Source organism: Cydia pomonella, chromosome 20 (assembly GCF_033807575.1).
Source record: "Cydia pomonella isolate Wapato2018A chromosome 20, ilCydPomo1, whole genome shotgun sequence".
NCBI classification, from domain to species: domain Eukaryota; kingdom Metazoa; phylum Arthropoda; class Insecta; order Lepidoptera; family Tortricidae; genus Cydia; species Cydia pomonella.
Genome location: NC_084722.1, coordinates 17353247 through 17425335, shown reverse-complemented (window position 1 = coordinate 17425335; position 72089 = coordinate 17353247). Strand labels below are relative to the sequence as shown.

The following is a 72089-nucleotide window of genomic DNA, read 5'->3' as shown; positions in this document are numbered from 1 at the left end:
TCATACGAGAATTGGCTAGGTTTCCGAGATACTTTCACAAGTCTAATCCATTCTAACGATGACATTGACAACATTAATAAATTTCACTATTTAAGAGCATCGTTAGAAGGGTCAGCAGCCTTAGTTATTCATTCCATAGAGTTTTCTGGGAACAATTATGAGGTAGCATGGAAACTTTTATGCGAACGGTACGATAACAAAAGGTTATTATTACAAAACCATGTATCTGCATTATTTAATGTGGAGCCGATCACAGAAGAGTCGTCCGTGCATTTAAAACGTATTATTGACCACGTAAACAAAAACTTGAGATGTTTAGAATCCCTAGGTGAGCCTGTCAATCATTGGGACACGCTCCTTATTCACATAATTAGCAGCAAACTAGACACAAAGACATTCCGCGAGTGGGAGGAGCACAAAGGAAGCTTTGATAAGAATATTCCTATTTCATTTGATAATTTTATCACTTTTATGCGTAATCGTGCAGATTTGATTGAAACTTTAGAGTTATCGAGCGCCTCAGGCGCCGGTCAATCGAGTCAGCCGGCTAAATTTGCGTCTAAACATAGGGTATTGATTTCGACTCAAACCACTGAACACTGTGTCACTTCCCCGTCTCAATTATGTCCGAAATGCAATGGTGAGCATAGCTTAAATAACTGTTCCCAGTTTCTCGCGTTAAGCACTATCGAGCGGCTTAATTTGCTGCCGAATTATAAAGTATGTTTTAATTGCTTCCGACGAGATCACTACGCAAACCATTGCAAGAAGGCAGGTTGTAGGATATGTAAGCGCAAGCATAATTCACTCATTCATATCACAGAGCACATGCAAAAAACAGGATCGAATTCGTGTGAGCGTCCCGCGTCACGGGCAGCTACTGAGCCGAGTGATGCGCCGGCGCCGGCCACCGCCTCCGTTCCTGCATTAACGTCATATTCGCATGCATCTGAACCGAACGTCGGACTGTTAACCACTGCATTAATAAAAGTATACGGGCATGACAATCGCGAGATCATAGCCAGGGCAGTTTTGGATAATGGCAGTGCGACTTGTTTTATGACTGAGAAGATATGTCGGCAGTTAAATTTACATACTAATCGAGTAAATAAATCGATTACAGGCATAAACAAATTAAAGTCTCACGTAGGTAAAATGTGCCTATCACTTAATTCAATTTTATGTGACCCTAACAAGTTTTACAATACCCAGCACTCATTTAAACAAAATGTGGTCGACTTTACCTCAGCTTCCCAAAATCTCCTTAATGTCAGACACGCGGAGCTGACATGAAAAGTAATGTAATCGTTAGCTGCAGCGTTAGCTTGCAAATTACAGCTTAGGTAGCCAAGACTCATTGTATGCACTCATAAATGATGCACAGAACAAATTAAGTAATGAGTAACCCTAACAAATAGGTATCACTGGTAATATGTGTACTTAGTATTGAAAATTGAAACATACGAAACATGGCTATCTGACACCTTCACAAGTCTCAATCTATCAGCCGATGTACACTAATTTAGTTCACATATTTTCACATATTTAGGAACGTAACAAATAGTAGCTAAGCAAGCTTATACTGATAAATATAAATACCGAAACACTAAGATTTCCCTTTAACGTTAAGTTGACATATACCTAAGTATGAGAATATGTACCTTCTTGTCTAGTGAAAAACTTAGTGAAATGCTTTCTATTTGATTTCCTGTTCGAGGAATGATGAGATTGCTTAGTGCAAACCTTCGCAGGCTGCTGGAACCGCGTGAGTTGGGTTCGAGTCTCATCGTCAAGCAATTCATTACTAGCGCAAGAGGTGACATTTGTAAAATAACAATTAATACGCGAAGGAGCCGATACCTGACCGCTGTTTGTTGGGCCTGCGACTATATACCCTAATTTAGTCTCAAATAGTATCGTCTGCCTATCACTTAATTCAATTTTATGTGACCCTAACAACATCTTTGTCTATTCTGGCATTTAACACGATGACTCCGTTTTTATCTAACTTCACGGCAATTTTATGTAGAGGAGATTTCTTCGGCAAAGCTCGCCCAGTTTCCAGTAACTTAATTTCCTCTGGAAAGGCTGCATGTTGACTCCTTCTGATTAGCAATATCTCTGCTAAGTTTAAATGCCCCTTATTTATTTCTGTATCTGTTTTCTTAGATAGCAGTGCGGCTTTAAATACCTCGGCGGCAACCAGAATCCTAGCGGTGGCGCGAACTAAGCGTACGAATTTTGAGAACCTACTTACCTCCGGTAGGTACTCGAATTTATTTCTAGTTATGCCTATCGAGCAAACGAGCTTATTAACACGTTCCTCGCCCGTATCGGCGACGGGCGCGGGCGTTTTCTCTGTAGGCCAATGCTCCTCACTTTCACGTATGAAATCGGGTCCTATGAACCACCGATGGGTCGCTCCGAATTGCGCGGGAATACCTCGCGTCGCGTCGTCGGCCACGTTAGCCGCACTAGGCACCCAGCGCCAGTTGGCGGGGGTGGTAGTGTTCTCGATTTCCGCTAACCTATGCGCGACGAACGTTTTGTATCTACGCGGGTCGGAACGTATCCAAGTGAGGGCCGTTTTTGAGTCAGACCAAAAAAACTTGTCCTTTATTACGTAGTCTGACTCTTTGACTATAGTTTCCGCTAGTCTAGTAGCTAGTACGCAGCTTTGTAATTCCATCCTCGGAATACTAACTACCCGGAGAGGGGACACTCGGGCCTTAGCGGCCACCAATGCAGAGGTTCTAGTCCCGTCGGGGTTCGTACTAACTAGGTACACGGCCGCGGCATATATTTTTTCACTCGCGTCGCAAAAAACATGCATATATGCCTCCCTATTAAATGCGGGTACGTGTCGCGGAATTTCTAAGTCCCTTAATTGCTGTACGTTTTCTATGAAGGATCGCCACGCGGGTGCAAGCGAGACGGGTATAGGCGTATCCCAATCGATCCCTGTCCGCCATACCTCTTGCATTAACGCCTTGCCTAAGACGGATATGGGGCTAACGTAACCGATGGGGTCGAATATCGACATCGCGCTGCTTGTAACCTGTCGCTTTGTAGGTAATTTCTGACCGTTGAATACGTCCTCGGGCGTGTTACGAAAATTCACGTTAAAGCCTAGGGTGTCACGCTTGTGATTCCATTTCAACCCTAATGTACGCTCGTTCTCGTTCACGCCTAACAGAGACGTCTCCTCTTTACTGTTTACTACGTCAGATATTACCGCAGGATTATTCGATGCGAATCCGCGGAGCTCTAGTGACGCGCGCATATTTAACTCGTAAATATCGTTTACTACACGTCTCGCGTCCTCCTCGCACATGTCTAGGGCAATTAACATGTCGTCCATATACGTATTTTTTATTGTTTTTTCAGCGGCGATCGGGAATTCGTTGCTGTGCGTTTTTGCGTTTTCGTTTTTGACGTACAGAGCGGTTGTCGGTGACGCTGCCGATCCAAATATTAGCCGCTTCATCCTGTATTCTTGCGGTGGAGAGGTACGGTCCTCCCCCCTCCAAACGAAACGTAACGCATCGCGATCTCGCTCTATTATTTCAATCTGTAAAAACATTTCTTTGACGTCGGCTATGACCGCGATTTTGCCCTCGCGGAAGCGTACTAATACGCCAAAGAGCGATTCTAGTAGGTCTGGGCCGGCCAACAGCGCGCTATTCAGCGATCGTCCGTAGGCTGTGGCAGCCGCGTCCCAAACTAACCTCATTTTACCGCGTTGCGGATGAAAAGTGGGAAAATGAGCTAGATACCACGTTCGCGGCGCGTCGAGGGGGGGCGGCGAGTCCATTTTCTCCGCGTAACCTTTTTCGAGCAAATTATTCATATGCTTCGCATATTCGGCTTTAAGCTTCGGGTCTCGGTCTAACTTTCGTTCGAGACTGTATAGCCGTTTTAATGCGTGCGCTCGGTTATCGGGGAGTACTTCGTCATCGGTTCGCCATAGTAAGCCCGCTCGATACCTATTTTCCCCCGGTATTTTCTCGCAGGTGGATTTTAATAGGTCTAGCGCGCGTTGATCGGGATCGGCCCGAGGCAAGTTTTTTGAGACGCCTAACGACTCTATATCGAAATGCTGTTTCATGAGTTCGATAGCTTCGTCGTCCGCGGTTTTAGGCCGTGCGTGCCCTACGAAATTGACCGCGGCGTGACATGCTCTATCTGGGCCATGTAAAACCCAGCCTAACCTGGTTAGGCTTGCGACGGGAAGGTGAGAGGGTCCGCTTAAAATTTGCCGTGAAACTATGAGGTGCCAATTGTCTTGGCCTATCAAGATAGTAGGTACCGCGGGCGGGTACCAAAGTTCGTCCGCGATTTCCGATAAATGATCGCATTTTTCTACGACGTCACGTGGTACGCCCTGCATACCTACGCCTATCTTGCCTATCGTAAGTACCTCCATCATTTCCATATGTCGGCTGCAAAAACCTCTTATAGCGACTCGTAACCTGTACGAATCCGGGTCGCTCACTCTGCCGCCTATTCCTTCTATCTCTAACGATTCACCGCGTACGCGAGGTGCAACTTTATCCGCCGTTTCGTGAAGCATCAAAGTCATGGCCGCGCCTTCGTCTAACAGCGCGAGGGTTTGCACGGTGCCTAAGGGCCCCGACACCTCTACAGGCATGACTTTGAGGTACGTTTGCGCGAATCTAAGAGTGTTTACTGCTCCCGCCGCAGTACTAGCCGAAGTATTATTACCGTTCGCGGGCGCGGCCGCGTTTAGTCCGTGTAATAATCTATTATGTCCGGCCTCGCATTGGCTCATGCCACACGCGACGTACTTGCATCTATACGGCTTACGGTGAGCAGCATCCAAACATCTATAACACAATTTTGCACCCTTTGCTAGGTCCCAACGCTCAGATATCGTCGCGGCTAAAAACTTCGAGCACGCACTAACTTTGTGCTCGCTGCCGCTCTTACATATGGCGCACGTACTGCGCGGGACAGAGACGGACGATATCTGCTTTGGTCTAGCTCCGGTTGACGCGGGTTTCGCGGGTTTTTTTTTATTGTTATTATCGCGGTGTTTTACCTGAGCGATAGTTGGGTATTGATTACGCGTTTGGACGCAACACTAATCTCGCTCAAGAACTCCGACAACGCGACTAAGTCGGGAGTTCCGCTATTAGATTGCCTATACTTTGCCCATTCGTAACGCACTATCAGATTTAATTTGTCCACGATTTTGTTTACAAGTTCAGGCGCGTGTAAGTATTTATCTTGCCGTAACGATTTTATTGTAGCGACGGCGTTAGCAATATGCGCGGCGAAAGAAGCTATATTGCCGTTGTCCTCGGCCAATCGCGGCATACGCTTTACATTATGCAACTCGGTGAGTACTATCTCTTCCGGGTCGCCGAATTGCCGTTCTAGCGCCTCCATAATTTCGTACGGATCCTGAACTGTGTACATGATTGACTTTACGGCTGTCCGAGCCTCCCCTTTGAGTGCGCGCCTAATCCGACTCACGTTGTTGACGGCACTAAACATGGGGGCGGAGTCTTCGAACTCCGCTCTAAAAGCGATCCATTCCGTTATATCGCCTGAAAACGCGGGTAACTCGGGCGGTTTGTGAAAGATCGGCGCGTAATTACTATGCGGTACCTCGTAAAATCGCGGTTGTGGTCGGCTAGGCCGGTCGACGGCGGCGGCGGGCGGCGCGGTCTCTCTCGGTAGAGGGAATTTATCGTCGTTCGCGATCTCGTGTGGTGGTCTAGCATGTCGTCCTACCCAATTTCTAGTTCGTCGCTCAGAGTCGTCAGCCGCGACACTGCCGCCGTCAGACTGCGCCTCTATTTGCGCAATCTGCAGCCGTACTTTGGCAGTTTCGGACTTCGTCTGGGCGACGGCTAGAGCGGCTTTATGGACCTCCAGCTCGGCCATCAACACGGTTATCTGACTATCGCGATCCCTATTTACCGATTCGCGGTCTGCATTCGATGCGCGAACGGACGGCGCGCGCGGCGGCGGCGGTGCGACTACGGCGTCTTTGTTGACTAGCGTACTCGACCTACTGCGGGGTATAACCGTATCTTCTAAATCGTTTTCAGAGTTACGCACTGATTCCCTATCTCCACTAGTTTTCTGGTTGTCGCTGGTGCCTTTGCTCCACGTATTTGTCCCGCCGGAGGTAGTCTCACCTGGCGACGGGGTCGGGGTAGGCGCGGGGGCAGACGGGCCCGGGCGCGTGCGCGGACGTAGAGATCTTCCTGTCTCCGACATCCTCTTCTTTCTTGTTCACACGCGGGGGTCCCTAACTATATACAATTTACCTGCCTAACGCCTATGCGCTGACGTCACAGAGCGCAACGTCAGTGCCCCTAAGCGTGGATCCCTCGGTGCACTGAATCTCCCGCAATGGCTAAGTGCAAGGCCTAGAGCGTTCGAAAGCAGTGTGTTGGTATCACCGTGTGACACATGCAACGAAAGTTGCCAGGACACGTGAGTGGAGGAAAAACCTACAACACAGCACGGTCCGACCGGCAAGCCGGTATGGTGGGGTATGGTATGGGTAGAGGTAAAGGTTTGAGCCGAAGCGTACTTCTAGGCTCAGCGCGTTCGTGTTTCTTGTTTCTTTCTTCTTTCTGAGTCAAGTAAAATTTACTTAAAACTCAGCGCGTACTTGTTTCTTTCTTCATTCGGCTCTCGAAGGACCATTGATGTGGAGCGTAGACTAGTAGGGTTGCTGAAGAAAGAAGCCCGTCGATAGCACACGGGACGCTCGAAGACTCGAAGCTGGAACGCGCTGGCTGAAGACTGGAACCTTTACCGCATACCGCCAAGTACCATTACCGGGTAGTGTTGTGGGAGATTAAAAACACATACTTTTGGTTTAAGAACACTGGGTAGTGTCAGTATTGAATGTAAATGTGGAATGAATTTGGTTTTTTTTTTTTTTTTTTTTTTTTAAGGGCTTTTCTAAGTTTGGAGATTCCTCCATTAACTATCGCTATAACGCCGGGGCGTCCCGAAGGGACGCCCCGGGGAAGAAAGGGTTGCCTGTGCCCGGAAGGGACACAGGTCTTGGCTCTGTGAGAGTTGTCTGTAGGGAGGTCAGTAGTCGAAACTGTTTTAAGAATTATTTGTAATTTGTGTCTGTAAGTCTATTTGTTAGCTGTAATTGAATTCACAGAGAGAACATCAGCCTGGGTCATGAGGCAGAGCCCGGGATGGCCGAATGACGGGTCCCTGGCTGTTTCCCACTCGCCTTTTGGTTAAGTTGGGCCGATACCTGAAAGACGGAGCAGACAAGGCAGCACCCATTTCTTTGAGTTGGTTCAATAAGATATCGAACTCTTCATCTGTTGCTTTAGAGACATCTATAGTAGGTCCTACAGGAAAGCGCTTAGGCGGATTAAAGGATCCCTTGTTTATGGCAACTGTTAAATTATCCTCCGGATCTTGGAGAACATGTTTGGGACGTCTTTTTTGAGAGTTTGAGACCGGATAAGGCGAGTAGCTAACCATCTCCCTGATAAGGGGGTTAGGGTTGTGAGGAGCCTTGTCAAAGTACCGTCTCGAGCACATATTCATAAAGTGGGCTATAGATGTAATACGGAGATCTCTGTGGAGATCTGCTACTCTGACGTAGATCGGAGCGCCGACTGCGCTCCTCAGAAATCTGTTTTGAAGAATTTGGAATTTCTTGAGACGGTACTTAGACGAGTGTGCAAATACGACACTAGCGTAAGTAAGAATGGGCCTTACGCATGTTTTAAAAATGGTTAACTTGTGCCGGATGGCCATTTTGCTGCGTGTGTTAGTCATAGGGTGGAGACGTCCCATTACAAAAGCTGCCCTATCCCTTACAGCTTTTATGTGGGACTTAAAGTTCAGTTGTCGATCTAAAGTGACCCCTAGATACTTTGTTTTTTCGATCCAGTTAATGGGCCTGCCATATAGTTTGATGGGTGGATGCGCCGCCAGCTGCTTTAAGTAATTTTGTTTCTTCCTTGAGAAAAGTACAGCTGCACTTTTGTCCGGGTTGACCTCAATTCTCCATTTATCAAACCAGCTCCCAAGGGAGTCAATGGCTTGCTGAAGAAGTGAGGTCAGCCTCGACGGGATATGAGAGGATGCGTATATAGCTGTATCATCAGCAAATAAGGAGTAATGGACCCCTGGGATTTTAGGTAAGTCGTTGATATAAAGGGCAAAGAGCGTGGGTGAAAGGACCGAGCCTTGTGGGACCCCTGCTCTTACCGGGTGACGAGCCGAAAGGGTGCCCTCTACTTTGTAGCTAAAGCTTCTGTCTGATAAGAAGTCTTTGATGATGAGAATGAGACTGACTGGCACTTGTAATTCAAGCAGCTTATAAATTAAGCCGCTGTGCCAGACCTTGTCAAAAGCCTTAGCCACGTCGAGGAAAATGGCCCCTGTCGGGACTCCCTTCCAGCTCGTCAGCCAGTATAGGATGTGTTCCGTGAGGCGGTGTACTTGGTGGATGCAGGAATGCTGGGCCCTGAACCCAAACTGTTCTGGAATTAATAGGTCTTTAGAGTTCACAAAGTCTACTAGTCTGATGTGAATGATTTTTTCATAAAGTTTCCCAAGGGTGTTTAGTAATGATATGGGTCTGTAGTTGGCAGGCTCATTTCTTGGTTTGCCGATTTTTGGGATGCCTATTACAACTGCCACTTTCCAAGCAGCAGGGAAATGGTATTTACTTAGGGCAGCATTATAAATGTCGACCAATATATGGATAAGGTTGTCTGGTAGTAGCCTCAATAGTCTATTTGGTATTTGGTCAAAACCGGGAGCTTTTTTAGCTTTCAGTTTATTGATTAAGAACCTGACCTCAGTGAAAGTGGTTGGTCTAGGTGGTGGGTCAGGTGAAATGGTGTTGGTGAGTCTATTCTCAACCATTTCTTCTATTAGTGGGATATGGTCAGGATCATTAGGTTCTTTACCTGGGGAACATTGAGATTCCAGGCTGGTTGCAAGCGTCTCTGCTTTCTCATCGTCGGTGAAAGCAGGGGTCGGAAGGTCGGGGCGGACCAGCGGCGGCATTGCCACTATGGCGTCTGACTTGAAAGATCTCGCCAGCCTCCAGTACGCCTGGTGGCTGGGGGACAACTCCTCAAGAAAACCAGTCCACTTGTCCTCCCTAAACTCCCTCACCCTCTCCTTCACCTGCCTTCGGAGCCGGTTTAACATGTTCTTATTTTCCAGAGATGGGAACCTATCGTATTCTCTGGTAGCAAAGTTTTTATCCTTTATGAGATCCCTAATGTCTGCCGGGAGGCGCCATTTACGATCGTCTTCTGCTGGGACTTCTTTTGAGCATTTATCTATGATTGCGCAGATGCCATTTGTAAGGGATGTTATTGCCTCATCCGTGTCCTTTGTGGAGGAGAGAGGTAGCTGGGAGATTTCCTTTAGTGGGCAGTCCTCTTTGTTAAGTTCTTCGCCCACTTTTACCCAGTTAGTAACCTTTTTAAGCACGGGTGTGACGCTAGGGGCGGAGCCAAGGCGAAGGATGACAGGACGGTGGTCTGAGTCACCGGCGTGCATGACCTCAATGGAGCTCACCCTCAGGGAGATACCCTTTAGAAGAGCCACATCGAGAACATCCGGCCGGTGATGGAGAGAGTGAGGGAAATGGGTTGGTTCCAAAGGGGCCAACATGTCTATGTTGGGAGTAGATAAAAGGAATTTATGTAGGCTTCTACCATTGGTGTTTGTGACATTGCAGTTCCATTGTCTGTGCTTAGCGTTAAGGTCGCCTGCCAGAATGACAGCCTCGTCAACGCCAAACACAGTCTCAAGATCCGACTCTAGGATTGCTTTGTCCGGTGGTAGGTAGGCGGAAATAATTGTTATTGGGATATGACCATTAAGGGAGATCCGGCAAGCCGTTGCCTCTATATTAGTGAGTGGTGGTAAATCAATCGGACTACAGTGTAAAGCTCTTCGATAATAAATGAGGGTGCCCCCTCCTCTAGATCCTAGCCTGTCAGTTCTAGTTGACGAGTAATTGGCTATTCTAGGGGTTCTTCGACTGGGTTTAAGAAATGTTTCTTGAATCAGTAGCATATCCAGTTTATTTTCATTGGATAGACAGGAAATCTCGTCTTTTTTATTGCTAATACCATTAATGTTCAAGAAACTTAAGTTCAGTGATTTAGGTTTCAGTCTTTGGTTAGGTGTACTATCCATTATGGAGTGACCGGTGAACATAACCTCCTTACTGTTCTTATTATGTTGGCATGTTGAGCCATGATTAATAGTTGTTGACCCGGAGAGGCCGCACTTCTTAGCCTTGAAGCCAGCAAACAGACTTCGTCTATGTCGAGAGCGTTAGCTAGGTCCATAACTAGTTGTAAATCAGCTGTGAGGTCACCCATAGGAGGGCTTTGAGGATAGGGCATGACGTTGGCAGTAGTCGATTGGTGATTGTGGTTGGGTAAATGAGGGTGGAGCGGAGATGGAAATTCTTTATGAGTATTCATTCCTCTTGGCTTAATTACATTATGCTGTTGCGATGTCAGAGACACTTGATTTGATTGGGTCGTCTTAGGGATTCTTAAAGGTGGGTAGTTAGAATTGTATTGTGGATTCACTAGGTGAGGTGGTACTAAGTGAACCTGAGACTGGGGCAGATTAGAGGTTTGGTGGGAATTGGCCTGGGCTTGGATGTGGGTCTGTTGCCCCTTTGGGTTTGGGGTTTGAGTTTGTTGAGGAGGGGAAGGATAATGTTGACTTTGGGAGAAATTTGTGACATTATGTGTATTTGTGCTGGAGTGTTGCCATACATTTGTAACTTCGACAGGGTTTTGGTTAGAGGAATAAACTCTTTTTGGTTTAGGTTGTTTAGGAGGAGGAGCTATTGGACATTGTGTAAAACTGGCCACATGGTCTGAATTACAGTTACAGCAATGAGTGGGATAAAGACCGGTGATCGGGTCTTTCTTACGATCACATTCATTGGACGGGTGATTTTTGCCGCACTTAACGCATCTGGGAGTAAGCCGGCAATGTTTGTGCGTGTGGCCCCATCTTTGACAACGGTAGCATTGAGGGGGACGGAGACTCTGTCGGGGTGGCTCTACTTTTAGTCCGCTGAGTCCACATATTGATTTTACATTAAAGGCCTTCCTCCCCTCTGGGGTTTTCTCGGAGACCACACGCACAGCATCGAAGGGCTCGCGCTTGGGGCCTCTGAGCATACGGTGAACTTCTAGTACGGGAAGGCCTTGATTTCGCAGGTCCTCCAGAATGTCTTGGAGCTCCATTGACACAGGGAGGCCCAGAATAACGGTTTGCAGTTTCTTCTCTTCGTCCGGCGGATAAGAGAAGAAACCATCATCTAGGAGACGACGCCAAGACCAGTACTGCGCCGGGGTCTGGGCTTGAATAAACAAGAATGTTTCTTTTGTTCTGTCATCAATTCCGATATGTGCATAAAGGTACCCTAATTTGAGTCGTTGTGCTTCTAGAGAGAGCTTTTTCCACCTGCTTACGTCCTCAACCCCTAGTAGTGGTGGTTTTTTATTTTTTGTGGGGGTCTCGGTTACGGGTACCTCGGTAGCCGAGTGGGGTAAGTGAGGATCTCCCTCGACTGAGACATCCTTATTTGTAGTCGGAAAACTATCCTGAGGCAGTAATTGGAAACTATTTTGCGTAGGTGTTGGGTTACTGTTTTTAAAATATGCACTGTGGCTATTTGACTTACTGTTTAAATTGTGTTCACTGTGGTTTAATTTGTTGGGTGACTCTGTGGGATTTAATTGAGTGTTAAGGCCGTTCTTACGTCTACGCTTAATTTTTCTACCTTCCACTAAAGTGAAGTCGTCGTCTGAATGGAGAGATTCGTAATCCATGTCTGAATTGTAAGACACGTAATCATTTTCAGAAAAGATTTTATTCAATTCTTTTGGAGTGTTACTATCTGGGGTATGGTGCGTTGATCCGTTTTGGGATTGTTGGGAGCTGCCTAATATTTGAGGCGTGAAGGGGGTGGGGGGGGGTGGGGGACAAGAAGATATTTTGATCATTCGATAGAGAATTTGGATATTTGCTATGAATGTTATTATTGTTATTATTTTCATTTTCAATGGTGGGGGCTACTTCAACCTCTGATGGAGGTGAGCGAGAGCGTGAGCGCGGAATCGGAGCACTGCGGGCGCTCGTATTAGAGTGAGAACGCTCTTGCGAGCGAACATACGGGTGAGGGCGGGATGACACGCTCGCGCGCCGAGGCGCGTGTGAGGGGGACAGCGCACGTGCACCGCCACCAGAAGAAATATTGGAATTTCCGGTTGTATTTTTAACTTTATTCCGCCTAAGCGCTTTGATACGAATAATTTCTTCATCATTGGCATTCTTATTTTCAGTGGGTGCTGCCTTACCTGCCCCGTCCTGGCCAGGTTGTTGCGATGATGGTGACTGCGACGATAATGCAGACTCCGCGTTTGCGGCAGTTGACTTAGCGGGCTCTACAACAGCGGCCGCTTGTTTTTTTAATTGATGTTCCCTCCATTGCTCAATTAGGTGGGGGAAGTAATATTTGACGTAATCTTCAAGGGAGGACATGATGGCTAATATTTTTAAGAGTCTCTGTCTCTGGGTTATAACACACGGAAATGAGGCACTGGGCACTAGGGTAAGAGTCACTATCTCAGATATTTTTAATATAGCACTGCAATCCTTAAAGCACAAGCACAGGCACACGGAGCGAAGCTCTACGTGGCAGGGCGCACGTAACGGTACGAAACCCGAACTAATGTGGACATCTCGCGGAGCGCACGCGTGCGCTCGACGCGGCGGTCGGCGGCAGAGTAAAAAAAAAAAAAGAAAAACGGAATGAATTTGGCCGAGTCGAGTAATCTGTCGATACCCCCCGTCAGGGGGGTATGAGGGGCCGCTACCGCACAATGGCTGCGGCGGCTGTCGCGGGTCGCTTCCCCACCGACTGGTGGGGTGGTCGAGTGGCCGTCATTTTGGGGACGGTGTGGGTTGCTGGTGTGGGCCAGCTCTTCGCTACCGATCGTTTATCCAACCCCACGGCCCCTAACCTGGTGATACCGTTTGAGCGGGGCCAGGTTATGGAGCCGCGGAGAAGGCGACCGGCAGCTTAGCTGGCGTGTGTGGCGTGTTGCATCCGAGTGTAGTGTGGTGAGCAGTGCTTGTCAGCTACTGCTGGTGTAGAAGGGCTCGGGGCAAGTCCCGAGCCCACCTCTCCGGAGGTCTGGTGTTGTGGTGAATTTGGCCCGACCTAGCATCAATTTATAGTCGGGCCACGCCCATTTGTCACGTGGGTGTTAGGTGCAGAGTGTACTAGTTGTTTATTGACCAATCAGAGCACGTTATTACATAATAAGGTATTTACAGTATATTCTTAACCTAGTTTGTAAAACTTATGACTAACACAGTAAATTACACGTTATTAAGACAAATGAGGCATGGAAATAATTTGTAAAAAATAAAACTTAAAAGCAGAACGTAAAACTAAAATTATACATTAATTAACTTATGAGCTATATGCGACACTAGTTTTAAATAACGAAAACTCGTTATCACTAAAAACGGGGTTTTACGGTGACATATACATAAATAATTTTAACGAAAAAGATAGTAGACTTATTATACAAATATTGGGCGCTTTGCCGCACTTTGTCTTACTACTCGTATTCGTGGTCACCTGATATATGCTACCCAACTTTTTTAACTGTATTGATCAGAAAGAGGCGGGAAGTCTATCTTGTGCGCGAGACACTGTCGCGGCGCACTCTTGCTAAGTCTACCGCTTTGAAAGAGTAACCGCATCAGTACGTAGAATTTTAAAGCAAATGGTTGATTGATTTCATGCCTACCTACTTGCTTTGCTGTATCAAAAATTATATGTATATGTAGGTACAAAATATATAAGGTCTGATCTATGAATATTTAATCAGCAAAAAGCACAAAGCAGGGGCAACACACGGGAGCCGTACAAAGGAAACACTACATCCAATCTGCAGTACAATCCCTTTGAGTACTTGTACATAGTGCGGTCTCAGAGCGGGTCGGAGCGGCCGGTAACCGAATCAGCGTGTCCCGGTGTTGCCATCTAGCAATATAATTATAAAAACTAGCAGAGGTTTGCAGAAGCAAGCGACGCCGTCATCTGCGTGGGATAATGATGATGGATAAAAACTATACTATATCATTTCTTGGGCGCTAAACTATCTCCATTACTGAAAATTTACTAAAACTTATTCCAAATCCTAAATGTTGAATTAAATATTACAGGTAATGCCCATGATAAAAGTTTTAGTGCAATTATGATTTAATGCTAATACGAAGTTATGTACTAAGGGCGAATTCAGGATTATTTTTGTCAAGTAATATTTCCAATGAACTGCAAGATTTATAATGGGGTTTGCAGAGGCAAAACCATACCGTAATGTGGTCAGGCAGAGCGGGTCGGAGTGCTCGGTAATACAATCAGCGGCGCTACCGCTTGTTTTGATGTCAAACTAAATTATATTTCAAGCAAAACGTCTTGGCTACTAGAGATTGATAAGCAGATTAACAGGTAAATATGCATTGTGTACTCGTTTACTCAAACATGTTAAGCCTACGTGTAACGTGTGTATTTAATTAGATATGGACATAACTAGATATTTTGTCCTATCAATCCATTACCCTAGTTTCCTCCTTTGAGTTGAGTTGGAAGTGTAGATGCTAGATGGCTGTCGCATTCGTAAAAAATATTTGGTGTCTTCGTCAAATGTCAGGGTAAGCGTCGTTTTTAGTAAAACCTAATCTCAACTGATAGGCCAAATCAAAATTCTTTGTTTCTCAGAAATGTTCTAAACTTGAATGTAATTAAGCATAACGTAAAGTTTAAATTACGATAGATCCACAGATATAGGTTTGTTAATTAGGCCGTTAGCATATCGTTTCTGAATATATCGTTTCGTTTCTCATAGTGTTGTGTTCCTGCCGGTGAGTAAGGTTGCCAGAGCTCAACGAGGGGGGGCGGGTGTAGGGTCGGCAACGCGCATGGAACTCCTCTGGAGTCGCAGGTGTACATAGGCTACGGAGACTGCTTACTATCAGGCCGTATGCTTGTTTGCCACCGACGTAGTATAAAAAAATATATATACTATTATTAGGTTATGATATGGATGAAAATAAATATTATTAAAGTTTTGATTTTCGTTTTTACAAACGATTGTCGCTTCACTAGGCATCCTGACTATGTCCTCAATTAGTTTCTATTGCCTCTCTGAGCATGTGATTCAGTATGTAAGGACGTGGTAAAGATGTGTCCATTCTCGTCCGCTGGACAGAATAAATGTCCCTCACGTGAGCGAGATTTATGGTCACCTCGTCGCAAACAACGCTGGCTATTTACATTGCTTGGGGAGTTGAACGGAGAGATTTAAGCCTCCGCACCGCTCGGCCTCAATGGACAAGCAGCCTAAGAAACTGACTTACTCCGACTAAAGGGATTAAAGCATCTTGTCTCTTGAAAGAGGTTGACAAATACTTTCCTTGAATTTCAATTTTGGTGTAATTTATTCGATTCGCGACAGCCATCACAAAAACAACCTCACGGATAAAGGCACCGACATGTTTAAGCTGCGTTTTCATGTGAGATGTGCGAGGATGCGTAGCGAGGGATGTGTTTGTCGAGAGAATATTGTCTACTAAAGCTGTGCTGAGCGACGATAGATAAATTAAGTGGTTCTATTGGTTCCTTTTTTCAGGATTCCGTGCCAAAAAGGTACAAAGGAACCCTTATGGTTACTACCTTTTTTTTTTGCCTTTGAATTTCATATTTTTGATTGACTAATCGAGTGTGAAGCACGATCTAAGTGTACCAGTTTCAGCATGTACAAAAATGTTCTCTTATATTTATTATTGTATTTGTGTAGCATGGATATTTGTTCCTGAGTCATGGGTGTTTTCTATGTATTTAAGTATTTATAAATATTTATATATTATATATATCGTTGTCTAAGTACCCTCAACACAAGCCTTATTGAGCTTACCGTGGGACTTAGTCAATTTCTGTAATAATGTCCTATAATATTTATTTATTTATTTATTTATTTATTTGTTTGTTCTCCCTCTTATGTTTGCTCGCCTCTAAGTCGCATTTCTGAACTAAGTTGTGAAATTTTGTAAGCAGATTCGATAATTATTATTTTGTCGATTAAGTTTTGTATTTGTTGATCAGAAATATATTACGATTATGAAAATATATTTCATTCCAACCGAGTGTTCCACGACACTCAGGTAATAAAATAAAAAAATCTATATGAAATGCCCAATATGAAAGGGGGGCCAAAATTCCAAGTCTGAACTAGACTGGGGTGTCATTTTGAAAGAGATTCAAATGTATTTTAAGTACATTCCAAAACTATTTTTTATTCTTTTTTTATGGTGGAAAAATACCATTATCATCAAAGTTAACCAAAAAAATGTCTTTTTACATGACAACAATGCTATCACAAATATTACAGGAAAAAAATATACTCACATCTCTGTCTTGATAACTTTTTTTACTATAAGAAAATTTGTTGAAATCGGTTCACGTGATAAAGAATTATCCCTGAAAAACCAACATACATAAAACTCGCACTTGACCGGTTTTTCTCTACTGGTTGCTTTCCCACCCAGCACGGCGGTATAAAATATTGCTCGGTCACCTGTCCTGTGCTTGACGCCTGCAATGCCTGGTCTGTTTGCGTTCCACAGCAGTCACTTGTGCGTCCAATGTCCACACGCTGAGCGCCGCGCCGAGCTCGGACAATGTTTGCTCTGCTGAAATATCACCGGCAGGTCACGGTTACCTATACAAAGTTAGCGTGGTCTGTGGAAAAATGCTTCACTGTATACTTTAAAAATGACAGATGTTAAGCAATTCAGTACTAATGATATTATTAGCGTTTTAAAAGCGATGTCCAAGGGCAAGTCACCAGGATACGACGGTCTAAGTATTGAGCACATTCTCCATGCAGGACCGTGGATTGTTACTAGGCTATGCAACCTGTTTAATATGTGTATACGCTATAATTTTTTGCCGGATGCACTTATGAAGACGGTTGTAGTACCTATTGTTAAGAACAAAACCGGGAACCTGGGATCTGCCAGCAATTATCGTCCAATATCTCTAGGTACAGTGTTTGAGCGGCTGCTGCAACTTTTGATTCAGGAGGGGTGTATTATAGATGACGCTCAGTTTGGTTTTCGTCCTGGTCTCTCAACGGATTCAGCCATAATGAGCCTAAAGCATACGGTCAACTATTACACTACACGAGAAACATCAGTGTATGCATGTTTTCTCGACCTAAGTAAGGCTTTTGACTTGGTAAATTATAACTTACTGTGGAGTAAACTTACGAGTAGGAACACTACAGTTCCTACAGAGGTCACCAATCTGTTGAGATACTGGTACGAAAACCAAACGAACTACGTAAAATGGGGCGAAGCGACTTCTAACGAGTATAGGTTAGAATGCGGTGTTCGCCAAGGGTGAATAACCTCTCCGGACCTTTTCAACCTCTACGTGAATGACCTGATTGTGGGGTTGAGGAGTACCAGAGTCGGATGTCACATAGGTGGCGTCTGCGTTAATAGTTTAAGCTATGCGGATGACATGGTGCTCCTCAGCCTCAGCCGAGGGGCCTCAGGAGGTTGCTTCATTTCTGTGAGAAATATGCGATCTCTCACGGAATGAAGTATAATAGCTCTAAAACTGAATACCTTGTATTTAGAACGGGAAAGGGTCCGGAGAGGATACTTGACGTGTTTTTAAACGGGTTACCTGTTCGAAGGGTGCAGCAGTTTAAATACCTCGGACATATCTTAACCGAAAACCTGAAGGACGACAAAGACATCGAGCGAGAGAGAAGAGCCTTATCAGTAAGGTGCAACATGCTCGCGCGCAGGTTTGGCAGATGCTCTGACGAGGTCAAAGTGACCCTTTTTAGAGCATACTGTCAAAGCTTCTACACAGGGCAACTTTGGACCAACTTCACCAGGAAAGCAATTAACACCCTAAGGGTTCAATATAACGACGCCTTCAGAATCCTGATGAAGTTGCCAAGGTGGTGTAGTGCGTCGAGTATGTTTGCGGAAGCTCGTGTCCCCGATTTCTTTGCCGTAATTCGGTCTAGAGTGGCGTCCTTTTGGAGTAGGCTGCGCAGCTCTGAGAACTGTATCCTAGCCACGATTAGTGAATATTTGCACAGTCCAATCTGTAGGTTTTGGCTGTCTCTGCATCAGGATGCGAACCGAAAGTAGTTATTTTATTTTATTTATTTTATTCTAAATTGTAATTACTTTACTTTTTACACTTTTGTGCCATTTTAAATTGTGAATTCTATGTATAACGTTATTTTATATGGGTGCTTGCCTGAAATAAAATCAATTTATTTATTTTATTTTTTATTTTATTTTATAACCTATAACTTTATACTATAACTTTCGCGGGCCGCTGGGATTCTGCGTTGATGCGTCGATGGACGCAACTCATTGTCTCGCGCTTCACGTAGGTAGTTTATAAGTTTTTATTTGTAGATTTATTTACTATTATTTGTTATTATGATTTTAAAAATACTAACATTAGCTTATAAGTATCTTGATTATTTATGTTTTGAATGTGATGAATTTGAGTGAAAAAATTGAAATTGATATAGGTACAATCTCATGGTGGATTTTGAGCATTTACTTTTGGATGGCAACTATACTGCCGCACCGTTTGCAGCAGCGAGAGACGAGCGATATCACTGTATTTTTTTTTGGAAAATTGCATTACTGGTGTAGCCACATACATAGCTGTCGTGATTAGAACATTCAATCCGTTATTCATTTTATCAAGGAAATTGACAGTGACATTGCTCGTTTCCCCCCCGCTGTTGCAACAGTTTAGCAGAACGCTGCTATGATCGCAATTTCAATGTCACCTTTGCCCAGCCCATTGCGGCAAAGTATAAAATATTGTTTGCGCATCTTTCCTGTGCTTGACGCTTATTGCAAGCGGCCGACTGTTTGCTATCCACGGCATTCACTTGTCCAATGTCCACACGCTGAGCGCCGAGCCGAGCTTGGATAATGTTTGCTCGGCGTAAATACCAGCGACACGTCATGCTTGTACAATGTTATCGTGGCCTGCGGAAAATCCTAGATGAAATCTGGCGGTTAAGGTTGAATTCGGATTGCGTTCATCGGCATTACAACGGTGCAGCAGGCGATGTCACTGTCCTTTCCAAAATGCGTTGCAGTCGTGTCGCTTTGCTGTCACGATTGGAATGTTCAATCCGTGACTCGTTTTATCAAAGAGATTGACAGTGTTATCTCACTTTTGTGCCGCAGTAGTAGGTAACACGCTCATATCACAGTAAAGTTTCCACAATTACTTCAAAATTATAAAAAGGGAAAAAATTGTGTATGTAAATATACTTATATTTTTTTCATTTCATCATTTTTTCAATTTGGTATGGGTTTGGTTGTCAATAAAATACATCGTAACTATACGAGCTGAATGGCTTTACTCCGTCCAAACACATGTTATATAGAGTTACCTAGATAATGTACGTCCCATAGAAAACCAAGTAAAATATTCTCGTCACAACACCATGTTGTGGTCGAGACAACTTGACGTAACGTCCCCAGCGGACGTGCGTCGCCCCGCGCCGCACACGTCGGACGTGAGTAAAAAAGTAATGTAAATTATGTAGAAGATCATTGATTTAAAGCTCAGTAAATGGGGTTTATCATACAAACCACTGCATCCAGTTAATATTTCTTTTATTACATCGATACACCGTATTAACTAAGATCAAATCGTACATAATATCGGTCGACGGCATTCCGCCAAAATCTGACAGTTCTCTATATAAAACTAAAATGACCATAAACACAACAACCAAAAAGTATAAAGCCCGGTGCATACTACACGTTATTATCAGTATAAGGCCACATACAGGATATTAACTATTGTGATGCTTACAGCTTCGGCCATCCTTTTTTTTAAAAGTGAGCCCTCTCACTAAAAGTAATTATAAACATTAATAACAACAGCAATATATCGTAACACTTTTATCGATATCAAAGATAAACATTCACAACAACAGTATTTGTAAAGTTCTACACAGTACACTTCTTATGCACAGTATGGGCTCACATGAATCAATCATAGCCAATAATAACCTTTAGCCTTATTGAGAAATAAATCTTAACGCTTAACATGCTTGAATCTGAGATCATGTAAACAGTCATTGAATACAACCAACACCTGGTAGCATTAACAGCCTTCTTTAGATAGTCTTTCAATATATGAACTAACTTACAATCATGGTCTGCTCTAGGCAGTCTGCCAAAGTATAAACCAACCTCAACGATCACAGTCTGCCCTCAAGGCCTGATCTAAACAATTTGGCAAAGTATAATACATGATTATAAACAATCACAGTCTGCACTCAAGGCCTGATCTAAACAATTTGGCAAAGTATAATACATGATCATAAACAATCACAGTCTGCACTCAAGGCCTGATCTAAACAATTTGGCAAAGTATAATACATGATCATAAACAATCACAGTCTGCACTCAAGGCCTGATCTAAACAATTTGGCAAAGTATAATACATGATCATAAACAATCACAGTCTGCACTCAAGGCCTGATCTAAACAATTTAGCAAAGTATAATACATGATCGTAAACAATCACAGTCTGCACTCAAGGCCTGCTCTAAACAGTTGGGCAAAGTATAATACATGATCATAAACAATCACAGTCTGCACTCAAGACCTGCTCTAAACAGTTGGACAAAGTATAATACATGATCATAAACAATCACAGTCTGCACTCAAGGCCTGCTCTAAACAGTCTGGCAAAGTATAAATACATGATCATAAACAATCACAGTCTGCCTCAAGGCCTGCTCTAAACAGTTTGAAAAAGTATATAACATGATCAGAAGCAATCACAGTCTGCCCTTAAGGCCTGCTCTAAACAGTTTGGCAAAATATAATACATAACCACAAACAATCACAGTCTGCCCTCAAGGCCTGTTCTAAACAGTTTGGCAAAGTATAAATCAACATCAAAAATCACAGTCTGCCCTCAAGGCCTGCTCTAGGAATTTTAACAAAATATAACACATCATAAACAATCACAGTCTGCCTTCAAGGCCTGTTCTAGACATCATTCCAAAGTATAAATTGTTATAGCCTGCTCTAGACTTGACTGGTCTAGACAGTCTGCCATCACGGCCTGCTCTAAAAGACAAGCTGCTATCAAAGCCTGTTCTAGACAGTCTGCCAAAACTCACACCTAATCATTTTAATGATTTAATTTGTTAGGGCCTGCTCTAGACTAGATTAGTCTAGACAGTCTGCCACAACGGCCTGCTCTAGAAGACAGGCTGCTATCATAGCCTGTTCTAGACAGTCTGCCAAACCTCACACCTAATCATTGTAATGATTTAATTTGTTATGGCCTGCTCTAGACTAGATTCGTCTAGACAGTCTGCCATCACGGCCTGCTCTAGAAGACAGGCTGCTATCATAGCCTGTTCTAGACAGTCTGCCAAACCTCACACCTAATCATTGTACTGATTTAATTTGTTATGGCCTGCTTCAGACTAGATTAGTCTAGACAGTCTGCCATCACGGCCTGCTCTAGAAGACAGGCTGCTATCATAGCCTGTTCTAGACAGTCTGCCTTCAAGGCCTACTCTGGGCAGTTTGTCAAAGTATAAACGAATATAATGAATCAGGCAACAAGGCCAACTTCTTCAATTTCAACATTTATTCAGCAAATAGGCCACAAGGGCACTTTTACACGTCAACATGGAATTTGCATACAATTTAAAAAAAACACATCAACAATTATAAAATACAACTAACCGCAAATATCAATTCAAACAAATTACAAGTATCTCATATTACAAGTACCTTAACAGCATATATACCTACTTATGGCCTCTAGACAGTCTGCCATCAGGGCCTGCTCTAGATAGTCAGCCAAAGTATAAACTAACATAATAAACAGTCATGGCCTGCTCTAGACAGTCTGCCATTACGGCCTGTACTAGACAGTCTGCCAAACTAACCAACCCAACCAACCCAACACTCAGAGACTCTCGCTGGTCAGATGCAGATTGCTATATCCTGGACACGGCGTGTATAGTACGCCGGTTTCTCACTCAGCGGCCCTGGCCATCGGCAGCTTGGACCCTGCCCCACTGCTGACAGCACCATGTAATAGCTTAACCTTCTTTGCTTTAGTCAGCTCTTGCTGCGAGACCCTCGCTTATCATCAACTTCATTCGTCCAGCCAGGTTACCAGCGTTGAAACATAAAACAAATAAAAATGTTATAATTATTGGCAGTAGCAAAGATCGTTTTAGTCACAGTCATCATTAACAATGAACATTTTATAAGCCATAATTATCGACACAGTCGATCATTATCAACATCATCAGTCGTTACTATAATATACCTAATCATCATCTATATTCTATATCGTCATCAAAGTCGATCATCATCATTCAGTCATTATCATCTTCAACATCATCAATCGTTACTATAATATACCTAATCATCATCTATATTCTATATCGTCATCAAAATCGATCATCATCGTTCAGTCAAGCATTATCGCCGACATTGTCATCGAAATCACCCAGCTCCGTTATCATCATTGATTTGGTCAGTTATTGACCGTTATAGACATCGAGGCAAACACCGTCGCTGACACCGTCACTGTAGACGACATGTTCAGTCATATACATCATCATCGTTATCGGAATCGGAACTCTGTTGCCTAAGATTTTCCTTAGGTACCTGATTTACTCATAGGTGCTGAAATCGTAATCAGATGTCACAACATTAATTAAATAAAATGACATAAATATTCAATCAATTCATCAACACCGAAAATAATTACATTTAAAACGTGTTTTTTTTTTTTTGTTCGTTGTTACATCCGGTTATTGCCTATACTAGTGATGACAACACACTTCATGGCGAAAATGCAATCACTAATTTTGTGTTTATTAAACACGGTTGTTTTGCCTAAATATTTTTAATATCACCCACTTATTTCTTGTCATCACTGTACCTTCTGTCACAAAATCATGTGTGTCTTTATCAAGCTAAATTTTTATGATACAAAAATTTATGAATTACTTTATAAGGCTTCATTAAATTAAAATGTTATCTACTTTTAACTTCATTCATATAACTCACTCTGGTGTGTATATCCTTTGTTTAGGTCAATCACACAGTTCTTCACAAAACCATACTAAAATGTCTTAGTAAATAATTAGTGTTACCTGTTATATTCATCAATTTTACATTTTAAGTCAATTTTCAATGACAATCCTGTAAGTCTTGTCTTTTCAAAGGAACACTGATTTTGTTAGCATATTAATTTTATATAAATTGATTTTCTTAAACTTTACAATATTTTTATATAACTAAGTAAACTGCTTTTACCTTTGTAAGACACTTTCTGGTCGTGTCCATTACTTACACCTTTACCTACTTTTTAGTAACCTGAAATTTAATGATTGAATAGCACTAACTGTTAAGTTTATTAACCTGAACCTGTCATACAATAATTATTTCAGATTCACCCTTAAAGCAAATGAAACTATAAGTCACTAATAAATTGTATTTCATAGCAACAATTCATGATTTCATTCGTGATTTGTTATTGGATTGTACAGCTGCATTATTTAAATTTTCATACCTAGTAAATTTAAGAAAAATAATACAACATTCATTGACTTATAAATTTCTTCATAAAGATGGGACTTACGGGCACCCAGTATGGTGCCAGCACAGCGGTGTCAGTGAATGCGAGCCAAGCGTGCACTCCAAAGTAACTATGCGACTGATGCAAACTCATCAACCATCAATGTGCATTGTAGCAATCGAACTAGGCACACCAAATGAGAATGTTCGGTTATATGAATGGGCATATCTTTACTTTTGAAATCTTTGACAACACTAATATTTTCAACAATATGACCATGTGTGTTGACAGCACAGAAAAGTAATCTGTTCACTCAATCCTGTTTAACTAATGCTTTTATAGGCAGAATTTGCACTATGCTATTTGCACTTACTAAAATGCATAAAAAACACACAAACATAGATAAATACTGCTTCTCAACTATGTAAAGGTATTAAGTATTATATATAGTATTAATAGAGCTACAAGAATTCTAAATAAAAAGACTTGCATGATGTGAAATGTCAAAAACCAAAACGGGCCCGAGACATCAACATCATATTCCCTGAATGATAATAATGATGCTTTGAAATTGTAATTTATATTTTGGCACCGTAGAGGAACATGACAGCAGTAAATTGGTGCAAGTCTGTTTTACAATATAAAATGGTACTTAATATCATTAATGATATTAATTTAACTTCCTTGGTTTGTATGTGAGGTGTGAGGGTTAATACCTTCGCTGCAGCATTAAGTGTAACTCGTAATTAACCATACTTTGTATGAGGTCTTTCAACCACCTACCGCAGTGAAGATGTCAAGTCTGGAATAATATCCCTATAGTCCAATATGCAAAATTTCCATACATCAAATGATATCTAAAATTTCCAAAAATTCAGCACATTTATTTTCATCTTTAAATTGTATAAGTACCGATGTAAATATTTCTCATATACAAAATTAGATTATTGTAATGCTACATTTAAAACAATATTATGAAAAAGACATGAAACTATCAGTATCATTTCATATTTAAAAATCATATAGTGTGTGTGATTCCATTCATTCAGTTTTGTTTCTATTTGCCTCTCTTTAAATTTCCAGATAAATAATTTTCAATATACTTAGCAATACTAGGCAAGTCAATACTTATACCTATATCATTCAATATCTTCAATTAACTTTTTTCTTTTGAATTTTCCCATATGAGTACCTAAAACCTAAATAACTTTTATAAATAAATAATTTGTTTGTTATCAAATCATAAACGAATTCATTTGTGTATTTTATCCAAAATGATTTAAATGATTTTTATTAAGATTCTATTGAGACCAAAGTAGATAGAAGTATATTTTAATGAGTGTGCTGCTTGCTAAAGGCCTCCTTTAGCTCTTTTTCTTTAAAACTATCATGGGCCACTGTCCTACAATTCTAGCCCGCTGACAGATTAAGTTCTTCCTCTCATCTTAGTTATACCATCATTCCATCATAGCAAAAACCTCTAGGATACCAATCCAATACCTTTTGTTTGTTATCTCTTAACATATATAAGTATTATATACTCATGCATAATTAAAAAAACCTTTCATTGCCATTAGTCCATCCAAAAATAGTAATAGTCAACATTCAACTTACAGAATGTCATTATACAACTCAGTGTTAATAACTAGATTCACTGAGCACTTGCACTGCACAATGCCATCCTTACCGCGTTGCCTTCCTTCATAACCATGTCACAGGCTCTTAAGTATGGCTCTTGTCTCACCAGAAAGTTGATGGTTGATTGCTTGCGCTTGCATTTTCGAGATCTACTCTCATTGTATTCCGTCTCATCTCACAAAACCGAAAACAAACAATGACAAGAACACGGGTTAATAAATAGGTCAATACCATAGCAAATGTATGTAACTATGTACAGTACATTGAAAATTTAAAACAAAACTTTTGATTTATGCAAACGAAACGAACTGTCAATCGTTCTCTTTAGCGAGCAAAACAAACAAGCTAATGAAATCTTGTATCATTTATATACTATCAACTCAACTGTTTCGACTATGAAACAAACATTTAAAAGACCAAGCAACTTACATTTTTATGCACCTCTATACAAGTGAAAATAAATTAAGTGCATCCAATATCTATGTGGGCATTTGAATTCATAATCCCGCTTTCTGAGATGTAGAAGATCATTGATTTAAAGCTCAGTAAATGGGGTTTATCATACAAACCACTGCATCCAGTTAATATTTCTTTTATTACATCGATACACCGTATTAACTAAGATCAAATCGTACATAATATCGGTCGACGGCATTCCGCCAAAATCTGACAGTTCTCTATATAAAACTAAAATGACCATAAACACAACAACCAAAAAGTATAAAGCCCGGTGCATACTACACGTTATTATCAGTATAAGGCCACATACAGGATATTAACTATTGTGATGCTTACAATTATTATAAATATATTTATAACAATAAAAAGGTGGAAATATCTAAACGCAAAAACGTGTGACAGTTCACATAATGGTTTTAAATGTCATTTTAGTTGCGAGACGACTTGTGTTTCATAAAATACATTAATTTGTACTGGATATTTAAAGAAAAGGTGTGTTTTAAATTGAAATTGAGTGCAGAATGAGTTTAAGTTGAGGATAAGACCAGATTGCTGCTATTACAGGTTAACAAATACGTCCCATAAAGTGAAACTCGACGGCATGTAATGAACACTATTTATCGACACACTGGTCATTAAAATCAATTTAAAACGCTCTCTGTTTATTGGAATCAAGATAAGAATGTTATATCCCTTGGAAATACTGGTGGCCTAACCATGATATTCGAAAACAGCGAGATGACAAATAGAAATATATACAAAGTCGGCCTCTGAAAATCGTAACCCACAACAGAAGTGAACTATATTCATAACTATAAACGCACATAAAACAAGATGCTAAATATGAAATCAAGTATTATAGTGTGAAGAAAATGTATTGGACAATTCCAGACCAGTCGGCATAATAGGTTATATATAAGTGAGCAAAATGTGTAATGTAAAACTGATTATAATACTTCAATTCATACATACTTGCTTGTGTTTTATTTGCTTTTACAAAATATCTTATTCATTAACCCTAGAAACAACAACTTTGCAAGTAATGAACTAAAAATAGTTTTACTTATGGTGCTATTTATATTTAAATTCATAACAGAAATTTTGAAAAACTTGTTATAATAAACCCAGTGATTATTAACTACTACAAGTGCAATTTGAATTTGAAAATTTGTGTTTCTTCTAAATGAAAAATACCTACAGCTGTACAGTCTTTTGCATGCTATGATTTTCCAGTCAGTTACATAGTCATGATTGTATTATTTTATTTATTAGAATACTAAGTTACAATTAGATTTAACAATTCACAGGCTCCATAAATCTATATTTATTTTGTGTGTGGGCTTACCTGGGTATCTCTTATCTTCAATTATGACATTATACCTATTATAGAGTCCCGTACCCGTTATCGACATGGCATGGCAGGGCGTCTTTCAGAGGCATCCGTACACATTGAGGTCTGCTTGTGAATGTCAAGGTATCCCTCTGGCATTTACAGGTTTACCACAGTGTCTTAGCACGCCAAGGTGTTCTTAGCATTTGTTTGTCTGAGGGGTGCCTCGGCATGCCCTAGCATACTTACCTTGATACTAAGCCAAAGGATCTCTTACTGTGTCTAGGCAATAGTGGCCTCCGAGCCTAATAAAGTAATTCTTCTGGAAATATCGAATATACATGAGAACAACTGAGTAGTTTAATAGGTATAACCTGCGGTGGCAGCATGGTTCCATTTTTATCACTTGTCACTATGCCCATCACTTTCGCGATTACATACTTGTTAGAATGTGACAGGCGGCATGGTGACAAATGATAAAGAGCTGACCATCTTAGTTGTTTCCTGTCCTACTGGACAACATTTATAAATATAACAGCCAATACCTAGGTTAGATAAAATAATATGGCTTGCCTTCTGTCACCTGAATTTTACTTGTGTTCAACCAGTCATACAGTGAAGTTGCATATAAATAAATTACAATGTAAAAATTGTATATAACCCTAGCCATGTATTGGAAATAGCATACCAGTAAATTGGTAAAAAATATAATCCATAGGTCTTAAATAGCAATAGAGCATCAGGACATACTTTAGAGAATGTGTGAACCCATTATTTTTAAATCTAACTACACAATACCCTACCTACATATTAACCTACCCAGTCCCTATAAATCATCATTCAAAACCGAACATACCTAAATAGCTCTAAATTCAGTCATAAGAAACGGCCCTCAGTTTGATTTTATTTGTTTTCCCCATACCAGTTTTTCAACAGCCCATGCATGTTTCATAAATGATTTATATCATGATCACCCCAATAAAGAATAGTTGGAATAAACAAGTTATGTCTAAGTTACCAGTATGACAGAAAATATAATAAGTAGGCACTTAAATATAATTGTGAAATAATATATTATGAGTTGTTGATTTCTCTCCGGATAACCTTTTACCTCCATTAGTCACTACCTAAAAAGGATTTAGTGAGGTAGAAAATAAAGTAAGATAAGGTAACTAAAAATATATTTTATTGTCAAAAATGAAATACAGATAATATTTATAATACTTTATTTTTCGCAACAAGTTTTTCCAGTTAATCTAGTGTATGATTCTTGGATTTCTTGAATCGATTCACTTGTGTGTAACTTTCCTCTTGTATTTCATATCAAATGGTGTATATCAAACCTGAAAAGAAAGTAACATGAAATTATTATGCATAAAAATATATTGTGATCCGTTTCAACCAATGGCAAAACCATTGAAAAATGCTTAGGTCAAGCAGGTTTATTATTATTATTATTATTATTAGGTTTAAATTAAAGTACAAAAGTAACTTGAATATCTGCTACAACCAGAACTAACAGTTATGTATTATTGTGTCAACAATATATATATGTAATTGAAAATGTTACCCCAACTGTCGGTATTTGGGTTATAGTCGTAGGTAGCGTAGGTAATTCCTTGTGCTTAGGGCTCTGAAAGTAGTTAGGGATACGTATTAAACTAATAAGATAACTTACTGGGCAATGCAGCTCCTTCTTTGATTCGGTTTTGCAGCTTGGAAAACACTTTGACACTGAACAATCGTAGTCAGCAGTTTCACTTTAATGTGCCATTAAGATACATTAATATATTCAAGATTGGCATGGCATAAATTGTGTAATATTTAGATTTAAAACCTGAAAAGAAATAGAAACTACTTCGCGCCTTCAAAAGTATTCTCGTTGTTGAAAAATTTGACAACTTTGACATTTATTACTGGGTTGCTATATGAAAAAATAATTCTACCATAAAATTTTTGGTAGGAACGCGTTCATAGTATGGCCACACGATTAGCGACGACATTCTGTTATTTTATAGTTGGTGCAACGCATTTTATTTAGCAATCGTTAAGACCCCCACGTAAGCGTTAAAATTTAGCGAACTGTGCTTACGTTAGCAGGTGGTTTGGTGCAACTGGCCCTAAATAAAGCGTAAACGAGGTATTTTTCTAGACAATTGGCCGCGCGTGCCGACGCCGGCAAGGAGGCCAATTCAAACATACATTGTGACATCTAAATTATGTCAGTCGCCCGTGCGTCTCGCTCGCGCCAATTTACACGGACAAGTAGGTAGGAGCGAAATACACGCGCGACTGACAACATTTTGATATCATAATATAAGTTTAAGCAAGTTTAAGTTTGCTTCTTGCCCACCAAAACGTTTATTTGACGAGACCTAGAGGGCGATTCGAACTCTGCAATCTGGTTTTAAAACTGTTATGGATATGAAGGTGTGAAAAGTGGCATTTCGGTCGAAGAAATGTCACATGCTATCGGTGGACAAATTATATCCATGACAATTTCATAACTATATTATTTTTCAAGTTTGGATGATTTTTTATTATCAACAATTATTTTGATCCACAAAAGAGGCGTTGGACATTTATTTATACATACAGGTTCTTTACAAGTGTATACTTACGTGTACAGACGTAAATCTTTATAGCAACATTTTCTTTCACAAATCAATTGCTATTTCGTTACGTACGATAATCAGACAGGGATTACTTTGTAACATCCAATGTAGACATATTTATGACCTATCTTTACTTATTATTGTCCTCCATTAAAAGAACTCTTTCTCAGAAAAACAATTTGGAAATACTTATAGGTAATCTAGACAATTGACCTTCGTCCTTCGACAGACACATTATGGACTGGATTATTTGCGTGATAAAACAATCGTCACTTTTTAATACAGCGCGATTGAAAGAGACAGATTTTGTTAACATTACACTGTCACATAGATAAGTGCGACCATTATATTTCGTTCCCAAATTTCTAACAATAATACTGGAATGATGATTGTGGCCGTATTTTTCATAAAGGGTGTGTATTTACGACCAAATACTCTCATTTAGTAACATCAATTATAGAGCTTCAAATAGGTTACTGGTGTTCCAAACTTGAAGCGCGTAGGTTGTACAATACAATGGACAGTTGGTTTTTAGTCGCGCCTAGGCAAGCTATTGCTGTGCATGTGCTAACGAGCTCCCGCACACCAAAAAAGACAAGCTTATGTTCAACAACGAGTGTAACAAAGAGGAATGCTCTGCGAAAATTAATCAACAGTAATAGATTCATTTGTAGGTAATGAAATACAGGTGGAAGTATTTGTTTGTGCTTCTTATGAGGACGGTCGCAGGTCAGTCCGGCCGTGACGGCGCTTCCCTAGCGCCATCTTTTAAGTTACGATGGAACTAGATTGACAGCTATTAACTGTCAGTCTGGCGGAGCGTTGGGTCGATGGTTAGCGCCGCCATGTTGAATTTCAGAATGATTTTGAACTTCAACGAGCGCATCACGGAACCGACGAATCGCTTTTGTTCCGCGTAATCTCGCGTCATTTATAATTGAAAGAGTGTAAAATCGATGAAATGTGTGATTTCCTAATTACCAGTGCATTTATTTTGTGATTATTCTTTTGATTTGATATTAAATAGCTTTTGATTGTGAAGTGAGTTAATATTCTTTGACTACTATCTAATAGTGCATCTACTTTAACCACTATGGGCGATGCTAATAAAGGCGGAGAACCGCCTACATATGAATATAACCTATTTATAGTTATAATATAATTGTAGTAGGTTAGTGTATTGCCAAGGAAACGTATTTGCTTAGAAATAGCCGCTTAAGAGGTACGGCGGAAGGTGCCCATTCACTCAGGGAATTGAATATCCACTGCTGCTAACACAATTTCCTTTTCTAGGTTAAAAAGTATGCTTTCTAAGGTACAAGTTTATATTTTTTCACGGTACCTAATATAATGACTATGCTTAGAAAATCTATTACCTAAGTAACTAACGGTACCTAATATAATTACTATGCTTAGAAAATCTATTACCTAAGTAACTAACGGTACCTAATATAATGACTATGCTCAGAAAATCTATTACCTAAGTAACTAAATTACCAAACAGAACTGTACGCATTTTTTACAAAGTGATTTTTTACATAATTATTTCTATAACATGTGCATAGCTGATATAAGCTCACATTTATATAAGCTCTTGGAATAGTTTTAAAATAATAAAAAAAACCTTCAAAATAAAAAAATATGGCATAAGACATTGAAAGAGCATGACATAAGAGAAAGTGGAACATTGTTTATCTATGAAACGGGCTGAAAGTTATACGTTTCTGCTCCAGGGATTTTTACTTTTCAAGTACGCTTTTTTACTATAAGCAATTAAATTTTGGTTCTAAATGGATTTGTTATACATTTTTCAAAATAGCTCGTCAGAATTGGGTGCCTTACATTCCTCATAAACAATACTATAACACTAAATTAAGTTTAGCTTCGGTCCTCCCCGAAAAACGTCGCGCAAGTGTTTAAACAAAAATTGAGTTAAACTGGTAAATAAGTTCAATATATTTTTTCTTAGACGTGGCAACAGAAAATAAATAAGTATACTAGTGCCCGAGACACCCTCTAGTTCTCACATCCTTTCAGAGACTGAGAAAACGCTGGCTTACTTAGATAAGGTTGTCCGGCTAATTACGCGGGGGCGAGTTAGGGCCGTGTCGCAGATAAGAAGACGGCTAATTTGTAGGGCTTTGAACAGAGATAACGACTTAATTCAATAGAACTAGCTTTGGCTCGTGACGTTGTCTGTGTGAAGTAATGATTTTTGGGATAAAACCAAACCAGTCGTTCCCCAGGACTCGAAATTGTCTCCACACAAAATTTCATACGGTTGAGCTGTTTAAGCATAAAGTGGTAGCAGTTACTTTTTAGGGTTCCGTAGCCAAATGGCAAAAACGGAACCCTTATAGATTCGTCATGTCCATCTGTCTGTCCGATTATGTCACAGTCACAGCCACTTTTTTCCGAAACTATAAGAGCTATACTGTTCAAACGTGGTAAGTAGGTGTATTCTATGAACCGCATTAAGATTTTTACACAAAAATAGAAAAAAAAACAATAAATTTTGGGGGTTCCCCATACTTAGAACTGAAACTCAAAAAATCTTTTTTCATCAAACCCATACATGAATCCCATAAATGATATTGAGGTTTCTAATATCATTTTTTTCTAAACTGAATAGTTTGCGCGAGAGACACTTCCAAAGTGGTAAAATGTGTGCCCCCCCCCCTGTAACTTCTAAAATAACAGAATGAAAAATCTAAAGAAAATATATGATATACAGTACCATGCAAACTTCCACCGAAAATTAAGTCAAGTAAAGATCTAGTAAGTAGGTTTTTTAATTCGTCATAAATGGTACGGAACCCTTCATGGGCGAGTCCGTCTCGCACTTGGCCGCTTTTTCATTTATAAAATCACTAACGTGCAGAATGTGGAATGAGTTGCCTCCTGAGGTATTTCCTTTGCGCTACGACATGGGATTCTTCAAGAAACGGGTATTTAGGGTTCTCAAGGGTCGGCCACGCTTAAGTGGCTCCTGTGATGTTGCTTATGTCCATGGGCGACGATGACCGCTTCCCATCAGGCGGCTCGTCCGCTCGTTTGCTTACTATACTATAACATAACACTAGCTTTTGCCCGTGACTTTGTATGCGTGGGAATGATGATAATTGACAAAAACATCCTATGTCCTTCCCCGGGTCCCGAATAGTTCTAAATCGGTACAGTGCTTTAAGAGTGATGAGAGAACAGACAGACAGACGGACAAAATTATTTTCGCATTTATAATATTGTAAGTAGGGATAAAGTGGGGACAAGAATAAAGGCCAGCTTCCAAAATTTCACTAGATGGCGCTATGGTGACTGGCAAGAACTCAACATGGTGTCAAGTTGGATGGCTTGACGTATCAAACGACGATCTCTAATGACAGCTACCGATTTGGCCCCTGTTCTGCGAAAATTCATGGTTTCAGTTCAGAGAATTTGTTTTGTTATTATTAACTTGTCTCTGTACCTACATTTTAATGAAATCATTATGGCGAATAATATTATAGGATGTACCCGTAGATGTATAGGAAATGCTGCTTTTTCCTTCTTAAAAGCTTTTATTTAGCTTGCCCTGTCAGTATTGTCTGTTAGTTAAATAGTTAGTGTGGGTCAAATCTTGAAAGCTAAATTAGACCCACTTTTCGATTTCCGATTGAGTTGAGTATTTGCATACATATAGGTATATAAGTCGGGTGACAATGCATTATTATGGTACCATCGAGCTGATCTGATGATGGAGACAGGAGGTGGTCCTAGAAAGTCTGAGATGAAACAACGCAACCTAATTGTTCGGGTTTTTTAGAATAGTCTTAGTAATCGTTGTCTGTGGTAAGAAAAGTACAGCCGGCGATAAAAGCTTGTACCAAAAATGACATTGTCAAAAACGTATTAATTTATTTTGGGTTGTAACAACATAATATCAATTTAAATGCAAATTAGCTCTTAGAAATGTCTGCGTACCTAGGTAAGCGCGTACAGGTTGTAATTAGAATCTATGTCAAGCCTAAATAAAGACAAGCCTTTGGCGCTGACGAGGTTGGGCTATATAATTTATAGTGTATATATATAATTTCATATCTGTTATGGTTTTGATATTGATAAAAATATACATAACAAATATCATAATAAATGACCTTACTAGGATTTCTCAAATATATTTTCCTTCTTCTCTACCAGTGGGAATAATATATAGAAATTATATATCCAAGTTAAGTGTAAACGCCTGTACATCACATTGTGTAAAATTATTTTCCATTATGTCAATATCCAAAGACAAAAATGAGGGCAGCGTTTGTGTGGAGAAGCGTCCAATTTTCTAGTTATTCAAGATGCATTTTCTGAGCATATGCACTGTTAAATGGATCCTAGCCGGCTTTCCGTCGAGATAAGTGGAGCCAGTCAAACTCAAACGCAATTCCCAAGTTAGGGCCCTCTGTGAACTAAGGCCAGGGTGTCACTGTAAACGCTTGCCGAGCTCGACCAGGATAACCCGCAGTTACAACATTCTGTGCCCATTCTAAATTAATAAGTTAATTAGCGGCAACAGTTAATGTTGTGTCCTGTGGTGGAGGTGGAGGTGGCGGATGTCAACCAGCAATAGCAACAGCTGCACTACTGTTTTTTTAACACTACATCGGTGGCAAATAACCATACGGCCCGTCTGATGGTAAGCAGTCTACAAAGCTTAACGACGCCTGCAACTCCAGAGGTGTTACATGCGCGTTGCCGACCCTTATACTTCGCACCCTCGTTGAGCTCTGGCAACCTTACTCACACACACTCACACTTAATACTATGACAGGGTGTAGTGTTATTTGGCTGTGGTTTACAATTACAGGGTTGAGGTAATTCCCCGGTTGAAGTTGGCCTCGCAGATTTGTCAATATTCTTGATAAAATGAGTGACATATTGTACGTCATAATTGCAGCAATAATTCAGCAGCGATCGTCACTCATTTATTAAGAAAATTGAAAATTGCGTCAATGCTGCAGGCAGCGACATTACTGCGGCGGCCTTGATGCAGGCGCTGTATCTATCAATTTGCTTGTATTAGGTTCTTTATATCGGGTTGAATGAGAGCTTGAGTCGCTCGCTGACTATTCGCTGGCAATGCGAATAGTCAGCGTCACAACGAACAGCTAAATATCTTTATAGCGAACTATTTTAGTAATGGCCGAGTTAGCGCGCAGTGGGAAGAGTTGCAACAGTAGCCTTATCACGAGTTGTAAGAAAGATAGGTAGTTATCATTTTATTTATTTTCATTATAATCGTCTTAATCATGTTAGGTACAATAAAGTTCTTAATTTAACATTTATATTACCTTAACTCTTACTAAAGAAGTTTTTGACCATATTGTCCTCCTGTACCATGAGCTGGTATTTGACGTTTACGTTAGCGACTACGTCATCTTCGATAGCAGTCCATCTCGCCCGTACTGATGGATTGGTGCGACAGAGAGGGAATGCGATCGAGTTCACGCTGTCGATAACGTAAATGTCAAATGCCAGCTCGTGGTACAGGGGGACAATATGGTCAAAAACATCTTTAGTAAGAGTTAAAGTAATGTAAATGTTAAATTAATAACTTTATTGCACCTAACATGATTGTGACAGTTATAATCCAAATAAATAAAATTTTCGACTTTCTCGCGGGCCTCATACAATACACGGACTTTAAAGCCTAATTTTTGCACACACTTTATCCTTATCGGCATGTTACAACCTACTTATTCAATTTGTATGATAGAAGTCTTGGAAAAATGTACCTAAATCGTTAACTTTCATAATGTCCACGGAAAAGACGCTTTTCTCGAAATTTTTGACCCAATACCTGTGCATTGTGTGCGACAGTGGTTGTCAGCTGGGCTAAATAAATAAATAGTGATTAAACGAGCGATTGCGAAGCACAAAAGTAGTGTCTCTGTTTCAGCTTGGACAAAAATGCTTTCTGTCAGGCTGTTCTCGTCTGCAGAAGACGTATTACTGATGGACTTATACACGTGATAAGATAGTATTTTATTATATATCACGTAGTACTTTTTAACACCACGCGAAAGGGATATACGCTGTCATATCTCGCTGTCTCGTAGACAAATACGCCCATCATACCACGAGTTGGCATTTGACATTGACGTTACGTATAGGACATTAGTATCTGCGTGAACTAAATCTAAGAATCTCATAAATTAGTGCAAGCTAAATGAACTGCGATCGAGTTCAAGCAGACGCTAACGTCTGTCAAATGCCAACTGGTGGTGATCGTGCACGTCTCATTTCTGAACCTATTCTCGCTAAAGTTTCTGAGCAGTGTGATAATAATCATTATGGAATTTGTTTTTCGACTTACATACATAATGCTACTGTTTACACTATGTGCTCTGTGGACGATCCACGAGCGCTCGCAAGCAATTCGATTTGAGCTGACCTCTCTCTAGGGAGTAAAATGAAACTTTTGCACTACCTACGCTGTACTAGTGTTGGACAACCGAGTATGAATAAAAAAAGTGATCTATTTCTATTTCCTGAAAATGGGGTTGAAAGATTGAACAACTTTAACCACACGAAGGCGGAGCCAGTAGGACATGTGTATTTTATATTTGTTTGGTGTATTTCACCGTAGCGTCAAAACAACTGTTACATTTAAGTAACAGTTATTTTGACGCTACGGTTTGTATTAGCGTTCATAGATTCATATAGATAGCCCGTCTGACAAAGCTTTGTGTAAACGTACTTATATATATAAAAATATTGGGTTTGAGTTTTTACTGGTCAACCCTTCGTCTGGCATAGTGATTGTTATTACTAAAACCAAAGAAAATGTATTGTGATAGAGAGGTAAAGTCAAATAAAAAAATGTGCCCCTTAGTTTGAAATTCGAAACAGATGACTATGTACTACGCCATATGTTTCGCGCTCATTAAATTGTCAAACGTCAAGTTTTGACTATCAGAGTTACCGCAGAACGTATGGAGCTGCACAGCGCCATCTCGTTTACCTGTCAAATTCGACGTACGAAATCGCATTAGATTTTACGCATCTTATACAATCAATGTATCTTTGCTAAAAGTGGAGATTATCAAGAATAAAAATGATGAAGACTGGAACTGTAAGAGTAATAGAGATTGGTTCGTCTTTGTAAATTTATTCTTTTGTTTTATATATATTCGAACCCGTTTTGTGTTACAATAAACGACAAGTGTTTACATACACACAAACAAAGTGCTATTATACTTCCTCCACACACTGTGAATAAGTTGGTGCCGGTTGTGTTCGGGAGTCCGATTCTGTTTAACCCATTTCTATTAAAAGAACCTACTTCAGGTATTGAGCAGAGATAAGGGAGCTGATAGTAAAAACTCTAGTTCTCTTGGCGAGTCATATATTGCAATGCAAGTGATTGACATCAGACAGCTGTACAAAAACATAACAAAATCAAAAGGTTGTCACATATATGTATCATAATACGTTTACTAATGTGCCAGCATACTGATATATAGACATAGACAGATTTTTTTTATTTAACACCACATTGAAAAATGTTTACAGGCAATGCTACAAAACATTACAAGCCTTAGAATTAAGTAGGCACAAATTAATGTTTACATGTAGATATAAAAAACTTTTAAAATTATGATGCTAAAAAGGAGCGAACCTCAGCATGTGTTGCAGCAGGCTTACCTACTACAACGCTGGTTTTCAGGCCGACCCTTCGTACAATACCAATTTGCTTGCTGCTTCTCGGAAACTGTATGGCTGAGACTATTTTAGTTTGCGTAGAAAATAATATAGGTATGTATATACATGTTTATGTTTATTGATTTATGAGATTAGATTTACGTATAGGGCGATATAAAGAAACACGATGTGACTTCATTGGCGGTCTATTCTCAGCTACAAAACATGGTCAAGTGCGAGCATCATACCCACATGTCAATACGAATATCCATACCTAACTTATATATCGTTGTCTAGTACCCATAACACAAGTCTTATTGAGCTTACTATGAGACTAGATCGATCTGTGTAAATTTGTCCCATAATATATAAAAAAAACTCAGAGGCATCCATATTTGAGATCGAAATGCCTCATAAGTTGACTTCTGGTTGCTTTCGTTGGTAACAATCAGAGTTAACAGCTAACGCTGATCGGTGCTCATCGGGGCATCTCTCTCATATACACTGTATGTGTGAGATACCTGAAGACACGACTTAATATCGTGTCAAAATGAGACGAAAACGAATGAAATAGCTAAATCTGAATCGGTCCCCGAGCTCCCAAAACACGGATTTGTATAGTTTCGGCCCTCGAGCACTAAGTAGTAAGTACGTGTGTAATTGTTATTTTATGACCTCGCAGGGATATTTAATAACAATCGCTTCATTTGAGAACTTTACAGTGAAATGTGTTGCATAAAGTTTGGGCAGCTGCGGGATGAAAAAAGTTAGCGTTTCTGATGTGAGAGTAGCAATTTCAGTTTGTGAACAAATTGTGAAGTTATTGTTGCTAGTTGTGCTTGCGGCTCAACCTGCGTGGGATTCGTTCGATTTCAAGTATTCTGGATTAATTGATAATAGCCACTCTCAAAATTATCCCGTTTTCAAAATCACCCCAATGCACCGATACGATACGATCATTTATTGATAAAAAATATTTTTATCTACACACATATCATAAGCCCTCTATACTCGTAATGCCTTCGAAATCCGTAAATAATGGCCAACATTACGATAAACTGTTTTGTTACAACAATTTTCTTATCTGTGATAATGTTGTTATTGCTTCAACTACATCCAAATCGATTTGGTTATGCATTCATATTTGGAACATCTCTGAAAAAAAAAGCATTTCGATTTGACCTCTATTCTAATATCAGTCAAGGTGCCTTTTTTTTTCGAAATGAAATGTCGATTGCATACAATTTTGACATATCTCGCATGTTAGTTTGTATCGAATGATACGGAAATAGGCCCCCGACTCAAATTTGTCTCTGAATTAAAAAAAAACTACATGCGTGAAAAAAGTTTTCATTTACCGCCATTTGACGTACATTTTATCTTTTAATTAGTTTTAAGTATAAAATTAATATGTGTTGTTGTTTTTAAGGTAACTATAGCAAAAGTTTCGTGTAAAATAAGCGATAAAAATATTTCGGTGACGCCACCACATATCCGCGAGTTCCGCCAAGAGAGCAACGATTTGGCAACGATGCCCCAACGGAGGTTAATTTGGGTTAGTGATAGTATTTCATAGCAAGTTTATAATATTTATGTAGATAAAATAGTGTATGTAACTGTACATACACTATTCATTACTCACTTCGTTCGTTTCTTAAACCCACACTCGTGTATTTTAATGCCTTTTATTATGTAGCAGTCACATAAACTACTATTATATGTCCACCATATCTTACGAGTATATATAACTTTATTTCAGACACATTATCCATTTCATTGGTCTGTAATAATATAACAAAATAATAAAGATAATGATAAATACTTAAGGCTGAAACAAAAACTAAAAATAATTTATAAACCTAACTGCGCAGTCTAGATTGCCCGCTGTCACCGAACATATCATTTTATCAAGTGGTGCTGGAACGGACAGCCTGCTGGCCACCACGCGTAGGAGGCTGTTGGAGCTGGAACACACGCGTCGCATCAGGGATGCCGCACGTTTACGCATATGGCGTGAAAGCCATCTCCTGGACTCCGTGAACATACCTGAATCACTGCAGTAGCGCGGCAGCCTCAACAGCATCCTAAATGCGTTGTTTTATTGTAAAAATAAATAAATATTATAGGAACATTCTTACATAATTGACGTCCCACGGTAAGGTCTTCTTGAGCTTGTGTTGTGGGAACTCAGACAACGATATATTTTATATTATCTTCCTCGCGTTTTCCCGGCGTTTTGCCACGACACACGGTCGGGGTCAGCTTGGCAACTATTCCTGAGAATTGGGGTAGGCACTAGTTTTTACTAGAAAGCGACTGGCTCTGACCTTCCAACCCAGAGGGTTAACTAGGCCTTTTTGGGATTATTCCGGTTTCCTCACGATGTTTTCCTTCACCGACTAGATACATAAGAGTTATGTATTCTGTAGAACTAGTTTTAAGATTGTTAGCTTAACAGTCTCTTGACGTGAAACATGTATTTCATACACTTTTTTTATTTTTTTATTCTTTGACACTTGGAGAGCCTTTGCACCTCAAAACCTCCAAATCTTATTAATGTCATTATTATTGTGTATTATTAACTTTCTCAGACCGTACCTCGGACCTTATACATCTCCAAACTTAATGTATTAACCGTGGAGACTATACGTCTCTGTAATATTGTATAATATTCTTGATTTGGTACATATTAGTTAATAATATGTATTCTGTAGCATTAGTTTATGAGACTGCTAGCTTAACAGTCCAGACGCGATTTATTCATTTAGTATAAATTTTATTTTGACACTTGGAGAGACTTTACACCTCCAAATCTTATTAGTATTAGTACTCTGACATTGGGAACCTTTAACATCTCCAGATTTAATGTATTTTTAACCATAGAGACCAACAATCTCTATTGTATTATAGTAATTATTTTTTTTGACATTATTAACTATAATGTAATGTTTACCCAAGTATTGGCTGTTGTATTTATAAATGTTGTTATGTATATTTCATGTCACGATATGATGTTACTATAATGTTGTATTGACTTGTAAAAGAGTCCTTGAGGTCACTTGCAGAATAAATTTTTGAATTTTGAATTTTGACCGAAAAGTGACTGGTAAATTCATTGGTACGAGCCCCGGCTCCCGGTTTGAACCCGCGACCTCAGGATTCCAAATCGCACGCTCTTTCCGCTAGGCCACCAGCAGTTCATATTTATCATATATGATATATATTATATTATATACAAATACTGAAATTCATAGAAAACATCCATGACTCAGGAACAAATACATGTGCTCATCACACAAATACATGCTCTTACCTTACCATCGGCTTCATAGGCAGGGTCATTACCCACTAGTCAAGACCGGTCATCAAAATTGTACCCTTAGTGTAGTAAGGGTACTAATAGAATATCTCACCTACAGGCTGGACGTGTGGAAACGTGTGTGTTTAATCAGAATTAAAATAATTTTATTGGGAATCCTATTCATACACGTCCCGAGTCGAGTGCGATCTCGTACCCACGAGCACTTACCGCTCGTTATCTCGTTCGGGTTCCCTTATGAAGCTTTCAAGTCGTTTAGGGTTAACACACGTCAGAATTTATCCGGATTTGTCAAAAATGTTGGTCATTTGGCTCATATATTCACGCGCAGCATTCGAAAATTACTTTAAGCTTTAGTATTTACTAAAGCTTAAAGTAATTTTCGAATGTTATGTTTGATGAGGCAAGGAAGTTCATATTTTTGTGACTTTGACAAGGAGGCTAGTCATTTTGATCTCAAAATGATTATGTAATTTAAATGTTATTTTATTAAGTTTCATATGCGTGTTTTTCGTTGTATCAATAATAAATAAATGATTATGTTGTCATTCACTACACTTAAACCGACCGGGATATAAACCGTGATTACCTTTTATATTGTTTTTATTGAGCTCCCGATATTTCGACGTAGTTACATGCATCTTGTTCACGGGTAACTGGAGATAGCGGGTGGGTGTCAGAGTTGTGTAGACCGCGCTCGGTCTACCCTCATTCGTGCACGGTTTATATCCCGGTCGATTTATGTGTAGTGAAACTAACCGTGAATAATTCAGAACTGTTATGTTGTGATTATTCGCGCGTGCGTCTCTCTTACCCCAGTACAAGCAAAATCCATATCATTTTGATATCGGAATGTAAGTTCGAATTAGCCAAGAGGTACAAAGTAGCACTAAAGGCGTATTCCTTGACCGTACATCAGTTCAAGCATCAGGGTTTATAGTTGCAGTCGTACAATACAAAAAAACGAAGAATACGGCTTTTGCTGAACCAAAGATTTCCTTTGGCAGGATTGATCTTTGGATCACTAAGATGGGTTTACGAAGTGGAGCCACCTGAATTTTTCATGCAGGTGGGGGGAGGGGGGGATTTAGCCTTAACAAAGGCTGAGGTTAATAACTGCGTAGGGTTTTGGTATATAATCGAGTTAGGTATCATTTTTGATTCAATCGAATGTCTTATTGTCAGTTCTGGAATAATATTTAGGTCAATATATAGTAAAAATGGATTTCATTAAAAAAATTGTAATATGAATTTCAAATAATACGTAATTCTATTTAGGTATGTAGGTATATACCACATTGCCTCGCACTCGCACTGATTGGGCTTTGCAGTGCCGCCCGCGCAGCCATCTCTCCCCCCTCACTCGCCTCATACCTCACCCCGCGGCCCGCGTTTGCTCGCTTGCTAGTCGCGCGGAGCGCGGAGCAGGTTGCTGCGTGAGCTCGCGTTCGTTTGCCCTCAATCAGTTGACGCGGGTCGCGACTCTCGCGCGCAACTATTTAACTTGATTTTTTTTCACAATGGCAAAATTGCTAGTGGTTGCTGACCCACAGTCCCTAACCGGAGAGTCTAGCAGTATAGATTGATCGAGGTGTTGTATTTGTCAAAGCTATATAGCTGCGCATGATTTGGCACATCATCTGGATGAAGAGAAAGCAGAAGCCACGAGAGGCTATCATGCAATCAAAGGTTGTGCCACCGTTTCTGCGTTCTACTCAAAAGGGAAAACACTAACCTGGAACGCATGACAGCAGTGGCACATCAACTTTTAAAGCTCTTTCTAATCCTTTAAATGAACTGACAGATGACATAGTGATAGCTTGGAAAAGTATGTCATAAAGCTTTACTGTGGTGACAGAGAATTAGTTTCGGTGAATGAAGCTCGCAAGTTTTTGATCACATAGAATAAGGCTTTACAGAATATCACCCCCCACAAGAGATGCTCTTAAAATGCATACACTTAGGGCAGCCTACCAAGCAGTTTATATATGGGGACAAGCTTTTGACTCCTTACCCGCATTCCCTCCCCATCGAACTGGGGATGGACTGAAAAAGAAGGACAATGGCAGCCAATATAGACAAACCAGCACAGTATCTGGGATGCGGCGCGAGAGCTGGTAAAATGTGGATGTAAGAACAGCTGTAGAGGCCGTTGTTCTTGTGGGCGAGAAGGAATGCCATGCACACTCCTATACAAGACCTGTAATGGCAACTGCGATAATTCCAGGTACATTTATGTTTGAATAACTTTCGGTTTTAGTTTTCTTGCTTGTTTGTTCCGACTTTTTTGGGTAATCATTGTTTTACATTTTGTTACAGTGTAATGGAGCGAAGCACTCATCGAAGATGATATAGAATTGGATCCAGAGGTATTGGAGGACATGGGCTAGGAAGAATCGTGACAACTTTGATTTTTTTGCTATCGATTTTTTAAAAATAAATACTGTAATGTTTACTTATTTTTTATTTATTTTACGTAGTTTAACATCTTTATCGTGCAAATATGAGTCCTAAAATGAATTTGGCATCATTAAGTCATACGAATATGGTACCAAACATGGAATAGTAGCACAATTAATGCCTCTATACAGATTGAGACTCTATTTTCCTCCAGAGCAGTAGATGCCAAAACCTCAAAAAACTAACATCAAAAATCGTGGTGGCTCCACTTCTTAAATCCATCCTTGGACCTTAAGGACCAATCCTACCAAAGGAAATCTTTGGTTCAGCAATAGCCGTATAATTTACCGTACAGATGCAACTATTACCTATTACAGGACATGACATATGTTGACCTGGATGTAGATGCAGTGCAGGAACGTCCAGCTGGAAGCAGGCGGGCTGTCGATCGCTCGATGCGTTCATTCAGCCCAATTCCCTGGAGTTGGAGCTGCAGGTTACTGCCCGGCGGCATTCCCACACTATTCTCTTCAAATCTTCTCGTTTGTCTAGTATATTAGCCTAAATAAAAGCAATCTGCTTTCCTCAAATTTTCGAGAACATTTACAAAGTTTTGAGATAAGGAGGCCAGATTTCGACATCAAAATAATCTCTGAGTGTTTTTATTTATGGTCCGAAATGGTACAGTACCTAATTAATTTTTTAAACTGTATAGTTAGGTGTAGGGAGAACGTCAGCTGGTATGTCCAAGAATGAGAGACTACCAATGTATACCAATACCAATATCAGGCATAGGCATTCTAAAAGCAGGTATCTGGCAACATCGCCGTTGCCAGGCTCCACTCTTAACTCTTTTATTGAATTTCAGAGTAAATAGAATTTGGAATATTACTCGATTAAAGCTGTCTTATTGCTGCGAAGGGGTTTTTACGGAGGCTTTATTAGATTTCATTACGTTTCGCTTATGGGTCGGGTAAATTGATGCTTTTACCGTACTCGTGTTGTCAAGGCCGTTTACGGGGATCATTCAGTGTAAGGAGGTTCGCACACTGGCATCGCAATAAGCCGAGCGACATAATGTTATCCATTTGTTCTTCAAAAATGGAATGGATAGGTTTTTAAAAGGTTACTTTCAAGGTCTGCTCTCAAGATGCTGTGTACTAGGATGGTACATCACTAAAAATTCCACCAAACAAAATTTTATTTCATGTAACTTCAAGTTGCTTCACCACGGAAGTCCATAGGTTAAGGTTAATGCTAACTTGTTTCTGATACAACAGCATTCGCCCAGCGCGCTAAAATCTTTAGTGTGGTATACCGGGCGTGTTTGTGTGTGTAATAATGTTTAGGGTAAGGTGGGGTAAGACTATCATCGGGGCAAGACAAACACTTGTATGGAATCCTCATACTGTTAGTATTGCCCCAATACTAACTTGATCTGTAATACTACCTTAGTATTAGATGCGTTACTGACAAAACATAGGTATATTCCCATTTGTCCCCGCTCCACACGACTACCATGAGGCGGGGACAAATGGGAATGATTCATAGGAATGCATATTTTCCCATCTGTGCCCGTTGGGGACAAATGGGAATACAACATATTATACCGTAGCCAGGTCGCAAGCCGTAGTTGGAGACCCCTGATTTATACCATCAATACCAGAAAGGTTGCCAATCTGAGCTACGTTTCTTAGACAAACCAAATGACATCAATGCGGCAAATACTTAATTTTTTTGTAACGGGCAAAGTGGCTGGAAAAAGACGATCTGAATAGTAAATCATAGAATTACATCGTCACATCTCTGATGAGATTTTCAATCTTGCCAGAAATCGAAGGTAATATTTGGAGCTGAATGCCAAGGTTCACTAGTTGGAGTAGCACAAAAAGAAAGTTATATATCATTTGGACGTTACTGCTAAGACGCGCAAAACCGCTCGACTCGTCCCGCAATTACAACAATTCCCACAAATAAGTGAATTAAAATGAAGTAGAACCGTTTTAAATGTCTAATTACGCTCAGCTCATAGAACTTATTCACACTATCTCAGGACAAGCGCTCTCGAGCTAATGTACCACTTCTTCTTCCTCACATGTTTCAATCCATAGCACAGGAAAATGTACTCTGTTCACTGAAGCTTAGGTCGCGGTTCGAGTGACATAGTGCTGGAAGATACGACGTCGGCAGGGTAACTGTGCATTTTAGCGGTGGTTGGTAAATTGCTGCACTCGCTAAAAGAGTCGGGATTCCACACGTGTGGTGACTCACAGAAGGTTCAAAGCAGTACTTCTTCTTGGGTCAAATACGTTCGGGAAAACTGGCATCTGTTCTGTGGATATTGGTGACCTTAAAGTAATAGTAGCCAAATAAGCGTTTACTTTCTTTGAATCTTCAGGTATCGACTCATAATAATATTTGTCAGGAATATCAAGAGCATCACGGTCTGTACCTACTTACAAAAAAAGCGGCCGAGTGCGAGTCGGAGTCGCCCATGAAGGGTTCCGTACCATTTATCACGTATTAAAAAAAACTACTTACTAGATCTCGTTCAAACTAATTTTCGGTGGAAGTTTGCATGGTAATGTATGTCATATATATATATATTTTTATCATTCTGTTATTTTAGAAGTTACAGGGGGGCGGGGAATACATTTACCACTTTGGAAGTGTCTCTCGCGCAAACTATTCAGTTTAGAAAAAAAATGATATTAGAAATCTCAATATTATTTTTGAAGACCTATCCATAGATACCCTACACGTATGGGTTTGATGAAAAAAAAATTTTGAGTTTCAGTTCTAAGTATGGGGAACCCCCAAATTTTTTTTTTCTATTTTTAATGAAAATCTTAATGCGGTTTATATAATACATCTGCTTACCAATTTTGAACAGTATAGTTCTTATAGTTTCGGAAAAAAGTGGCTATGACATACCGACGGACAGACAGACATGAAAAATCCATAAGGGTTCAGTTTTTTGCCATTTGGCTACGGAACCCTAAAACCCTGTCCTTGTCTTACGCTAGTACTATTTAGACTCAGTGAGGGCGAAACTGGGCTATAACCGCGAAAATCGGAGTTCATCAATTGCGGGCATTTCTGCCGCCCGTTAACTAAAAAGTCGCTAAGCCACAAATCTAATTTTGTGGATATGAGCGAAAAACGCGGGAAATATTTTAAAAATATGCTACTTGAAAACCGAATTGAAATGGGACTGGGCTGGTCATATCTGCCGAATGCCGGACGACTTGCGGGCCAAGATAACCAATGAGTCGGAGCCCCACAAAAAAGGTACTTGTTTATAAATGTAACTATCTATTTTTCATGTCACTATATGATGTCACGTATTATTTTTTCTATTCGTCGACTGTAATGGTTGAATTAAGATCCATATGTCAACGGAATGTAGAAAAAACGACATTGCACTTACCGCTGCGTTTACCGCGTGAAACAATAGTGTCATTCGGTTATCTGATGTAAGTAAAATTGATATGCGGTGCGGCGAACGCATCGCGTTTAATGCTGTATTTATCGCATAAAACAACCGCGCGCCTTAGGTTTTTGAGTCAAGGTACTGTCAAATATATCTCTTCGCCCATAGTGAGGTAAAGCTCGCTTGAAAGGGCACAGAATTACATCAAGTAATTACCTGCAGTTCCGAGCTTCATAATAAATACCCATTTCATTTTCGAGAGAGCTTAACGATGAATTTTGCATTTATGACTTCAGAGGTTTTAAATGTGGTCGGGTGTGTTGCGTGGCAATAATTATGTTACTGTAAAGTTCAAAAATGATAATAATATATTTTCCGATGTAAAAAGTGGTTTACCAGTGAGACCACAGTGCGATAGTCAGACGATGTATGTAACTTTTAATCCATTTCTGACGTGTCGTAGTTACTTACCCATTATTATTTGTGAAATAACTATATGTAGGTAAATTAAATTGGGAGTATTGTGACAATGGTTTTTATTGAAAACCATTCATTTTGGTGACTAACAACGGAATCGATTGTGAAACTTCCTCATAAGGACATTATTTTACTATTTTCCTCATGCAGTAAACTTCAATTACGTTACCATGTACGTAATATTTGTAATAAAGTTGACGAATTGCTATTGTATTGCCGGTTTGTGATTCATACAATGCAGCGTGTTTCATGTGCATTTCTGTTTTATTTCCTAATTAAAACAAAAAACATTACACAATTCCAACATCTCCTCAGGATGTCTCGTAGAGAGTTTTTTATGTTACAGCAGGCAAACGAGCAGACTGATCACCTGATGGCAAGTGAGGTGAAGTGGGTGGAGGAGGAGGGGGAGAGGTGATATATTATGTATTTAAATGGTAAACTCCTATAGTTGGAACAATTTCCATTTATGTCTATCCTCTGCCTTCTCCTTGACAGTTCGATATGAAACGACGTTGAGTTTTTCCTTCACTTGGTCCATGTACGCTGTCCTTAGCCTTAGTGTTCATTTCTTCCTCTTTGCATAAATTAGTCGCGTCGTTACAAGTATACCATTTTTCATCTTCTATTATCTTTGGTTCTCAACAAACTTCTCTTCTCTCATACTATACGTATATAACCTCTTCGTTGGTTTTTCATTTTAGTCCGACCGATATTTGCCGATATATCACGTTCCCTCTTGGACACACGGTTTGCTTCCGTACTGTGATATGCTTCAAATGTACACTTTTATTAGCCTTTTATGTATATTGTCTTGTTTGTCCATTGGGGATTAAAAAGAGAGACCAATAAAAACTTGTACATAATTTGTCTACTAGATACCTACATGTTCTAAAAATCTATCGGTAAAATAATCGTTCCATCGTCATAAAATTTACTCTGTTTGATGGTGACGTGTCAATAAACATATTATTTCCTGTGGCATTTCCTAATACTTTACGATATAAAAGGGATAATATTTTATTTTATCCTTTTTGAAATGATTTTTTTTTTCCTTTAATTGTACGTAATACCATTTGTATCTAGTAATGTATTTATTTGTATTTGAGGCAGTAAAATGTAATAATATTATGTTAGGTATATTTGCGAATATGAAATGACTTACAAGTGAGTTGGATAAATAAAACGACACGCCTGACTTGTTCATGTAATCTAACAGCCATAGTCAGTATATAGGCGTGGGGTATCCTATATAACATGTAGTCAAAAAACCCTCAAAATATATAAAAAATAACTGGTAAATAGGTACTTGCAAGTACGCTTTTGTTTTCATTATAACTGAAATCTTATATATGTCGAATTCTATAAGTAAACACTATTCATCCATCCTACTTATTATTAATAGTAGTAGTGGTTTTTTTTGTATTCGTGATCCTGAATGTCAAATAAGTGTTAAGATCTTCATTGACAAGTTTCCCTGAACAAGGTTTCATATGGAACCGATGTGAAACCTTATCGTGAAAAGAGTTTTCCTCTGTACCCGTACGTTACATCTACTTCGGACCCTCAAGATGTCCATTCTATGTTTTATGTTTATTAGCGATTTTTACTTTTAAAAATACTTTTGTGTTAAGTGTATTGTCTAGTCAAAACTAGCGGCCCGCCGTTCACATGTTTTTGTTTGACGAAACGTCACCTTTGATACTGACATATCCGATCTTGTTTTAACTGAAGTTTCCCTGTTAAATAGAACTAGTTTTCATCAAGGCCTTATGGAAAACTAGTAGCCTGAAATGATTGCCCCAAGTTCTTGAACTGATCTGTCATTTTGGTAGAAATTTGGCATGAAAGTAAGATGATTGGGTATATTATATATATGGCTAACATACTAAAGAATACCTACAATGAGCTTACGTCTAAAGTAATCTCATAAATATCAAGAACCGAGTCGAATTCGTACATCGCCTATTATTTAAATAACATAAACATTATAATTTTATATGAAGTAGATTTTTAAATATCCCGTTTTTATAAATATTTATGAATATAAAATAAACATAAGTCGAAATTTTATGATTGTCATCTGAATTTACTCCAAGATTATGTGTTGTCTTATCCTTGTTTATAAACTGATAAAATCGCGTAACTTTACCTAAACAAGTAACAATAACATCGTTAGTTAATCGAAGTATCAGATCCTGTTACTAGTATCTTCGGCTTACAATTAGAACAAACTATAAGCGCCTTAGCAGCTTTGTTTATTGTTGCGACGTCGGATAAGACCCTGATCTTTATCACTAATAACAGGCAGGTTCAAATTCTTACTACCTAGTACTTTCATATACAGATATAATCCAAAGGGCAGTGGGGAAAAATCGAAAATACTTTCTTAGAGTTTTTTCTTTTCTAAGTGATTTCTTATACGGATATAGATTTTTTCCTTAGTAGTCACAGCGGATAATGAAGCGGATTTTAATTTCCAAAGTAAGATGTTACGTGAATATCTCACTTAAGGCACAGGGTAGGGCAAGGCATTCTCCATACAAACTTTGTGCGCGTTTTTCTGGAATGTAATGGAATGGAATGGAAATTAATAGAAAGAGCTTGCCCTACCCTTCGCCTTAAGCCAAACTTCTCAATAAAAGTTAACCTCAAACAACCCTAGTATACTTATTGTATTTTTATTATTAACAACGGAGCGGTGGTGGCCGAGTGGATATGACGGCCGACTTTCAATTCGAGGTCGCGGGTTCAATTCAAATCCTGGCTCGTACCAATGAGTTTTATTTATTTATTTATTTATTTATTTTTTATTTATTTATTTTCGGTGAAGGGAAACATCGTGAGGAAACCTGCATACATCTGAGAAGAAATTTAAAGGTATATTGTGAAGTCCCCAATCCGCATTGGGCTAGCGTGGGGACTATAGCCCAAGCCCTCTCGCGAATGAGAGGAAGCCTGTCCCCAGCAGTGGGACGTCTATAGGCTGAATTATTATTATTTATTATTAACAACGCAACAGTGTATCAACTTCAACAATTCAAATTTTGCTAACCAAATTTTCATTTTATCCCTTAAAAATACTGTTCCAATTTTTAATATTTTATTCTGTCTTACGACCTACGTCCCTTTTCCTTTCCCTGTCCCTTTTTAGGCTTCCGTAGCCAAATGGCAAAAAACGGAACCCTTATGAATCCATCAGTCATGTCTGTCTGTCTGTCCGTCCGTATGTCACAGCCACTTTTTCCCGAAACTATAAGGACTATACTGTTGAAACTTGGTAAGTAGATGTATTCTGTGAACCGAATTAAGATATAGATATTAATTAGTATCTATGGATAGGTCTTTAAAAATGATATCGAGGTTTCTAATTTTTTTTTTTCTAAACTGAATAGTTTGCGCGAGAGTCACTTCCATAAAACAAAACATACAACATTTTATAAGGTAAGCGATACTGTGGGATGGTTATTTACTTCGATCGATGACCGTACACAGCACGATTGCCTTTCCGATTCAACCAATATTGAAATAAAGTTGATTAAATAGTCCCATTCCGGCCAGCAGTATGAAACGTTAATTATATAAAGCACTCGTAGAATTCGCCGTGCGGATGCGGCACTCGCTGGGAATAAGGAATTTTATTAACATGTAAAAGGACTAAAAACAAAACTCGATAATAAAAACTGTTCGGTGCAATACAAAGTTGCGTATCTATCTTACCTAGTAGGTAGCTACCTAACCAGCTGGTTAAGTAAAGACTTTAGACTACATTGTAGTTATTTCTCTCTAGTTTGTTTAGATATTTAACAAAGAACCTAACCGTTTCAAGTTCTTCAATTCGAGCATTCGGCGGGCGGGCACAAGGCGGGCATTCGGCGGCCCTCTGTCGGTTGTATCGTCGACGATACGCCGAGCGGTAGGCATATAGCGCGTGGCCTTGAGCGAGTGACGGAGGTGTGACACAACTTATATCCAAACAATCTTTTACATTACATTACGCTTTAAGATTACACTCACACACATTTTCTTCCTCCTCACAAGAAGCTTACACATATAGAAGTTCACACTCCTCTTTCATTCATGTAAATAAATATCCCTATGTTTAAATTGTTTAATATATATTACTATATAGTTGTAACTCGTGACGACCTTGACCCCTGCGATACAATACAGGCCATGCCTAGTGCGGGGTTCACTGCAATTAACAAAGTAATTTAATTTAATTTCAAATTAAGATATTTTAATTTAATTAAATATAATGTGATCACTATTACATAAGTAAAACTAAATTACAGTGCTGTTTTAATTCATTTCATCTATCTATCCGCCTGTTGCTACGTTTCTTTACATTGGGGGTCGATGTTACTCTGCGTCCGTAGGACCTCAGATAGCCCTACACGTGATCCCCGGGTGGTGCTAAAAGAGTAACAAACTTGGCTGCTGCACTGTCCCATCTGGACCTCGCAGCGCTCACTGGATTCCTTCATATGCTTTCCAATCTCTCTACCGTTTCATATCCAGTGACATGGAACGAAGCCATACGATAAATAAATAAAAATTTACATTGTAAACTTGTTTTATTTGTGGTGCAAAAAAGAATATTTACTTAGTTATCTTTATTTGTGCATCTTAACTGTAATTTGCGAGTGTTAAGTTATCATTAAGTTACAAGCGTTGACATAATAAAATTTAATATGTTGTGATGGGTGATAATGTGAGCATTACCTATCACACATCATAACACTATTAGGCAAGATTAGGGTCATCTATTGTCACATTTCCGACCAGCTATTATTTAATATTATTATTTAGAGCCCAATGTGTCCCGCTGCTGGGCAAAGACCTCCCCCTCTTTTTCTACTCGTCTTTGTTTAGTGCTATATCTGGCCAGCTTCTCAAAAATGAGACCAAGTGTTATCCTGCCATCCAAACAGTGGCGTGAAATATATTTTATTTACTCATTAGATAACATTAACTAAGTATTCATTTTCATCTGTGAAATAAACTTGAACTTTTACGTTTATATTTTTTGTTTCGTTCTCTAATGAAGTAGTATAATACGAGTATTATCCTCGTATTTGTTTTGACTAGCTTCGCATTTCATTGAGATAGTGACTGCCTTGAGGCCATTTGGATTTAATTAAATTGCAAAAATAAACTTACAAATGCCGAGGAATAGATTACCAATATCACTTGTTTTTATTAAACAAGTGGGCCAATTAAAGTTTATTTATATCGCATTGTTATTTAAATTGTAATTTTATACGATTATTCGAACCAATTGTATTAAAGCCACGGGGTATTTGATATGCTAAAATGCTTACTGTTTGACTATTATATTCAGTCACTTATGCAGATGAATATGATTACATAACTATCTTAAAGGTGAGGAAAAGAAATTTTGCGAATCGTCAACTCTCATTAAAAAACACAATACAAAAAATAAGTTTAAGTCTTTAAGTAGTATGTATTTAAATCACATACAAGCACAAACTCTTCACCAATCGAGCTACAGGTTTAAATATTTAGCCTATGAATTGTTACATTTATGTAGCTATTTAGCTAAGCTTAAATATGTAGGCATATTGTAGTTGGGTACAAGTTACCCTGCCTACGAAGCCGATGGTCCCGGGTTCAAATCTTGGTAAGGGCATTTATTCGTGTGATGAGCATGGATATTTGTTCCTGAGTCATGGGTGTTTTCTATGTATTTAAGTATTTATAAATATTTATATATTATATATATCGTTGTCTAAGTACCCTCAACACAAGCCTTGTTGAGCTTACTGTGGGACTTAGTCAATTTGTGTAATAATGTCCTATAATATTTATTTATTTATTTAATTTGAACTAGGTATTAACTCTATGGAGTTCGATAATGTTTCAATAGTTTACGTGTACGATCTTCATTCCCAGTAAATCTGGTATCGAATAGCAGGAATTGGACTGTCAAGCACTACGAGCGGCAATCAGTCTTATAGATCTGTTAGTTAATTTGATAGGTAGTAATGTAATACTATGCTCAGGCATTTAGCTCTCAATGAGGAAGACTGGTGACAGCTAATTGTAGATGGCGCTGTTCGAGATTCCATACGATTCATAAACTATGAGAGAGAGACAGAAGATGGATTATCTAAACTTTGCACTGAAACTACATACAGTGATAAAGGTTTTCTTTAGCAAAAATCATCTTTTCGGCTTTATTTCACGGTCTTGAAATTTATGATTTTTAATGGTTTCCGATTTTAGAGAGATTCATGCTAAAACATTGGGGGGTTTATAAAAAAGAAGTAAAAAATATTTCCAGTCATAAAATTTGCCTTTTGCACGCCATTGAGGGAAACGTCACTTTGACTATTTCTTCTTACATATGGTCTATCGCTTTATCTGCATGTGAGCATTGTGAGACAAGGACACTAAAGAAAAGAGATGAACAATATTTACAAGTAATTGAGATGTGGTGTTGGCGAAGGATGGAAAGAATAAGTTGGACAAAAAGAGTAACCAATGAAGCCGTCCTAAGAGTGAAGGAAAAGAGAAGCTTAATGAACATTATTAAAAAAATAAGAGAAAAAATGATCAGCCACCTGTTACGACACGACCGCTTCATCAAAAATATTATAGAGGGGAAAATAAATGGAAGGAGAAGGAGGGAAAGACCAAGAAAAAGTTATATGGGCCAAGTAAAGGAGCATGTAGGAGCCGTGTCGTACCAGGACACTAAAGGGCTGCCTTAGGATCGACCGAGGTGGAGACAACTTCATCAGGCTGCACCGACAAGAGCCCTGCTCTTAAATTAAATAAATAAATAAATATTATAGGACATCATTACACAAATTGACTAAGTCCCACAGTAAGCTCAATAAGGCTTGTGTTGAGGGTACTTAGACAACGATATATATAATATATAAATATTTATAAATACTTAAATACATAGAAAACACCCATGACTCAGGAACAAATATCCATGCTCATCACACGAATACATGCCCTTACCAGGATTTGAACCCGGGACCATCAGCTTCGTAGGCAGGGTCACTACCCACTAGGCCAGACCGACAATAGGCGGGCCGGGGGTCGTATTAAAGAAGATTTCTTATTAAGCATATAATTGATGTGAGCGCAAATAGATCATACCTATATCACGTCAAATCAATGAAAAATTTAGGAAATCTGAATGTCGCTCTAGGAGGTTTAGTTTATCCGCTTTGTAACCCTATACATTAAGCCTGTATCTCAGGCTGAAACTACGAGTAAGCACCCAAACGTTTAACCCGACTAGAAATCTAATACTCGGAATTCCTGTTACATCTTCGTTAACACGACTAAACCTATACGTCCTCATTAACACCGTACGCGAGGCTAATGAAGTATGGAGTGGTATAAATATACTGGGAACCTTATTAAGTACTAATGCGAACCAGTTTCTAGCGAATTACTTAGTTCGTTCGCTCATCTATTTGCCTCCTTGGAATACCTACGTATACAAACTACCTATAAAGAGAATATCCCGTCGCGCCCGCGATGAAAAAGCGGCCAAGTGCGAGTCGGACTCGCGCATGAAGGGTTCCGTACAATTTAAGACGTATTAAAAAAAAAATCTTATTAGATCTTGTTCAACATTTTACCACTTTGGAAGTGTCTCTCGCGCAAACTATTCAGTTTAGAAAAAAATGATATTAGGAACCTAAATATCATTTTTGAAGACCTATCCATAGATACCCCACACGTATATGTTTGATGAAAAATTTTTTTTTTTTAATTTTATGACGTATTAAAAAAAACTACTCACTAGATCTCGTTCAAACCAATTTTCGGTGGAAGTTTGCATGGTAATGTATATCATATATTTTTTTTAGATTTTTCATTCTGTTATTTTAGAAGTTACAGGGGGGGGGGGGGACACACTTTTTTTCACTTTGGAAGGTTCTCTCGCGCAAACTATTCAGTTTAGAAAAAAATGATATTAGAAACCTTAATATCATTTTTGAAGACCTATCCATAGATACCCCACACGTATGGGTATGATGAAAAAAAATTTTTTTTTTAAATTTCATGACGTTTTAAAAAAAAACTACTTACTAGATCTCATTCAAACCAATTTTCGGTGGAAGTTTACATGGCAATGTATATCATATATTTTTTTTAGATTTTTCATTCTGTTATTTTAGAAGTTACGGGGGGGGGACACACTTTTTACCACTTTGGAAGTGTCTCTCGCGCAAACTATTCAGTTTAGAAAAAAATGATATTAGAAACATTAATATCATTTTTGAAGACCTATCCATAGATACCCCACACGTATGGGTTTGATGAAAAAAAAATTTTTTTTTAAATTTCATGACGTTTTAAAAAAAAACTACTTACTAGATCTCATTCAAACCAATTTTCGGTGGAAGTTTACATGGCAATGTATATCATATATTTTTTTTAGATTTTTCATTCTGTTATTTTAGAAGTTACGGGGGGGGGGGGGGGACACACTTTTTACCACTTTGGAAGTGTCTCTCGCGCAAACTATTCAGTTTAGAAAAAAATGATATTAGAAACCTCAATATCATTTTTGAAGACCTATCCATAGATACCCCACACGTATGGGTTTGATGAAAAAAGATTTTTTGAGTTTCAGTTCTAAGTATGGGGAACCCCCAAAATTTATTGTTTTTTTTCTATTTTTGTGTGAAAATCTTAATGCGGTTCATAGAATACATCCACTTACTAAGTTTGAACAGTACAGCTCTTATAGTTTCGGAAAAAAGTGGCTGTGACAGAATCGGACAGACAGACGGACATGACGAATCTATAAGGGTTCCGTTTTTTGCCATTTGGCTACGGAACCCTAAAAATGAACAAACGTGTGGCCGCTTCAACGCGTTAATTCTCGCGATGTTTCTTTTGATAAACGGCCACTTGAGCTATTGCTGCACGACAAACGGCAATGTGAATGCCGTTGTAAACTTATCGCGTTAATTCGTGGCTACACCAACGTTAAACGTTCATCAAAATTCAAAAATGTTTTGACGACCGGTTTGGCCTAGTAGGTAGTGACCCTGCCTACGAAGCCGATGGTCCCGGGTTCAAATCCTGGTAAGAGCATTTATTCGTGTGATGAGCATGGATATTTGTTCCTGAGGAAAACACCCATGATTTCTATGTATTTAAGTATTTACACATGGAAAATATGTTGGTAGCAACATTCATATATACAATAACCATTACAATAAACACTAAATTCTAATAACCTTAAAATAAATAATTAAGTACTACTAAATTATAGTCTCCATGGTTAATAAAACATAAAATTTGGAGATGTAAAAGGTCTCCGATGTCAGAGTATACGACTAATAACATTTGGAGGTGTAAAGGCACTCCAAGCGTCAAAATGAAAGTTTGGGATTTGATAGTCCTTAATTTTTTTAAATATCTTCTGTATTTTACTGTCACGATGTACGCGTTAAAAATGAAGTATGTACTCGTAATATCTAAAACGGTGTTCAGTACCCCTAGTGTAAATATTTTCGACAGCGAAACGTGACGTACGCGTTTGCGTTAAGTGTCATTTTGTATGAGATTTTTGACTTTCCAAAACGTCCCGCTTGGCGCGCTGTTCAAAAACCCATACAAAATGAGACTTAACGCAAACGCGTACGTCACGTTTCGAAATCGAATTTATTTACACTAGGGGTACAGATATTAAAATCTTAACTTGGTTTGTTATCGATATGACACATCTCTCAGTGCATCACGCTCACACTTATTGGTACGTGCTCTCTTTGACACGACTAGTGCATCTCGCTATTTATAGTGCCGGCATTTCTATAACGATATAACATCGTGTGACAGGGACTTTTGTTTGTGTTTGTTATTCATTAACCGTTACTTCTGTTTTACTCATTTCCTCAAAGGTTAACTGGAAGAGATCCCATACAGGGATACGTTCGCCTTTGTTGTATTTAATTTACTCTGTAACTGTGTTTTTCGTGTTTTTATTTCTATGTACAATAAAGTATATATACATACATACATACAACATTGACATTATATTGGTATTGACAGTGTTATGTATTATGTTGTAACTGTCACACAATGCTATATAACTGCCAGTATAGGAGCACCATAATCATGTTAATAACAAATCCAGTTAAGATTTTATATGCAAACCTGACAAATTATTTAGATTTCAGTCTCTCGAAGCACTTTTTTTTATTGGGCTCAAGGTAATGCTGATACCAGAACAACAGGAAAACATACTGTTATTTTTATTACTCGAGCAATACTGAAAGGTTCTGGAATGAGCGGCGACTTAGATTTACGCAATTAAATAAATGAATGTCTTTGGAAAAGATAAGTCTTTGTTAATTGTTTGTTTCATTCATTTCATTCGGTCGTGATTTATGTTTTAGGAATGCTGTTGGTTTAAAAACTGTATGACAGGTATTTTAATCATTTAAGGGCGTACCCGGACCCGGGTACGTCCTTAAACTACGTCCAAAAGAGAGGTATGGGCACTGTGAATGTCATCTCGCTTTGTGTGGTAGGGCACAGCGCAGCGGATATCATTCTAGATCTAGGGCAGCGCCCAACTGGCGAAGTACCTCCAGCTTACAGAAAATAACACTAGACCCTACTTATAGAGTTGTGTTTCCGTCGGTGAGTAAGGTTGACAGAGCTCAACGAGGGTGTGGAGTTGCAGGCGTACATAGGCTACGGAGACTGCTTACCATCAGGCGGCCCGTATGCTTATTTCCACCAGCGTGTTAAAAAAAATTACCGTAGAAAATGTTCTTTTTGTGATTTTTTACGACTATTAACGTGCCCTCAACAATATGCTTCTAGCATCAAAATTCGTATTTGTATTTGTAGAATTCAAATATATAAAACAGAAGTATGTTTTCAGAGTTATTGAGAGGAAAGGTAAAAACCCGCGCGACGGCCATATCTTACATTCAAATCGCAGTTTTGTGCTCAATAATATTATGCTACACAAAAATGTCATTAGTAGCAGATTCATACAAAGTTGAATATCCAAATGATTCAAGTAAATAATCCTGTACCAAAACTTATATGTGAAACTTGACATTCAATAGATACATAATTAAATAATTGCATACCTATGTACTACAGCGTTTGAGAATCCAAAAGGTTTCAGCATAACCTAAGTACCAATTGATATACGTTAAAAATACATTTTGTTTACTACAAAGGTAGGTTAATACTAAGGTAAAGTAACATAGGTACACAGGTAACATGGGTAGATAAAAAGTACGGGGACAATTTGCCTGATTATTAAAATACCAGGGAATAATTAAAATTTGGAGGAATATAATCATTTTAATATTTTAGGTGCAATAACTTACCTACTGTTTATTTTACTTTGTGAAATATAAAATAAAGTTTAACAAAAAAGTAAGTACCTAATTTATTCATAAAGCTTTTTCACATAGTTTACGACCTAATAGTATCCGCACATAACATATCTAAGTACATCATTTAACGGACGTAACGTTACGTCACAGGTCGGAACATACGCTATCACTCGGACAGATGCCTTCGGCGCCTCCGAAGGCATTTCCAGCCTCGATCGGCTGGCTGCTCCAGAACGGGGCGAACAAAACATTGCTGACAAACAGGAGGGCCTCGTCTGCCATCCCCACTCCGCCCCCCATGTGCTCATCTCCGCACTGTACCGATGACATGTGCAGCATCACGCAGAGAAAGACGATTTTCAGTAGCATGTCAAACTGAAATGACATTTATAAAATGCTTAAATATCGCTTGGGTATGTTTCGAATAAGTGCGTCCGCTGTCTAGCGCGGGTGCGCGCCCGCGGGTAAAACACAGAATAAATAATAGTACTGTCGTACAGAAATAACACTTCCTACAAAACCGAAGTTTGACAGCAATTCAAGGACGAATCATGCTGTCCCTTTCTAATGAATGGCACTATCCCTTTTGGCTATTTAGGGTTGTCAAAATTCAAGTCATTATTTTATATCTGTGGTCGTGCACGCATAGGAACGTCAAGTTGTGCTAGCCCTAATAATTGCTCGGAGCAATGCTGAGCCGAACGGAGCCGACAATGACCAAAAGGAGGAGTGTCGCCCTACTGGTAAAACTAAAACCAGCCGCAGTCCACCAGTTAGGGCAGTTTTGCACTACGTCCGATCCGAATCCGATCCGAACCCGTGAAAATAAGGTCCGTAGTAGCCGTAAAACTATTTCTATCGTACGTTACGCACTAGATCCGAAAGAAATCGGATGACGGAGATCGGATCTAGTGCGTAACTTACCATAGAAATAGGTCTACGGCTATTACGCTATTACGGACCTTATTTTCACGGGTTCGGATCGGATTCGGATCGGACGTAGTGCAAAACCACCCTTAGTCCACTATACTATTTTTTTTTAATTTCACGTTCACCCGGGCCGTGCACCCGCGCAATACAGCAGAGGCACTAGGACCAACTGCTTGATTTCTGGGCTTTTTCATTAAAAAACCCGACCTAGATTAACCGCACAATCACAATTATAATATGTTTTCATAATACAAATAATTCTGTCCAGTCAATCTTATTTTATGATCGGTTGCTTTGCAGTGTATTTTTTATTATTACATCAAGTTTCAAATTTGTACATTAAACCGTTATAAAGACACAAAAAAAGGTTAAAAATTATTAAAATTATTATAGAAAATATATATCCACAACACGTTTCGTCAACGGCCTACCTAGTATCTATATAACAAAAAGCAATAAACAAATAGAAACCTACCCTCCACTCTGATTTTCACCCGGACCAAAAGTGCCAAAAATACTGGCGGCATTGCCTCGCTGAATGGCCAGTGATATCTGCTGGACCAGGAAAGAACCAGAGCGAGGGTTATTATAGTACTGTGTATTGTTTATTGTTATAGAATGACACATTTCTAATTACTATGTTATATTTTTAAGATTTTCCATGACAAATTTAAGTAGATATATAAGTCATAAAATATATTCTTCTTCTGCCTCGCGTTGTCCCGGCATTTTGCCACGGCTCATGGGAGCCTGGGGTCCGCTTGACAACTAATCCCAAGATTTGGCGTAGGCACAAATTTTTACGAAAGCGACTGCCATCTGCCCTTCCAACCCAGTCAAGTCATAAAATATATTAATATTGTCAAATGTGTTGTTAATCTGAATGACTGTGTCCATAAAAGATGTTAGAGTCAGACCAAGATAAGTTGACTGTGATTTTGACAGTGCAAGTGTTATTTTAAACGTCAAACTTCTATGAAATTATGACAGTTACTTAACACTTGCACAGACTGGGCTATCAAAATCACTGCCAACTTAGTTTGGCCTGACTCTATGCACTGTTCATTTCAAGTGGCGATATCGTTTAATTAAAGAGGTTGATAAGAGGTAATTGATTACGAAAACACTATTTGAAATCATCTTAGGTATGATTTGACGTCAACCGAAAATCGCAAATCGCGGATACCTTTCTCTTTTACTCTTACTAAGACGTAATTAGAGTGTCAGAGAAAAATGCCCGCAATTGACGAACTTCGATTTTCTTGGGTATAGCCCTGATTATAGCGTTAAATGCATTAGGTATATACCTTATAATATTTCAGTAGTCACCTCCGCCACGCTGCCGGGTATCGAATGAGTCCACAAATCTTAACACTTCATTACTCTACACAACTTATCTAGACGGAAGTTTGCGGTTATAGGAAAATACTTAGCGAGACTAAAAAACAATGTTTATTATTAGTTTTTGTTTCCTATACGAACTTCAGTTTGCCACTGAGACATGACATATGACGACCGGTCTGGCCTAGTGGGTAGTGACCCTGCCTACGAAGCCGATGGTCCCGGGTTCAAATCCTGGTAAGGGCATTTATTCGTGTGATGAGCATGGATATTTGTTCCTGAGTCATGGGTGTTTTCTATGTATTTAAGTATTTATAAATATTTATATATTATATATATCGTTGTCTATGTACCCTCAACACAAGCCTTATTGAGCTTACTGTGGGACTTAGTCAATTTGTGTAATAATGTCCTATAATATTTATTTATTTATTTATGACATATGTATAATCTTATTATTCATAATAAACACAGTCCTTTTGTTCATGAAACTAAGTAAAACTTTTCGAAATGTAACTTTTGTATGTTTCTAAGTTTTCTCCCAATGTTAATAAATATTAAAAATAAGCCCCACAGTAAGCTCAAGAACGGTTGTGTTGTGGGTACTTAGACAACAAATACTCTAGATCTATAATCAATACTCAAGATTATAATTAATACTCCCCGCCAGCAAATATTCCCCGCCTCGAAAATAATGTACGGTCAAATGTAAAATTATGAGTGCATGCAACATACTCAAAAATATATGTCCCCTAGTTGTTAATTGCCGACTGGGATATGGGCTATACTCGTATTTTTACACTTAACTGTACCTACTATTACTGTTTACTAGTAATATTCACTAAAAAACGCACAACAAAAAAAAGCGGCCAAGTGCGAGTCGGACTCGCCTATTAAGAGTTCCATTCCATTTATGATGTATTAAAAAAAAACTACTTACTAGATCTCGTTCAAACCAATTTTCGGTGGAAGCAAAGTTTGAATGATAATGTATATCATGTATAATAATGTAAATATATAAGTAAACAATCGTATACGATTGACATATCAACAATTTTATCTATTCATGTCAAAACGATAACTAGGTAAATATTGTAATAAAAATCAATGAAGGAGAATATGTCGGATTTAAACAATTTAATTTACAATATCGAATGTCCAGGTCATTAAACTCATTGATTGAATAACGTAGACCCTTAGCCCCCGCTATTATGTCGAAATTTTATTTTGTCAATCTCTCGTTTGATAGAAAAAGTTCTAGGTCTACTTATAAATGTAGCGTTAAAAATATTAGGTAGGTACATACCTTATTTTATCCCAGTAGTCACATCGGTCTCACTGCCGGCAATCGAATAATTACGAATTATTGCACACAATACTCCACGAAACGTATCTACACGGAAGGTTACGGCTGTAGGAAAAAATTTGAAAACCGTATTCACTATATTATAAAGTACCTACCGTATGGCAACAGTGGTAAAGTTGATGTATTAGTGAGCTGTTATATGTCTTATTCACCGCTCCCCGTTATTCATAAAAAGCTTTAAAAAAGTTAGCAAAACTCTTCAAAATATAGATCTTGTTTATTTCTAAGTTCTTTCCTACGGTTGACTGTTTAAGACGAATGTGTCTAGCAGGGGTTGCCGCGCACCGCTACGGAACGGATAATTTTTGATACATTTTTAGGGTTCCGTAGCCAAATGGCAAAAAACGGAACCCTTATAGATTCGTCATGTCCGTCTGTCTGTCCGTTTATGACACAGCCACTTTTTATATAAGCAAATTTGATATATTTTGTATTAGGTAAGTGACCTATGTATTTGAAATTTCCTGCAGTAATGCAGTCGACCGCAGCAGTATTGTGGCACGACAATACTGCCGACTGCATTACTGCCAGAAAAGCTTTAGCTATACTACAATCACACTCATATTTTGCTGGTTCAATGTAATACTGGAACCTTTTTACAATGTTGTTAAAACACCCCTTAATTCTGACGGGAATAAATAAATACTGGCAACATATTTACGACATTTTTATACTTGTACCTATTGCTCTTTTGACATGAAATCATTATTTATGGGAATATGAATAAAAGTAGTAAATTTTGACGTTGTAATTATTATTCTAGTCTATTTTATTTTGAATTTGACATGTTAATATATTAATTATTTTTGTATTTATTATTTCAACTAATTTTTATTTTACTATGAATCATGATTTCATTGTTATTATGTCAAGATTATTAATTATTTATTATTCTTATTATTTGATTTTAATGTACTTACTAACCCCTAGCTATAACGATGGTACTAACAATTTATTATGGAATTCTAGTAGTTCTGAAATAAAAATATTTTATTTTATTTTTATTTTTATTTTTTATATTTTTGTATACGTGTGTGCGTTTCTGAGCGTAAGACACGAGCGTCGCACGCACACGTCGATCATGTTTCGGCTTCACTTTTGGCAGACTAGCCGTATGGGGACTATCGGTCTCTGTATTATGTTTTATGTCAGATGGTGCAAGTGTTATCTAAACGTCATAATTTTATAGAAGGAACGTTTAAATAAGTCTTACTTTAAGAAAAAAACAGTCATTTAATCATAAAGTTATATTTACACGCTTATTTTATTTAAAGACTAATTGATAAATAATTATTATTATTGGTAAATTGACCTAACATACTTAATAAACATAACATTACGTCACAAACGCTCTGAACAGTCAGTATCACTTGGACACTGGTCATCACCGCCCTGCGTGGAACCAGCCTCATTCGGTTTAGTGTTCAAGTGCGGAGCGAACACTAAGTTGGTGATGAACAGAAGAGCCTCGTCTGTCGTCTCCGCTCCCATCTGACGGACGCCCTGGACCAGCGATGGCGCGAGCAGCATCACCACGCAGAGGATCAAGACGATCTTTGGCACCATAGTCAATCTGAAATGAAAATAACGATACGTATGAAAATAACGGCCTGATAGCAAAGTCGGTAGTGGACCCTTTTTTTTTTTTTTTTTGTTGACGGAGTGGGAATGCATTTACGCACGGTGTGTGGGACTCGCCACTCCTTTCCCCTCTCCAGGGAAGAGGGGGGGAGAATTTAGCCCTACCCACTAAACCCACTCCGGCGTTTCACCCTCTTTGCCGTTAATGAGGGCGCACTGCCTATGAAACAGAAGGTTCCGAGTTCGAGTCCCAGTATGGCAATTTTTTTGCACGCAAAAGAGTTTTTAACATTAGTAACGCATTTAGCATACATTTTGTTAGTTAACCGACTACTTTTCTTTACTAGTGTTTTATTTACGTTAAGTACATATTATAGGTACACAAAATTAATTAAAATTACCAGTTTGACGTAAAAGTAATATAAACCAACACAATGTAGCGATTTTCTTTCCAATTGTTATTTACTACTTACATAAAATAAAAAATATTACCTTTTTAAATTGTATCTAATATTCACCACTCTCGTTGCACTGCTTATATTCGAATATGTTTAACCTCGTGCATTTTTATATTTCAAATGTAATGTACAAGGAAATATTAATCACTAGCAGGAAAAATTCCTCAAATCTACTCTACGTCATTCTGTACCGTATTATGAGCTGTCATGATATTAGCACCAAAAATGGTATCAAATCACATATTCCTGACGTATTACAAGTTTTACCTGTAATACGTCTGAACGTAACGTTTTTATGTTACATCAATACATCATAAAAATATTAATATGTTTATTCCTCATAAACCTTAAAATATAAAAACATAAAAGTGAAATACAAAACACATTATAAACACATTATATATACACCGTGTTTTTATTGAATTCCGTCAACTTCGGAATATCAGTAATAACGTTAAGGGAAACTAAATGGCATAGTTAATAATAAAAAAACTTTTTTTTAAATTTTATAACAATTACAATTTTACAGTTGTTGTAACACGGGCATTACATTTAACTCAACCAAACAATTGAAAACCGTGACATATCACTGTAGTTCAGTACCCCTAGTGTAAATTTTATCGACATCATAACGTGACGAACGCGTTTGCGTTAAGTCTCATTTTGTATAGGATTTTGAGTTTCCAAAACGTCCCGCTTGGCGCGCTCTTTCTAAATTCAATACAAAATGAGACTAAACGCAAACGCGTACGTCACGTTTCAAAATCGAATTTATTTACACTAGGGGTACCGAACATTAATCGTCCGAAATAGTATTTACGTTTAGTAGCAAATGTATTATCTCATACTAAACACTAATCAATATGTAAACAGGCTCTAAGGCAAGTGTACACGCTCGTAAGGGCCTTATAAGATAAAAATTAAATATTGATTATCTCCGAAATGGAGTTAATAAGAATACCGGTGTCTTGGAGAAAGTTACTTAATTTAAGCTTAGGGATGCACCCTTGAAATTAACGGAAATAAAAAAACACGGTGTATAAAACTGAACCTAGGTTTTCGCCAGCAGCTAAGTTTTGGTCAGAGCCGCAGAGAGAGGACGGACTATTTGCCGCCGTGTCTAAGATTACCGCCTTCTGCATCAGACCCTTGATCCAGCCACCTAGCGAGAGATTCTCAAGGTGTTGGTCTGTTGGTTTATTTAAAGAAGTGCACCAGGTTTTTAAGGATCGGCCTCGTGTACGTTACTTTAAGTACCCGTAGGTATTTTAGTGATACTAGATATGTCCCGTTCCAAAGGTCACGAGTACAAATCTTGCCCAAAGCGAAATTCTATTTTACCTTTAATTCCACCAGACCAATCCAACCAGAGAGAGGACGGACTATTTGCCGCCGTGTCTAAGATTACCGCCTTCTGCATCAAACGCTTGATCCAACCACCTAGCGAGAGATTCTCAAGGTGTTGGTTTATTAAAAAAAAAAAAAAACATTTATTTCAGACCTTGGTCCATACAGTGTTATTTTGACTTACTCTAGAAAATATATTAAATTAAAATATTATTTAAAGAAGTGCACCAGGTATTTAAGGATCGGCCTCGTGCACGTTACTTTAAGTACCCGTAGGTATTTTAGTGATACTAGATATGTCCCGTTCCAAAGGTCACGAGTACAAATCTTGCCCAAAGCGAAATTCTATTTTACCTTTAATTTATAAAGTTTAGCGGTAGCTGCTTAGTGCTTACTACGAGTATAAGGACTATAACAGTATGTATTTTCAATTTGCCATAAGGTATCCGTACGGTTGTTTGCCACCAACGTCATATAAAAGTATAATTTTCCAGCGGAATCTCTGGAAGTATCGTGTTCAATATTTATTGACAATAAAATGTCCGTGGCGTTTTATAGACTTTAAATGTTTTATTCCCTGTATAACGAAATTGTACACTTCACTGCAATTGCCAATAACAAACATTTGCAGTAAATTGTCTATTGTATTTGAGGGCGCTATTCGACTTTTGAAACGACACATGACTGTAGAATAGGTATAATTAATAGAATCAGACCGGACACGACCGTCAACAACTCCAGCATCTCCTGAGGATGCCTCGTGGGAGGCGACACCTGTCGAGTTTTGTGCTTTTGATGGTGCATGGTGGTTTGTTATATTTTTTTGCGTATTTATTTTTGCGGTGGGAGGCTTGGAACATTAATTACATGTAAAAATACGCAAATAAGTATATCGGGTTAGCACTGATTGACTACCTAATATATTTGTTTTAATTTACTGGAGAATATGTCAAACAAAAGGTATAATACTGACAGCTCAAAATGTGTTAATAAAAACAAAAATAGACAACTGAAACAGTAATTTAATAATGTAAACTTTATTTGAATGTAGGTATTTTGGTCAACATAATTCATAATATAGTACACAAAGAAATGTTCAACATACTCTTACTACTCTAATTAATTTTTCTTAATCGCGAAACACAATACTTTTATAAGTACTTTAAAGTGCATGACAAATGACAAATTGTTCCCGGGCCCTCGGAGGTCGATTTAAAGTAAATGTGCCGTTAAATGTACCCTGAAATAAAACGCGATTTCAGGATGAGTAGCGTTGACTGATTGCAGCCTTTCGGGTACGGATTGGGTCATGGACGTACTAGAGGCCAATTCGAACAACTTTGATATCAAAATGATTACAATTTATTATGATTCTCGCACTCGCACTTGTTCGTACATACCTAAACGCGAGCGAGACTCCTGGGCGAATGATGACAAAAAGACATCATCATTAAATAAATAAATAAGAGTGGCAAAAAAGCTTTGTTTGCATCTGATCATAATTGAATTGAATAATCAATTTATGATGTCATCTAAGGGCCTCCGCTAGCTGGCGCGGGTGCACGGAGCGGACGAGCGGGTTAACGAAAAATAGTATGAGCGACGCTAACTGAAGCGGACGCGTGCGGCGGATTCCACCTACAAATAGCACTCGCGTGCGTGCGCACGCGGCGGGCGTCCGCGTCAGCTAGCGTAGGCCCTAAGTATCTATCACCAAACTGGATCGTAAAGGTTCTCTTTCTTATTCAAAAACTGATGAGAAAGTTGCATTTTATCTTCAAGAGTGGCAAAGTAACGATGAAAATTTTGAGTTGGAACCTCATGTCAGCTAGTGGAATTGACTTTTAAGTGATGATTTTGTATGATAATATAGTAGCATTCATTTGGAATTCAGTCATTTACAGTCAGTATTTTCCTCGTCCTCGTCCTCGTGTCTGTGTGGTGAAAAATGTAGTGTTTCACTCGGCAGAAAAGATTGTTTAACTCTACTGCCTTGAAACCCTTGCAATGCTCAAGAATCCACTTTTCGAATCGCTTAGAACACAATTTTGGAATCTTTCGCATGCTCGAGTATCAATAATAGCAAGAGCGGTTAAATAAGACGTACAAAGCGCTGCGAAGGTACTTCCTTATTCCCTTATGCTTGTAATGTGATGTGAAATGATACTTAAGAGAGGTATGGGATTTGTGAATGTCATCTCGCTTTGTGTGGTAGGGCACGGCCAGTGGATGTCATTCCAGATCTAGAGCAGAGCCCAACTGGGGAAGTACCTCCACCTTACAGAAAACAGCAGCCAAATGACACTAGACCCTACTCATAGTGTTGTGTTCCTGCCGGTGAGTAAGGTTGCCAGAGCTCAACGAGGGGGGGCGGGGTTAGGGTCGGCAACGCGCATGTAACTCCTCTGGAATTGCAGGCGTGCATAGGCTGCGGAGACTGCTTACCATCAGGCGGGCCGTATGCTTGTTTACCACCGACGTAGTATAAAAAAAAAAATAGCTGTTCTGACCGAATGTTAACCACGAAAACGTATACTGAGCATGGCCCGACATGTTCTTGGTCAATTTTTCATTCATTCGTTCATTTCATCGTTCGTTGACTGTGCGTAGAGCAACCCATCCCGAGAGGCGTATGGATGGCTTCAATCCATGAGATAGTGTTAGGTAATATCTGAATTCTTCTGTCCGTGAAGTAATATTTAGGTATTGTACTTGGCGTCCATATTCACATTCATGTTTTTGATGGGATTCGTATTTCATGAAAGTAATGGAAAAGTATATTGCTTTTTTTGTCTGAAATTCGAAATTCCGATTTTGATTTGATTATAAATGGGGTTATTATGAACATGGAAATTTGAGTAAGTGGATGCGTACAATTTTTATTTCAGATCCATCTACCGTAGATTTTATTTTTATCGACGCTGTTAAACTGTTCTGCTTTTATGTACCTATTACTTATATATGTTTACGTATATAAGTAATAGGCCAAGTCTAACGCCTTGATAATATCTTGATATAGTGTGTTCAGATATTTGTGAGCATCTTGAGCGCTCCGATATATGTGATGGCGAATATAATTATTATACATCATCGTGTAGTTTGGTACCTACTGAACTCCTATAAATTTCATAATATTATCTCATAGTTTTAATTTGTCGTCTTGTATTACAAAATGACATTGATTTAGATAAAATGTTTACCTGTACCGCGTATTGTGGTGCAATTATACATTATATATATCGTTGTCTAGGTACCTACAACACAAGCCTTATTGAGATTACTGTGGGACTTAGTCAATTTGTGTAATAATGTCCTATGATATTTATTTTATATTTTATTTATTTATTTGACTGGCTTCAGCAGGTATACAAATATTCCTATATTGCATAGTGAGTAATAGAAAAATAATGAATGCCTTCATACTGTCATTAATAACTCGTTTGTAATTTATAATTTAATAAAAACTCACTGCATCTAGATAATACGAGTGAAAGTGAGGTTTTTCGCAATATATTTTTTATTATGGTTATAACACAGTTTGTTCATGAGATGAGATGTAATTGTATTAGCCAGGCACGAAGCACCTTTGCAATAAACAGTATAGTTTAATGTTTAATGTAGCTTCCTCACGTTTACGACAGTCGCGCAGATGCATGGAGTTCCTTTTATTCGCGTTAAGAACGTTAAACCGCGGTTTATCTTTATACCTTTGATTAAGTTATGAACTCCTTTCTTGACGGAATAAACAGTTTTACTAGCGATTATACATCATAAGAGCAATCTTAGATTATTATATTATTAGGTACGTTTCAGCCTTCGACTCAGTTTGATAACCAGTAAATTATATTTCCTTTCAACAACACATTTTGATTTAATAGTATTTTATAACAACGTTTGTAAAGTGTCTCTTAGTTTTGCCGTTAAATATAAAGACAAGCAAGTTACAAGTAAAGGTTAGATGCACTAAAGTTTACACCGCGTTTGAACCCGGGTACGTCTTTACGTCCAAACGAGAGGTATGGGCACTGTGAATGTCATCTTGCTTTGTGTGGTAGGGCACAGCGCAGCGAATGTCATTTCAGATCTAGAGCAGAGCCCAACTGGGGAAGCACCTCCACCTTACAGAAAACCGCAGCCAAATAACATTAGACCCTACTCATAGTGTTGTGTTCCTGCCGGTGAGTAAGGTTGCCAGAGCTCAATGAGGGGGGAGGGTTTAGGATCGGCAACGCGCATGTAACTTCTCTGGAGTTGCAGGCGTACGTAGGCTACGGAGACTGCTTACCATCAGGCGGGCCGTATGCTTGTTTGCCACCGACGTAATAAAAAAAAAAACAATACCTACCTTGTCTTTGCTTTGCAAGTCAGGTTAAACCGTAGGGAAGAACCTATTTTTTTATAAATATAGGTAAATTATTCGGAAAGTATTATAGTGTTATTCACAAACGCGTTACAGGCCTGTACCCCTAGTGTAAATTTATTTTATTCGATAGCGAAACGTGACTTGCGCGTTTGCGTTAAGTCTCATTTTGTATGGAATTTTAAGTTTCCAAAACGTCCCGCTTGGCGCGCTGTTTCTAAATTCCATACAAGATGAGACTTAACACAAACGCGTACGTCACGTTACGATATCGAATAAATTTACACTAGGGGTTCTGAATTAGCTATTAATTGTTTGTCTTTATCTGTTATTTGGACTTATGTATTAGTAAGAAAAGGATAAAATTTAACTTAACTAAATCAGGCCCGCAAAGTTTTATGAATAAGGGGGTTAAATTCAAATAAGATACCTATAACTCGTAATGACATTTTCTAAGACATAGTGTGAAAATGTCGTCATAAACGTTCTGATTGTGTGCTAACTTATTTATGATGTTGGCTCAATGAATGATTAAAGTTTGTGACCTCGATAGTTGATCTCATCGTATACTCTATCCCTATAATCGAAACATATTTTATATGTAAACGTCAAAACATTTGAAAAGCGCCGTTCAATTTTAGTTTCGTTGACTACCACATACTTTAGAGTATCTTGAAATAGGGCAAGTCCTGTGTGTGTGGTTACTTTCCAGCAGTTCCTGTTATTAAGAAGTAACTCGGCTCTGGCAAAGGCGCTATCCGACAAATTGCTATTTTCCGACCCTTTGTGGCCTAAACAAGGTGCAGGAGATGCATTTTCAGGGTTCCATTTAGCGAAAACTGGAGAAATTTCATGATATATCGCTACAGATCAAAGCGACGGAGAAAAATACGTGCAATAAAGAGAAGATAAAGCTGTAAAAATGCAATGTAAGAATTTATTGGTTTGTGGGTTGCACAAATAGCATTTATTATATTGGTAATCGTAAATCTAAAGTCATGGGTCAATATAGAATTCGGCATCTGTGAGGCTGACGAGGCTGTTCACCACGAAGTTGTTGCTGTATTACGAAGTTAATTAACCTGTCAGTGACAAAAGTGACGTCTACGATCTACGTTCCCGATGATTCATAAGTCTTGTTGCGCGCGACGTAGCCTTCTCCTCTCGAGAGTAAGCTCGTGTCCGTTAACGGCCTTCATCATGACGTCGATCTTGACTCGGATGTGCGGCTTGTTCCCCGCCTCCACCGTCCCTTTCACGAGGTGGAAGCGCAGCACCGAAGACAGCGCCGACTTTATCGACATCATGGCATACTGGTGGCCTGCAATACAATATCTCTCATCAATCTCATCATAAACAAGAGCTGCGTAGTTAAAATGGTACAACGCTTGGACAAGGCTGCGTTTCCACCAGTTGTGCTTAGATGTGTAGCGAAGGTTTTTTTTTATTAATGGTCTACGAACTGGGTGTCATAACTAGTACATTATAAAAAGTATACATTTTCAAACAAAAACTTGTGTGCACCTTAAAATAGCATGCATGAAAAAGAACAGCTAGCTTAAGTTAAAAATAAATAAATTAATAATTATTTCTTTCAGGGATACACTATTTAATACCTATTCTCGCTCAGCGCAGCTGAAGCTGACGCAGACGAAAGAGCGAAAAATGTGTTGCGAGGGATTTGTTGCGAGGCATGGAGGCCAGCGATAAACATTAAAAAAGCGGCCAAGTGCGAGTCGGACTCGCGCATGAAGGGTTCCGTACAATTTAAGACGTATTAAAAAAAAAATCTTATTAGATCTTGTTCAACATTTTACCACTTTGGAAGTGTCTCTCGCGCAAACTATTCAGTTTAGAAAAAAATGATATTAGGAACCTAAATATCATTTTTGAAGACCTATCCATAGATACCCCACACGTATATGTTTGATGAAAAATTTTTTTTTTTTAATTTTATGACGTATTAAAAAAAACTACTCACTAGATCTCGTTCAAACCAATTTTCGGTGGAAGTTTGCATGGTAATGTATATCATATATTTTTTTTAGATTTTTCATTCTGTTATTTTAGAACTTGGATATATCACAAATAAACAAGATTTCTTCTTAATTCACACTTTATTCGTGGAAAAACATTACACAGGAAACAAGTTCAGTACCATAGACATAGAGAACATGAAACAGATGCAGTGTGTCATAGATAAGAAAAAAATGAGACACAAGTAAATTGTATACACAGCCAGACATAAAATAAAATTTAAC

General features: G+C 38.8%; 1 protein-coding gene and 2 long non-coding RNA genes across 3 annotated transcripts in view; all 3 read right to left on the bottom strand.

Annotated features, from left to right (window-relative positions):
• Positions 1 to 19759: 19759 nt before the first annotated feature.
• LOC133528740 (uncharacterized) lies at positions 19760 to 26170 on the bottom strand. The gene is made up of 2 exons (XR_009801048.1): positions 25349 to 26170; positions 19760 to 22295 (listed from the first exon to the last, which is right to left on the bottom strand). It is a non-coding gene; the product is annotated as an uncharacterized LOC133528740 (long non-coding RNA).
• A 32303-nt stretch (positions 26171 to 58473) lies between these two features.
• Positions 58474 to 60880, bottom strand: LOC133528784 (uncharacterized). Its single transcript, XR_009801053.1, has 2 exons — positions 60683 to 60880; positions 58474 to 58820 (listed from the first exon to the last, which is right to left on the bottom strand). It is a non-coding gene; the product is annotated as an uncharacterized LOC133528784 (long non-coding RNA).
• A 9871-nt stretch (positions 60881 to 70751) lies between these two features.
• The window catches only part of LOC133528795 (cytochrome P450 4C1-like), a 15529-nt gene continuing 14191 nt past the window's right edge, over positions 70752 to 72089 (bottom strand). Inside the window, exon 10 of the mRNA XM_061866260.1 lies at positions 70752 to 71149. Within this exon, the coding sequence (XP_061722244.1) occupies positions 70956 to 71149 (194 nt within the window). The 3' untranslated portion in view covers positions 70752 to 70955. The remainder of the gene's footprint in view (positions 71150 to 72089) is intronic.